At 31.4% G+C, this 72,089-nt stretch overlaps 3 protein-coding genes across 3 annotated transcripts; all 3 read right to left on the bottom strand.

Moving 5' to 3' along the window:
* Positions 1-8,613: 8,613 nt before the first annotated feature.
* On the bottom strand, positions 8,614-10,884 carry LOC124930447 (geraniol 8-hydroxylase-like). Its single transcript, XM_047470789.1, has 2 exons — positions 9,921-10,884; positions 8,614-9,234 (listed from the first exon to the last, which is right to left on the bottom strand). Exons 1-2 carry the CDS (start codon positions 10,797-10,799, stop codon positions 8,614-8,616), a joined length of 1,500 nt encoding a protein of 499 aa, XP_047326745.1. The 5' UTR covers positions 10,800-10,884.
* Positions 10,885-35,532: 24,648 nt separating this feature from the next.
* Positions 35,533-35,951, bottom strand: LOC124930446 (non-specific lipid transfer protein GPI-anchored 3-like). Its single transcript, XM_047470788.1, has 2 exons — positions 35,672-35,951; positions 35,533-35,570 (listed from the first exon to the last, which is right to left on the bottom strand). The coding sequence occupies exons 1-2, from the start codon at positions 35,949-35,951 to the stop codon at positions 35,533-35,535; spliced, it is 318 nt and encodes a 105-aa protein (XP_047326744.1).
* Positions 35,952-52,156: 16,205 nt separating this feature from the next.
* LOC124930445 (non-specific lipid transfer protein GPI-anchored 7-like) lies at positions 52,157-52,584 on the bottom strand. The gene has a single exon (XM_047470787.1). It carries the CDS (start codon positions 52,526-52,528, stop codon positions 52,157-52,159), a length of 372 nt encoding a protein of 123 aa, XP_047326743.1. The 5' UTR covers positions 52,529-52,584.
* Between the last annotated feature and the right edge of the window lie 19,505 nt (positions 52,585-72,089).

The following is a 72,089-nucleotide window of genomic DNA, read 5'->3' as shown; positions in this document are numbered from 1 at the left end:
TTGCATCAAAAGAGACTATGTAGTGGTAAAAATCAGAGATATCAAAGACGAGAATTGGGATTTACTCTCGAGAAGAGTTCCAGAAGGGCAAATGATACTAGATCACATAAGCAACATACAACTTCACGATAGACTCGACATTCATGAATGGAAAACCGAAGACAATGAGAAGTTGGTTTCAAAGAGAATATGGGAGGTAACACGGGAAAAAACATAGAAAGTAGAATGGACTCCTCTTGCATGGTCAACGAAGATTATACCTAGACACCAGTTCATCATATGGCTCGCATTCTAGGAAAGACTCAGCACTCGTTATCGTATCAGCAAGTATATGAGCATCCCGGACACGAATAGTCTTCTATGTAGAGGAAATAAAGAAATCATAGATCACCTATTCGGGAGTTTTTGTATTGCTTCAGAGCTTTGAGACAGATTCTATAAAAGCCTGGAGCTGATCATTTTCCCGAGCGAATGGAATGAAATCAAAGATGCAGCACTACTCAAAGCCAAGGGAAATAGATTTGCAACAAGCGTGTTTAAGTGCGGCTTTGGAGCATTGGTGTATAACATTTGGCAAGAACGGAATGCAAGGGTATATGGCAAAACCCACAGGAGCGTGGAAAAGTTATGAAAAGATATTGTATCGGATTGCAGCACCCTCGTGGGAACGTGGACAAGAATTCCAAGCACGGAACAGAACTGGAATATCTGTAGGAACTAGAATTTATTGTTTTTTAAACTCACTAGAATTGAAAACATTGTAATTAGATAATTCATTTACGTTTTTAGCTTTTAGCTTTTATTCAGAATGTTACGACTTCAAAATCATTCTAGGCTTGTCTAGAATGATCTCTTAAACTCGTGGTTTTTTTTCAATTTTAGGAATTTTAAATGAAATGACTTTAAGTCGTTTTTCCTTCAAATAAAACAAAGAATAATATATAATGGTTTGTGTGAGTTTAAATTTAAGGAAATAAGGAAGCGTAGTTCTAATTGAGAGAGAAACTATTAATAATGACATTCTTGAAGGAAATTTTGTGTATTTAGTAGGATAACAAACTTTTATAATTGCATTATTTTTAAAAATATATGTTTTATCTTTCATATCTAGAGTTAGATAGAGAATATATAAAGTTCTTAATCACCATGATTTTCCGTGAATTAAGTACATTTTTATCATATTTTAATATGTCATTTTAACCATATTTTACTATTAGTTTGACAAATGTGAAGTATAATTCGAAAATGTCAATTAGAATATTAAACAAGAAAAAGGTCAAGAACTCTTGTACTTACATTCATATTGAAATTTACGATAATCTTTTCTGTTTGGAGTTAGACAAAGAAAACATAAAGTTCTTCATTAGTATTATTTTTTTGAATTAAATACATTTCATTATCAACAAATGTGTAGAATAACTTGACCGTGATAGGTTGATCAGACAGGAAGTCTGTAACAACACTTCCTTTAATGAATTTTTGAACTGTGTATACAATATTGTATTTAGAGATCATCATCATCCATTTAGAGAGTCTAGGAAACAACATCGTTCGTTAAAATAGATAATTAATTGGATCCAATCTAGATACCAGCTTGATAGGGTGAACTTGCATATAGTGTCTTAGTCTTTTGGTGACCCATGCAAGTGCCCAACATACTTTCTCGGGTGTTGAATAGTTCAATTCTTACCCAATAATTCTTTTGATGAGGTAGTGGATAGTGATTTTGAGTTTATCCTCGTTTTCTTGAGCTAATAGGTTGCCCATAACCAAATTTGTTACTGTGAGATAGAGAATTAATGGGACACCGGGCTTTGGTGGCAAAAGGGCTATTGGTGACTTTAGATATTCTTTGATTTTGTCAAAAACTTGTTGACAAATTTTAACCAATTGGAATTTATTATCCTTTTTCTATATCTTAAAAAGAGGATCACAAGTGCGAGTCAGTTTGCTGATGAACCAACTTATGAACTGGATTTTGCCGAGGAAGTCTAGGACTTCTCTCTCATTTCGAGGGGTAGGAATAGTCGTAATTGCCTTAATTTTGGAGGGATCGACTTCTATTACACGTTGGGTAATGAGAAATCCTAGCATCTTACCGTAGGAGACTCCAAAAACACACTTCTTCGGGTTCAATCGAAGCCAATATTTTCGAATTCTTTGCAAGAATTTGTCTAAGTTGGGAATATATTCCTATCGATCCTTAGAATTCACGATCTTGTCGTATATGTAGACTTCCACCTCTTTGTGGATCATGTCGTGTAAGATCATCGTTACTGCTCGTTGATAGGTAGCCCCGACATTTTTGAGACCGAAGGGCATGACCCTGAAATAGAACGTGCCCACCTCTGTGATGAAGATAGTTTTCTCTCCTTATCTTCTTCATCGGTCAGGACTTGGTTGAATCATAAGAATCCATCCATGAAAGAAAATAGTTTATTGCTAGTTGCATGATAGACAAGAACATCGATATGAGGTAAAGGAAAGTTATCCTTATGACTGACTTTGTTTAGATCGCGGTAGTCTACACACACGCGCATCCTTCCGTCCTTCTTTAAGACGAGATCCACATTGGATATCCATATGGAATAGTCCACAGTTTTGAGGAATTATGCTTCCAATTGTTTTTGGACTTCATCCTTAACCGTGGTAATAACCTCAGTTTTGATCCATCTTAACTTTTGTTTGACGGGTTTGGCTTCTAGATAGAGGGGTATCTGTTGTCGAACGATGAAGGATTCACTCTGGGCATATCCTTGTAAGACCAAGAGAACACGTCTTTATTAGTCTTGAGAAACTCTACCATCTCATGAAGCTCGGTGTCATTCAGACTTTTTCCAATCAACACGATTTGAGGATCGTCCTGCGTATTGAGGTTTATTTCGATTATCGTTTCAGCTGCTGAAAGGATTTCATCCTCATGTTCCAAGAAGTTTTTCATTTCAAAATTAAATTCAGACTAAAATGAAACATCATCATCTGAAACATATTCAAAACTATACTCTGGAATTTTATTAGATTCTTAATTATAAAAAGCATATGACATCTCATCAGGATTGTCAATACAAATGTCTTTATTTATTACGACATTAGACACTTTCTTACAAGCTAGTATTTCACAGACTAGAAGGGGTAGTTGACGGAAGGTTTGCGGAATCGTTCTTATAAGAACTTTTATCATATGAGCCTTCTCTCGTCCCGTCACAGAGGGATTGTTCCTGACCAGCTTTTCTAAGGTTTCATGCCAATAAGTAGTCATTTTTCTAAGCATATTATAAAACTAATATTTTGTTATAATTTAGGTAACAGGCACAATCTTATTGATGGATCACTATAATTAAAATGGAAATCCTATGAAGTTCAATGAATTAATATTGAGTGAGTTATTTCTTGTTTTAACAAAACAATTTTGAGAAGTATGTGTCTTCATAGGAAAACCTAGATGTCGACACAAAGAAACAATGGAAACATAATTTCGGGGATGAGTCCTTGGTCAAATGGAGATATATTAGCAAAGATGGTGCATTTGAATGCATTCCTCCCAAATAAAAATAATTTGGATGGAGTTTCATAATTTTACAACAGCAGTAAAGTAACACTCTACCTCCATAAAGAGAATCATATAATAGTGTCCGAAATCAAAATGTTTATATTTGTCCATATAAGTAGCTGCTCAAACTAAGTGTATCACTCCAAATCTGGGTCGACATAAATTGTGAGAAAAATAGGCTATAAATACCCTAGGCAACAACTAGATTAGAAAAACTACACCCTAAAAATATCTATAAGCTATTAGTATTTCTCTTTTGGAAAAATCTGTTAGCTTTTCACTTCAAAAAAACTCAAACACATTTGAGAGGGCATGTCAAAGTAATAATATTTTGAATTATTAACTTGCTAAAACATCTCATCAATCATGGTCTTGTCTTCCAACCACTGATCAACCTTATCCTCTAATGTTTTTGAACATTATATGGAGAATTAGATAAATGCAAAATGGCATGGTCCCAAAATAATAAGGTCTATTATCAACCCCAAGATAACAAATTAATAATGAAATATAGTTAAGTTTGTTATAGAGACTTTATTAAATATCTACATTCTTTTCGTATTTTAATTAAATGACTATAAGTTGTTTCTCGAAAAAAAAAACATATACATTTATTTATATTAGGATGAGCCTAGGCATGATGAAGTCAAACCTATACTATGAGCCACTCATTCAATCTAACTATTCTTTTTAAGGAGATTAAAATCATGTTAACTTCAACTCTTCAACTTAAAATCTCTCAAAATAACTCTTGAATTTTAGGTTTTCTTTGGTGTTGAGAAAGGACTCTACATCCTTAGCTCTTGGAGATGGTTCTTCTGCAGTATATTACTTCACTATTCTCAACATTCAAGATGTAGATTCTTCAATTTGTACTTACATCTTTTTTTATGAGTAGAGTTTATTTACAGATAGAGCACTGCCTTGAAGATCTCAAATTGATGGATAAATTTAATATTATTCCTATATATATAAAATCAAGCTTTGAGACTTCACTCCGGTAGGCCAATACATATGATTGCGCATGGGATGACCAATTTAAAAAAAACAAAAATTCAGTTCTGCAATGTGGGTTATACTCTATTAAGAGTTTGCATCCAACCTTTTATCCCACAAATTGGATATACTAGATATTGAACTGGTTGATCATATTTTAGATATCAAATTCTTTAAATCCAATCATTTATATTTGATTTTTTTTTTAAAACGACTTAGCATTATTTCATTAAAAATTCCAAAAAATGGGAAAAAAATCCACGATTTTAAGAGATTATTCTAGACAGACCTAGAAGGATTTTGAAGTCGTAACATTCTGAATAAAATCTAAAAAGCTAAATGAATTATCTGATATAATGCTTTCAATTCTAGTGAGTTTAAAAAAAGGTAAATTCCAATTTCTATAGATATTTCAGTTCTACTCTGTGCTTGGAATTCTTCTCCACGTTTCCGCGAGGGCGCTGCAATCCGATACAATATCTTTCCAAAACTCTTCAACGCTCCCGCGGGTTCTACCATATACCATTGCATTCCGTTCTTGCCAAATGTTATACACCACTGCTCAAAGCCGCACTTGAACACGCTTGTTGCAAATCTATTTCCCTTGGCTTTGAGTATTGCTACATCTTTGATTTCATTCCATTCGCTCGGGAAACTGATCAGCTCCCAGCTTTTATAGAATCTGTCCCAAAGCTCTGAAGCAATACAGCAGCTCCCGAATAGGTGATCTATGGTTTCTTCATATTTTCTACATAGGAGACAGCTCGCGTCTGGGATGCTCATATACTTGTTGATACGATCACGAGTGTTGAGTCTTTCATAGAAAGGCGAGCCATAGGATGAATTGGTGTCTAGGGATAATCTTCGTTGACCATATAAGAGGAGTCCATTCTACTTTCTACGCTTTTTTCCGGGTTACCTCCCATATTTTCTTCGATACCAGCTTCACATTGTCCTCATCTTTCCATTCATGAATATCCGGTCTGTCGTGTAGTTGTATGTTACTTATATGATCAAGTATCCTCTGTCCTTCTGGATTTCTTCTGAGGAGTGAGTCTCAATTCCCTTCTTTAATGTCTCTGATTTTCGCTTCTGTTCAGTCCCTTCTGATGCGGGTATTTTGAAACTCCTCCTTATGGATGATAGGTTGGTTTTCAAATTAGGGGTCGTGTCAGAATAGAGTGTCTTTCCCGTTCCCTAGCCGGATGTCATAAAGATCTGCAATATTGCTTCTTAGTTTAAGAATCTTTTTCAGAGACCAGCTCATACCTTCATGAATTTTGCAGGTCCAGATGCTGGTTTCGTATTTCTTAAACCTTGTATGCACCCATTTGATCCATAGTGACTCCTGATTGTGCTCCAAAGCCCAAGTACCTTACGAGAAAATTTCCTTCATTGATACCCATGATGTTGAAGTTGTCCTGCTTTGTTTCGTCCTTCACGCCTCCATAAAATGCCACACTTTTGCTTTCATGAATAGTTAAACCTGTAACCTCAGAAAAGAACGTTAGTGCAGCCCTAATAGTTTTAATGGAATCAATGTCTGCATGCGCTAGAATGAATAAAACGTCAGCAAAGCATAAATGGGTTACCTTCTCTGCCTTACAGAATTGGTGAAAGATGTATGGACGATTCTTTCGGAACATCGCGAAGATGCTATCAAAGATCGCCAAGATAGCTACGAAAAGGTAAGAAAAGAGGGGGTCCCCTTGCCTTACCCCGTTTTCACCCTTGAAATAGCCTCTGTGGACTCTATTAACGCTAACAACAAAGCAGGATGATGAAACGCACTATATAATCCAATCAATAAAAATCATAGGAAAAGCATATACAACCAGAAAGTCTCGAATGGCTTCCCATCTAACAGAGTCGAAAACTTTCTTGATATCTATTTTGAAAGCACTCTCGGGGATATTTTCTTTTTCCCGTAGCCTTTTAAAAGGCTCTGCATGAGAAGAATATTACGAGAGATTGTCCTACCGGGAATGAATGCAGATTGGTTAAGATTTAAAATTTTCCTATGACATTTTTAAATCGATTAGAAATGATTTTTAAAATTATTTATAAATCACATTGCAGCAAGGAATTGGTCTAAAATCTTGTACTTTCTCGGGTACCGCAGTTTTGGGGATCAAGGTTAGGACCGTTGTATTCCATTGCTTTAACATCTTCCTGTTCTTGAAAAACTCCAGAACCCCATCAGTAACGTCTTTACCCACAACCGACCAATTGTCTTTGAAGAACTGTGCATTAAACCCATCAGGACCCGGGCTTTGAAGAACTGTGCATTAATATATTTGATATATTTATTTAAACTAGTTTTAATCAACTTTATTATTTTTTCATGATCACTTATTTAATTGGTGAAGAGAGTAAAGACAATAAGGGTGTGTTTGATAACCATGGAATTGTCATTGGAATTGGAATTGGAGGGTCCAATTTCAATTCTTATGTTTGTTAGAAACTTTAATATTAAGAATTGGAATTGGAATTGGAATTAGAATTCCAACGGAATTCAATATATTGTAATTTGATAGTTCTCAATTTTAATCTTTTTAAATCGAAATTGTAATTTTAAATTAACATGTTTTTCACGTTTTTGACATGTTTAACACGTTTTTCATACATTAAACACGTTTATTACGTTTATGTCACGTTTAACACGTTTCACATATTTTCATGTTGTTGGCACGTTTAACACGTTTTTGGCACGTTTAACAAGTTTTTGGCACGTTTAACATATGTTTGGTACGTTTAACACATTTTGACACATTTAACACGTTTTTCATGTCCTTGACACGTTTAACACGTTTTTGACATGTTTAACACGATTTTCATGTTTTTGACACGTTTAACACGTTTTTCACATTTTGGCACATTTTGCACGTTTTGACACGTTTAACAAGTTTTTCACATATTTGGCATGTTTAACACGTTTTTGACACGTTTAACACGTTTTCATATTTTTGACACGTTTAACACATTTTTAACACATTAAACACGTTTACCATGTTTTTGTACGTTTAACATGTTTTTGACAAGTTTAACACGTTTAACACATTTTTTTTTACGTTTTTGACACGTTTACCACATTTTTGTCACGTTTTCACGTTTTAGCACGTTTAACAAGTTTTTCACATATTTGGCACGTTTAACACGTTTTTGACATTTTTTCATGTTTTTAACACGTTGAAAACGTTTTTAGCACATTAAACACGTTTATCATGTTTTTGGCACGTTTAACACGTTTTTGACACGTTTCACATGTTTTTTTACGCTTTTGACATATTTGACATATTTTTAACATATTTAACACTTTTTGACACGTTTAACACACGTTTTGGCACGTTTAACACATTTTCACATTTTTGACATGTTTAACACGTTTTGAACACATTAAATATGTTTTTGGCATTTTAAACACGTTATTGATACATTTATCACGTTTTTCACGTTTTTGGCGTGTTTAACACGTTTTGGTATGCTTAACACATTTTTGACACGTTTAACACGTTTGATTAACTTTGGCACATTTACTGCAATTTGACATGTTTAATACGTTTTGGCCCGTTTAAAACACTTGTGACATGTTTAAAACGTGTTAAATATGCTTAAATTGTGTTAAACATGCCAAAAACGTGAAGAATAGAACTTATGGGGTGGGTATTATAAAAGGATTTTCAAAGATTACAAAACACTCCCCCAACATCTTTGACTGGGAAAAGAAAAGAAACAAACAAATGGTAAATTTATAGATGATTGTCAAATCCCAAAAAAATATTGTTCATGTGCATGAGTTTATTTTCCAAACTTATAATAACACAAAAGTAATAAAAATTTATTGGTTGCATAGTTGTCCAAATTACAAGAATTAACAGTAATATTGTATTACAAATACTCACCATGGCACATTACACAAACATACTAGTAACTTAAATGGAAGAAATAGAATAATAAAAACATAATTAGAAGTTGGAACCATTTACTCTTGATTTCATATTTAAATATTTTAATTTAATTATGAATAAAAATCCCTTTAACCCTCAATTCCAACTACAAATGCTCAATTACTTATATAAATTTGGATTAGAAAGCCTTGGTGTTGGTATTGCAACAAGAGATTTCTTATTCTTTAGAACAAACCCAAACTTTTCTTCCAAGTCTACTTTCTCGCCCTGAGACACTTTCCACTCAAAAGAGTGAATGAGCGAGGCCAACAAGAGCAAAAACATTATTTCTGCTAGTTGAATGGCCACGCAGATTCTTCTACCGGAACCAAATGGAAAGTAGTTAAAGTCATTTCCAGTATAGTCCCATTTTGAATTCATAAACCTTTCAGGATCAAACATAAGTGGGTCCTCCCAAATCGAAGGGTCTCGATGAATTGCCCAAACATTGATGAATACACAAGATCCCTTGGGAATTGTGTATCCACAAATAGTGGAAGACTCAGTAGGACATCGTGTACCAAGGAGAGGCACACCCGGGTGTAAGCGTAGGGTCTCTTTCATGATTGCGTACAAATAAGGTAATTTTCTAAGGTGTGATTCCTCAACCATATTGTTTGTTCCCACCACGACTTCTAATTCTGTTTGCGCTTTCTTCATCACATGGGGATTATTCATCATCTCAGCCATTGCAAATTCTACCATGTGCGATGTTGAATCCGTCCCTCCAATAATCATATCCTATCAGAGAATAAACAAGTATAAATGCTAACAGGAATGTATTAACCAAGTGTATCATGGTTCTTCATTACCATTTACCATCTTTTAATCATGATCTAGAAATATTTTTATTTATAATGCCATAATTAGATGCATACATAATGAAAAGGGTATTTATTATATTGATACAAGGGATACAACTCCTTATCTTGCCCAAGTTATTATAATATTACAAATGGGGTATATATATGTTGATCATGTTGCAATAAATTATGTATGTTTTTTTTTTAATTTCCATGATCTAGGTACTTAAATGTTCATCTATCTCTCTTTGTCTCAAATTCAAAAGATTGTCGAAATTATATTTCTCATTATTATCCTCATCTAGTCATCTATCATTATTTCCCAAAAAACATTAAACCACTTCAACTTATTACTATCTATAACATGCAAATAAAAATACCTAACACCACCACTTGACCATGCACAAATGAAACTTTTGTATATTTGGCTTCTCAGCACACTAAAATCTTCTCTATAACAAGCTCGAAAAGAAATAATGGTTTGAAATTCAATTTTTTTTCACCATAGTTTAAGTTGAATGTCCCTAGTCTCATAAAGAATAATGTTGGTGTATTACCAAATTGATTCCTTTCGGATTTGTTTGATAAATTTAATTTATTATGATAGAGCATATAGATTCATACCATTAATATTGCTTTAAGATGAGTCATGGTTAGAGGGGTTTTATCATTTCCTCCTCCTTTTCTCAAATTCAAAAGAACCTGAAGAAAATCTTTCTTCTCATTATTATCATCCTCTCTTGTCCGTTCATCTATCACCAATTCAAAAAAATTATCAAACCTTTTCATCAATCTCTTCATCTTTTTCTCAATACCTTGCAAGTCAAATATAGCTAGACTTGGGATGAAATCTGATATATTTGTTTTTCCCATCATCGTCGTCACATCTTTCACAAAGAGTCGGAACTCAGTCCGAAGACTCCTTTTCGTCATCTCATCTCCCCACAATATCGTGCTTATTGCATTCAGCACCGTCATGAATACCTCTTCCTCAACATCCACCGATAACATTCTCTGGACCCAAATGTTATTGACCATCTTTTGAATCTCCCTCTTTCGGATTTCGTAGACAAAATCCACCATGGGTCCATTGAGCAACTCTCGAGTGAAGACTTTCCTTAGCATCCGCCACTCAGGTCCACTAGGGCTCCACAAAATGTCAGAGCCACCGTAGAACCCTACTTTACCAACAATAGTGATGTCTCTGTTGGCAAAGATGATGTCTTTATCTTTGAGAACTTCTCGTGCCACAGAGGGAGTGGAGATGACAATGGCGATCTTTTTCCCAAGCCGGAGGGAGAAGATTGGGCCATAGGTCTTGGCCAAGTCAGTGAAGTAAGAGTGAAGCTCGGGATGTAGGAAAGGAAGGCTCCCAAAAAGGGGTAGCCCCATCGGTCCAGGAGGAAGCAACAACGCTTGTGCCTTTTTGGAGAACTTCTTAAGTAGAAGTGAAGTAAACCATATCAAAATCAGTATGGAGATCAAAGAGGTTAATAATGCCATTAAATGACAGAAGAAAATATATCATGCATGTCACTGAAATGTAGAGAAGATGAAGGCTATTTATAAACAAAATAAGCAACAACAAATTACTAATGTGAAGCTTATGGAGTCTTGTTTGGAATGAAGACAAAAGAACTGTCACGTGATTGCACGTCATGGGATATATTATTAAGCCAACATTTCCAAAGAAATAATCTTTTCTATTAAGATTTTTATCAAGCATATTTAACACCAATTGAACAACAACTAATGGAATCTAAAAGTAGTCTCTTGTTCCAACCAGGGATGGATCCAGCATTCAAAGTTGGGGTGGGCTTGAAAAATATTTGGGGTGAGCTTAAATTTTTTTTTAGATAAAATAAGTTTTTAATAATTAGATAAACAAACAGTGAATTATATTAAAAATCTTTAAAAAATTAGGAGGTAATATCATATTTTTACCATAAAAAAATAAAATAAAAATTCTTAATCTCGGCCTTTGGACAATTGATCAAATAATTATATAAGATATCTAGTTAGAACATTGGCAACCTTTAATAATGAACCATAAACTTCAAACATTCGGGAAATTGAATGGGATAATGTTTCGATTCACTTTGGAAAACATCTCATCAATCATATGGTAATATTGTTTGCTTTCTGAATGATGATGTGGAGGAGATTTGAACTTTGACCAGACTTAGAAGAATTATAGAAAGTAAAGAGTTTTTTTTTTTTTTTTTTGAGAAAATAGTATGAGCTTGTTTTCAAGTATCCTTTCTTGCCCATTAAAATTGATTGGTTAAGTAATAACTTGTAAAAAAGCACCATTACCTTCTAATTAACTATTACCAACTATTTGTCATCAATTTATTCATCGCCTAACATATTCCAATGCACCATAACTTTCATTAAGACTACAAGTCATTTTAATTTAACCAAAAATAAAATGAAGTAGATGAGCAAACCCTTTTCATTTTAAGCAAAATCAAAAGTTTTGAAAAGTTAGAAATAAAAGATTATTACATTTTAATCAGCATAGAAATTTCATAAAGGTATTATTCATACTATTGATAAGAGCAATTTATTTCATATTGGTGCATAAAAATGATACAACATACCTTATAAAGTTGTAAATTTCTCTTACAGAATGACCTATATTATAAAAAGTTGCTATTTATCTTTTACCAATTTTTTTTTTGAAAAACGACTTAACATCATTTCATTAAAAATTCCCAAAAATGGGAAAAAAAACCACGAGTTTAAGAGATCATTCTAGACAGGCCTAGAATGATTTTGAAGTCGTAATATTCTGAATAAAAGCTAAAACCTAAAAACGTAAATGAATTATCTGATTACAATGCTTTCAATTCTAGTGAGTTTAAAAAACGGTAAATTCCAATTCCTACAGATATTCCAGTTCTACTATGTGCTTGGAATTCTTCTCCACGTTCCTGCGAGGGCGCTGCAATCCCATACAATATCTTTCCATAACTCTTCAATGCTCCTACGGGTTCTGCCATATACCCTTGCATTCTGTTCTTGCCAAATGTTATATACCACTGCTCCAAAGCCGCACTTGAACACGCTTGTTGCAAATCTATTTCTATTGGCTTTTAGTAGTGTTGCATCTTTGATTTCATTCCATTCGCTCGGGAAACTGATCAGCTCCAGAATTTTATAGAATCTGTCCAAAAGCTCCTAAGAAATACAGCAGCTCTCGAATAGGTGATCTATGGTTTTTTCATTTCCTCTATATAGAAGACAGTTCGCGTCCGGGATGCTCATATACTTGCTGATACGATCACGAGTGTTGAGTCTTTCCCAGAATACGATTCATAAGATGAATTGGTGTCTAGGGATAATCTTCGTTGACCATACAAGAGAAGCCCAATCTACTTTCTGTACTTTTTCCCGGGTTACCTCCCATATTTTCTTTGATACCAGCTTCCCATTGTCCTCAGCTTTCCATTCATGAATATTCAGTCTGTCGTGTAGTTGTATGTTACTTATATGATCTCAGGAGTGAGTCCCAATTCTCATCTTTAATGTCTCTAATTTTCACTTCTACGTTGTTCCTTCTAATACGGGTATTTTGAAACTCCTCCTTGTGGATGATAGGCTGGTTTTCGAACCAGGGGTCGTGCTAGAATAGAGTGTCTTTCACATCCCCTAGCCGAATGTCATAAAGATCTGCAATATCTCTTCTTAGTTTAAAAATCTTTTTCAAAGACCAACCCATACCTTCATGAATTTTGTAGGTCCAGATGCTGGTTTCGTATTTCATAAATCTCGTATGCACCCATTTGATCCATAATGACTTTTGATTGCGCTCCAAAGCCCACAGATGTTTGAAATTGAGAGCCTTGTTCCACTCAATATAGTTCTTGAAGTCGATGCCTCCCTCGTCCTTCGGTTTGTAGAGAGAGGTCCATTTAACTTTATTTCCTCCTCTTCCGCTACTTTTCCAGATAAAGTTCTTCATCAGTGTGTCGAGCTCCTTCATTACCTTCTTCGAAATGACCATCTACTACACCCAGTAGCCAACTATGCCCATGACAACGGTTTTGATAAGTTAGATCCTCCCTAAATAAGAAAGTTTTTTCTCTGCCTAGCCAAATATCGCGTTTTTTACCTTTTCAATCAGCGGCTTGTAGTGTGAGATCTCGATCTGCTTCGCGGTTAACGGAATTCTTAAGTACCTTACGGGAAAACTATCTTCCTTGATGCCCATGATATTGAAGATGTTCTGCTTTGTTTCGTCTTTCATGCCTCCATAAAATGCTACACTTTTGCTTTCATTAATAGTTAAACTAGTAACCTAAGAAAAGAACGTTAGTACAGCCCTAATAGTTTTAATGGAATCAATGTCTACGTGCGCTAGAATGAACAAATCGTCAGTAGAGCATAAATGGGTTACCTCCTCTACCTTATAAAATGGGTGAAAGATTTATGGACGATTATCTCGGAACATCGTGAAGATTCTCTCAAAGATCACCATGATAGCTACGAAAAGGTAAGAAGAGAGGGGGTCCCCTTGCCTTTCCCCGTTTTCACCCTTGAAATAGCCTTTGTGGACTCCATTGACGCAAACAACAAAGCAGGATGATGAAACGCACTGCATAATCCAATCAATAAAATCATAGGAAAAGTAGAAATAACTAAAAAGTCCTGAATGATTTCCCATCTAACAGAGTCGTATGCTTTCTTGATATCTATTTTGAAAGTCACTCTCGGGGATATTTTCTTTTTCCAGTAGCCTTTTAATAGACTCTGCATGAGAAGAATATTATGAGAGAATGTCCTACCAGGATGAATGCAGATTGTTTAAGATTTATAATTTTTTCTATGACATTTTTAAATCGTTTAGAAATGATTTTTGAAATTATTTTATAAATCACATTGCAGTAAGAAATTTGTATGAAATCTTGTACTTTCTCGGGTACCGTAGTTTGGGATCAAAGTTAGGACCTCTGTATTCCATTATTTAACATCTTCATGTTCTTGAAAAACTCCAGAACCCCATCATTAACGTCTTTACCCACAACCGATCAATTGTCTTTGAAGAACTGTGCATTAAACCCATCTGGACCCGAGCTTTTATTCCCATCAATACTAAACAGAACTTCTTTCACCTTAACTCTTGTGACAACCCTTATTAACTTGCGACTATCTTCTGCAAAAAATTTCCTATCAATAATCTGATACAAGGTATTCAGGTGACTTTGATGTTGTTTTCTTGTACCCATAAGTTGCTTATAGAAATCGATAGCCAAATCTTGTATACCCTTTTGACCCTGAATATATTCACCATCATTATTCTTCAGCCTGTATACATTGTTTCTCATGTTTCTAGCCTTGCATTTTCTGTAGAAGAAAGCTATGTTTTTGTCACCCAACGAGAGCGAGCTCTGTCTTGATTTCTGTTTAATAAAATTCTCTTCAAACAGACTCAGCTTCCTGAAGTTTTCAAGTGTATCCCTTTATGTTTCATTGAGTTGTTCATCACTATCATCCCGTAATAATCTTTTTTGAACTTCTTCCAGTTCTTCTCTAACAGCCAGAATGCTATTGGAGATATTGCTAAACTTCTTCTTATCAAAGCTTTGTAGATGATTCTTCAAGAGCTTAAACTTCTCAGAAACCCTATACATGTTGGATCCCCTGATATCTGTAGACCATACGCTTTCGAGAATACCCTTGAATTTGTCGTTTTCCATCTAGAAAATGAAAATTTTAAAGGGTCTTTTGAACATTTCTTCTTTTTCCCAGAACAATTTAATCGTGTAGTGATCAGATATTCCCGGATTCAGAACGTGAAGTTGACTTCTCGGAAATTGGTTAATCTAGTTCTCATTTACCAGAAATCTGTCAATTCTACTTTTTCTAATTTTCTCAATCCCTCTCGTAGAAGACCAAATGAAGAAATTCCCAGAATTGGTAGGCTCGATACAACCCATATCTTTGATGCAGTCATTAAAGTCAATCATATCCAGAGTTATTTCAGATTCTAGGCTACGATCAGATTCGTTTCTAGTTACGTTGTAATCACCGAGGACAGCCCAAGATTTATCACTACCGATCTAGTTTCTAAGACAATTCCAAAGGAGTCTTCTGTCAGTGCTTAAGTTTCTAGCATAGACAATAGCAAGATTAAACACGATTCCTATGATTCTGTCTTTGACCTCCACCAGGATTGCTTGATCATTCAAAAAGAGAGCCCTGACCTTAGCAATTTTGTTATCCCAGATAATCCAGATTCTGCCTGTTTTGTCATTTGTGTTGTGAATAATTTCCCAGCTACTATCAATACACATCTTGCTAACCTTCTCAATATTTCGGCTTTTGACTTTTGTCTCAAGAATACCCATAATAGTGATCTTCTAGTTCTCAATGATCCTCCTAATTTCTTTGCATTTTAGAGGGTCATTGAGTCCCCTTATGTTCCATGTCACTATATTCATGAATGAATATAAATGTTGGGTTTCTGATTTTCCAAACTATCTTGGACCTCTTCATCAGAGAAATCATAAGCATCATTTGCCTCGCTATCCTCAATGGATACAACTTGATTACATGGAATACTATTCACATTGAGTGGGGGTTGCCACACATAGATCTCATCTTCTCCCGTTATAGAGTTGGTGGCTTCTGGATCCAGGATCTTTCTGCTTTGTTCTCAATTTTCATATTGTTCTTCTTTAGTAGGTCTTTTTTTACTTTTAACTTCTTCACTACTAGATTCATGTCTGTTATCGATTTTAATTCGCCCTACTTCAGAACTAAGGCTCACTGCCTTATTCAAGACCAAATTGTCTTCTTCTGCACTTGATCTTTTGATTTCACAAAACCCAAGATTTCCTAATTCATTCTCAAGAGCTTCCTTATTGCTTGTTAGTTTTTCAATGTTTTTTTGTCCAGGAATCTCCTGTTCATTATCTCGAAAGTTGGCTCTAAGTGCATGGATTGGGTCATTTCGAATTCTGATGACATTGCTTTTTTGGTTCCTTATTGCATTCCTAGAATTGTGAAGAGTGGACTCACGACCAATTGGAGTGCCATCAGACCCAATTTTTCTTGTTTCATATGGGCCAAGTATTCCCTGTCCCATAGATATTTGAATTCCAGAAACTTTAGAACCAGGACATGTAGTTGCATCAAGACCAGTTCTTTGATCAGTATTGGGACCAATGGAGTCAAGACCAGCAATAGTATCATCCACAATAATATGACGTGTGCTAGTATTAGGACCAATATGGTCGGGACTAGCAATGGTTTCACCTTTTTCATCATGACCGATAGTAGCAAGTCTGGTAGCTTGAGTAGTATCCGGATCAGCAAATCTAGGACCAGGCTTAACATGGTCAATATGGCTAGGTATGGTTGCATTATGAGAAGCTCTAGGACCGGTGTGGCTATGTCCAGCTTTATCAGGACCAATACCCTGACCAGGACTGACGTTTTGAACATGACATATTCTTGAGAAAACAGAATCCCTAGGACTGGTGCCTTGAACATGACCGATAGGATCAGCGTTCGTAGGGCCAACTTGTACCCTTACCCACTTCATTCTTTTTCCTATCTTCTTTCTTACCCTAATATGTTCTTACTTTTTTTTGCCCATCCTATCATTATCAGTGCGTTCATTGTTGTTAAGTTCAGACATGTTCACATTTCTCTCAAATTGAGCCTGGTAAGAGTCATTGATGTCACCTTCCTGAGCGTTGTTATTGGCCTTCGATTTTAGATTATTATTGATTGGACATTTATTTGTAGCATGTGTGAAAGTGCTACACCATATACATCGATTTGTTTCCATTCGTATTGTACTCTAATGTCAAATAAATTTCCCAGTTTATCTTTAAGTTCAAGCTTAATTGGAAGAGAGCTACTTGGATGGATTTTGACACTAACTTTGGCCACAAATGCACGCTCGTAGCCTTATTTGCCGGGTCAAACATAAGTGGTTTGCCTATAATTCTTGACATATAGGCTAGGCCCATTGGGTTGCACAGGTGTGGTGGAACATTCTTGAGATTCACCCATATTTGTTCAAATTCAGATGGTCTATGATTAGTATTAAGTTCCTCGCTCCACTTGTATAGATTGAATCTTTTTCCTCTGATGAAGGTATATTGGCTCTCTATGATCGACTTTATTTCGTTTCCATTCCTGAAGGATAGAAAGTATAATCCATGATAATTGATTGTGATCCTCTCCAGACCAGAGGATTCCCACTAACCCATTAGCGTTCTTTTAACCTCAGCAAATGGTGCCTTCAAGTTGCCCATAAAGTGACCAATTATGACAAACTCCCATGCCTTTACGGATTTTTCTTCAATTTCTGGTGGGAGCACAAACTGGTGCGGATGATCAAGTATAATTACCTTTGGGTATAAGATGTCTATCTGGAATTTTACCTTTTTTGATTGTTCATGGCATTTCTATTCCACACCTTTCCTTCTTGCTAGGTTTTGCTTGGGTTGCTCATGATTGTATACACCTTTCTTTTATTACATTTCAAAATTTCCTTCATGGCGTCAACCGTCCACTTGATCACTTGATCATATTGGTCTTTGTTGAAGAGATTCCAATTCTTTAGATAGTGACTGTTGAACTGAGCATTCAACTGATCATTTCTTTCCTGGGGCATCGAAATCTCTTGTTTATTAACTTGGAAAAATAGCTTCTTCATCTGGTTTCTCAGTCCTGCCAAATTTGTTATTTCGTTTATCCTCATTAACCACGTTGGAGCAACAGTAGGATCCTTGTTATCAGCCTGAGTATTTTTTTTGTCAGAAATTGCAGTAGTAGGAGGAGTTGAGGAGATGATTGTTTCAGGGTTTCTATCTTTCCTGACTTGTTTATTCTTTTCGGCCCATCTAACCCTTATATTTCCCACAAAACTGTTGTCTTCAATTGTTCCATTCTTCTTTAGAATATCCCCTTCAGTGCTCTTCTCTTGTGTGCCAGTTTTCCTCTTTTGAATGCTATCAATTGAAATTTCAGGATCCAAATTAACGAGTGGAGAAAACGCACCAATGTTCAATATCTTAGGGTTAGCCTCGGGTGTCACGATTTCCTTGGGATTTACTTCAACATTCTTCTTGGAACTTGAGTTATTTGCCTTCATGTTTTTCCTTTATTTGATTTTCGATCCATTATTACCCTTCTTAGCTGTTTTAGAATAATTCGATCTTGTTACTTGACCGATCCTTTCAATTTCAGCACTTGTTTTGGAAAAACTATGCCCCTTTACTTTTGGTTTAATCTTTGTTGCTGACATCTTCTTCATGGACTTATAATATTCAAGGTCACATATTATAGTCTCATCATAGTGAGTGCTATCGTCTGATTCCAAATCAACATTCATGCTTTGGTTCTTTTGATTTCAAAAGAAAATATATGCATTACTTATCACTTCTACATTATCACCTCATGATTATGTCTTTTCCACCCGTCTTATTTGCCTTAGATTTAATGTTTTTAACAATTTCCTTAATGTTACAATGTTTCATTACCTTTGCCAACCATTACAGATTGTACATATTGACATAAAAATAATTTGGAAGTATGTGAGCAATATTTAAATACATATATAACTAAGGATCTCGTAAGTGTACAACACCCATTTCCATTAACTTCTAGTTTAAGTGACTTAATAGAGATCGAACTTATATCTTCATTGACCTAGAAAAAAATATATGAATGTGGGTAAGAGATGGAGAATAATGATAGTGATTGAAATTAAGTTATAGACATGGTTAACAATTCCCTTGCTTTAATAATGGTAAGGCTTTTGGGACAATGTTTGATGTTGTGTTTTCTCATTTCCAATTCTCGCTCCAGGGGTGATTCGTAGAAATGTTTCTATCAAAGTCATATTCGAAGAGTTTCGCAAGTAGAATCAAATACAACATAAACTTAATGTTAGTAAGTTACATAAATAGTGATGTTTTTTTTTTGTAGGGAGCAAAATGTGATGATTCACTTTTCACGTGATATTTTACCATGTCTTATAAATTTTATATTATTTTGTACGTTAACTATCAAATTATAAACCTAAAAAATCTAAAAAATTATAGATGGATAATAAATCTAATTTAATTTACTAAACTTGAAATATAAAAAAAATTAACTATTCAATTATTTTATTTTTATAAAATTTAAATTTTAAATACAAAAAAAATATTATAATAATTTAATCAATTACAACTTACATAACTCATTTTTTCATTCAATAAGATTTTTTTTTATAAAAAAAACCAATAAAATCTCCAAATATTCCATTTAATCCAGCATCAACAAGCTCTAGTATGTGAGAAATCAATTATTTTTAATCATTTTTTTAAGAAAATCATCAGTTGTAATACCTCCCTAAGTAAAAAAAAAAAAAAAAAACTTGTAAATCACTGTTTTAAGACATGCTTGACAGAAAGAAAAGCATGGCAGAATAAATTGACTCTCCCTCTCAAATCTCAATCATTTATAATATAAGAAATTTAAATCATATGGACAATAATGAACCTTTAAATTGATATTTTATATTTTACATCAGAGTTCCGTTTGAAGAAATTGTTTTTTTTTTTTTTTGTTTTTTTCAGGTTTTTTTCTAAAAAAAACTTGTTTGATAAAAATTTTGAAAAAATAGATTGTTGGTATTAATATACCAAAACATCTTTATTTTCTCATCTACATTAGGTTATTAAAGGATAATTTTAGTATTTTAATAAAAAAAAATATGAGTAATTAGATGAATGAAGTAATGATAAATTTGAAGTAAAAATCTTTAATGAAAACCTTAAAACCCAAATATTAAACAAGCTCCAAATGAAAAATTGTATTTTTATTTTCTTTTAAAGGATAAAGGCTACAAAATAAAAAGTTTGTCTGGTCATAATTGTGCAACAATTTTCATCAAAAACAACAGTAATCATCAGCGGATAATTTTTCTTTTGTCAACCCATCTACAAGATTCTTGATTAAAGTTATTTGCTATAAATTGATCCATTAGTATAAAGTGAAAAATAAGAGAAGGAAAAAATATTTAAGGCCTGTTTGTTTCAACTTATAGTTTGAAAATAACATTTATTAGACAGATAACATATATATTGTGTATATTAATTAAGTCTGGATTACAACATTCAAATTAAATGATTGTAATTACTTGCAAAAAATAAAATAAAATCAGCTACTTACTTTATAAATTAGGATAGAATAATGAAGAATGAAAATATATTAAATTTATGGTTTGGGAGATGGTTTACATCAGCTCAAGCTTTAGAAAAATAAATCCAAATTTAATTAAATTTGCATGGAATACGGACGCATATATTATACGTCGGTATCATTTATATGTACATCATGAGTATCAGCATATTCTACTATAAGAAATAAGTCGTTAATTAATCAAATATGAACATATATACGGTAATTGTTCAGAAAAAAAAACATCATACAATCTTAATTTAACATGATTGAAGCTTAGGTATTTATTAAGAGCTTGTTTGATTTGGATTTTTATTTTATTTTATCTTGATTTTAGATAAAAAATTTGTTTGACTTAACTAATTTTTTAAAGTTTAATGATTACTCTTTTATTTAAATATGTATATAAGATAGAAAAATAAGAGCTAGAGATGTTAACATTTTGTTTTGTAGGTTTGTTTCTAAAAGTGTTTTTTTTTTAAATTAAAAAAGCAACATAACTCCCACATATATCCCTATTTCAATTTAAAATGTTATGAATAAAAATAAAATATATTGTTTTAATCTTGTAAGTCTCGTAAAGTAAAAATCTTAATTTAATATGATCAAGCTTAGTTTGGAACTAAGTTAAAAAAAATGAGTTTTATTAGACCATCTCCAACCGAAAAACTCATTTTCAAACTCATTTTGGTGTAAATGTCACATCAAACAGTAATTCTTCTCCAACCGAAAAACTCATTCTCAAACCCCAAAGAATATTCTTATAATATTATTTCTTACATCAACTTTTATAACTTTTTAATATGACCCATATATTTTACAAACTTATAAATTACACCACAATATTATAATATCATCCAAATATTTTAAACTTAAATATAAATTAATTATAAAAGTTTATTAAAAATATTATATATATATATATATATAATGTAATTTTATTTTATTTTTTAATATTATTATAATGTTTTAAAATATTATTATAAATTTATGTTATATAAATTTTTTTATATAAATTAATTAAATTAATAATTATATAAATAAATTTAATATAAAATATAGGATAAAAATAAAAATAAAAATAAATAAAACATATAAATAAATTAAAATATAAATAACTTATATAAATTAATTATATAAATAAGTTTAATATATAAAATTGATAAAATAAAAATTGAAGAGTTACTATATATATATATGTGTGTTTGTTACCGTAGCAACGCAAATATGGATGCTTTGGAGAGAGAATTTGGAATATCCCAAATTAGATTTGGATTTGACGTACAATTGGAGCTGCTAATCTCATTTTGGGTATCATTTTATTGCTTCAATGGAGTTGTTCTTACTCAAACCTCAATTATCAAATTTTTTTTACCATCAAATTATTAATAGTTTGTTTGATTTAGCTTATAACATTATAATAAATATATATTTTATGCTTAAAATGCAATTTTCTTCTTACATTTTTTCATAAAAAGTTAAACTTAGTTTGAAATGTTTTTTTTTTTAAATAAATTAAAAACCCATGTCAAAGGAGCTCTGGGGAGTGAAAAATCAATGATCTCTTTTTTTTTATTAAGAAAAGACCTTCTAAACAACTATTTTATGGCATGCGTCAAAAGAAGAAAAGTCTTGCATAATAAATTTTATTCTGTCAAAATGTCATCATTTATGATAAGATAAATTTAAAAATTGTCGACAATAATGAGCCTTTCAGTTTATATATATTTTTTATTTTAGTTCAAATCAAAGATTTGATTTTTTTTTTCTTTTAAAGGGTTAAACGACAATATATGTTTAGAAGAAATAAAGTAAGAAAAAGAATCTAAGGCATGCGTGTTTGAGCTTATTGGTCACTACTTATTCCTAGAGAATAAAATGAATGAAATGAGCAATATATATCTTAAATGTAGATCATTAATAATATGAGTTATTTTACATCAAACTTGTGTGGGACAATTAATACCCTTAAATTGATACTAAGATTGTTTGTTTGTTTTTGGAAAATTGCTTTATTTGCTTAATGGAACGAATTAATTGTTTAGTTTGTTAAAACGGAAATACTGGCGCACATATGCGCCGCCAACAATAATTGCGACATATAATTTACCGTCTAGATTTATTGTCGGTCTATACATTCCTACACATATACTTGCGACGATAAAAGTTAATATGCATCGGTAATATATTTTATCGACATTTACCTTGTGCTGCTTAAAAAAATTGTTATGTGCCGATAAAAAAATATTTCAAATTAATTTTTAATATTATTTTATATTTTATAAATATATAGAAAAAACCAAATGTTTACATTAAAAAAAATTTAGACACATAGCCAATATTATTTTCTTGTTCTACAAAGAGCAAGAAAATAATTATGGCTAAAGATTTTTGAAACTCTTTATTTTTTAATTCTTTTTAGTATATTTTTAATAATTTTTTTTATTTCAGTTTTTAGATTTAATAATAAATTAAAAACAATTATATAAATAAATTATTGTTATAATTTAAATAATAAATATTTATAAACAATTGCATGCTCGTCGGTATATGTAGTTTTAATGTTCTTAAGGATTAAGAGGTTCTACTAGGACCGAGAGATCCGATTGTGGTCTTCAGCTAGGACCGAGAGATCCGACCGAGGAACTTCAGCCATAACCGAGAGATCCGACCAAAATTTTCAATCGGAACTAAGAAGTTCGACCGAGAAATTTCAGCCAGGACTGAGAGGTCCGACCGAGGATCTTGACATCCGATAGAGAATTCTTGCACTCAACTAAGAATTTTAGCCAAGGACCGGGAGACCTTAACACTCCGACCGAGAATCCCAAGTCATTTGACCTAGAACCAAAAGTCTTCTACCCTAACCGATAAAAAAATTACATAGGACCGAGGACACCGGTCATACGGTCCGTTTGGTTGCAACTTTCATTTTTCAAAATTATTTTTGTAATTTTGGGATTATTATCTATTTTTTTAAAATCCCAAAAAAATAGAAAATTATTTCAAAATATTATTGGAATATTTTCCAAATAATTTTTTTTGTTAAGGGCTCTTTTGGAATTTATTTATAAACCCTAATTCTTTTTAAATATTGATGTTCTTCAAGTATATTCTTTCCTAGTCATCGCCATCAACAACATGCTCCAGAATTTAAATATTGTTGTTACAATTTAAATACATCAGACATGTGAATGTCTAGGACCGAAAGAATAATTAGTTAATTTAAAACGTTATACAACCAAATTTTGAAAATCAAGATTTTAAAATAGAGACCGTTTTAAAAATGGCTATTGAGGATGAAGCACAAAAGCCCTTTCTCGAGTGTCACCAAATTCGAACTAAATGAAATTCCGTTGAAAAATACGTTTGTACACGTTTACATTTTTATTGATTTTAAAAATCAATTAACAACTCTGTTTAAAATAAATAATTTTTAAATTTAATTATTTTTAATTAATTTAAAGACCAGTTTCTAAAATCAATTTTTTTGGAGGGGGGAAACGGTTAAAATCATTTCATTAAAATCCCAAAAGTGGGAGGGTCAGAAATCAAATTTAGACAAACTCTAGATATAATTAAGGATGACAATCAAAAGACCCTAAAAAACTGATTAGTAGCATTCATACATTCTAAAAAAATAGATATTACAAATAGAAAAGACTACGTTCAAACCTAATCATCCCAGCTTGGGATTTTCGCATGCCATCTATCTTCATTGAGAGACCTTATTCCCCTTCCTCTTCCTTTACCTCCTCCTCTTCCTCTAACGATAAAAGGAGATTGTATTGAAGAGGATGATGAATATTGTTGTTTCTCATTTTGAATTCTCTCTTTGTACGAGCCCATTCTGATTTGATAGAAAAAAATGATTCTGACAATTTCATGACTTTTACCTTTATTATCTTCAACTTGAATTTCTGTATTCTTGTCTTTCTTATCTTCAGCTTTAGCTTCAGACTTCACATCGGTTTTGGAATCTTATTTATCGGCTTTAGAATTCTCTGTTCCAGCTTTGAAATTATGTGTGTTTTCATCTTAAGTTTCCTCAACAACAACTTGAAGTTCATCTTCCATTTCAGGCCTAATCCTTTGCACTACAGAAATTTTTCTTTTCCTCTTCACCTTGATTCCCTTTATTCTCTTTCTTTCGTTGCTTTCCATTTTCTCAAATCCTTCTTTCTTTCTTCTACAAATGTTTGATCTTTGAGTTTAGCCTCCTTTATTTCTTTTTTTTCTGTTTCCTGGATTTTCTACTCTTCTTCTTTAACTTTATCACATTTATTGTGCATAAAAGTGTTACAGAAAGCACACCTTTTTGATTTCCATTCATAAGAGATCTTCATGACACTATGCTTTCTTTTTCTGTCAACAACTGCCATTTTTATTGGCAGGACACTCCTAGGATGTAATTCAATACTAATTCTAGCAAAGGACAAGTGCTCTCCTCCTTCAGTTATTGGGTCCATATATAATGGTTTTCCAATTGTACCTACAAAGTGACTAATCGCTTCAGCATTATACATGTAGGCTGGAATGTTCCAGAGCTTGAACTAAATTTAGGCAGTTTCCTTTGGTCTGCTCTGTAGATTCATCTCTTATGACCACTTTTCCAGTTTTATGCAATTTGATGTTATGTAAGTATGCCCATTCTCCAAGACTTCTTTCAGATTTGAGCCCTTTTTGAACTGTAGGAAGTAGAAGGTCATGTATGTTTGTAAATATTTTTCAAGCCCCTTTTCTCCCCACTGTTTAATTAGACCATCTTTGGTAGTTGGGAATGATACTCTATTTTTCCCAATGAAGTTTCCAACCACCACAAACTCCCAGTCTTCAATACATTTCTCATCTACTTTAGAAGGCACTTTGAATTCAAAAGGAGAGTTGAGTATCTCTACATTTGTTTGGATATCCTTTAAGTAAATTTTTCCTTTGTAGACATGATCTTCAAATTTCTTTTATGCTTTATTCTTCCATACCTCGTTGAATTTCTATGTTAAATTACTCCTGATAGTATAGGTCTTGGTTTTGGGAGTCTTCATCAACTCCTTCATTTCATCAACTAACTACTTAACTATTTCCTCATATTCTGTTTCTTTAGTAATAAATTTTAGTCCTAGAGATAATTAATATTGAGTTGAACTGTTATTTAATGAGATTTCTCTTTACTAATTGTGATTTCTTCCTTCTTCGCATGCATTAGAAGTTTGGTAATCTGGTTTTTAAGACTAAACAGGTTGGCTCTTGCATTATAACCAATCTTCCAAATTCCTTCTTTCTTCCCCTGTTTTCCTACAACATTTTCTTCGGAATTTTTAACAGGAATTAGTTCTTTACCTTTGCTACATTCCTATTTGTCTAGGATAATTTCTTCAGCAATCCTATTAATTTTTTTTCCAGCTACCTCCATTAAACCTTCCATCACAAATTCTTTGACTTCCTTATACTTATTGTTTTTCTTTCTTCCATTTCTAATGAAAAACAAAACAAAGCAAAAGCATCAAAGAAGAACAATTACATAATAGGGTACAACAAAAACCCTAGTTATACAAAACAGGGTAAACTAGAAACCCTAACCTTCCAACCAAGCTTGTAAATGAATGACCGACCTAGCAATTAGAGTCGATACTGTTTCTTTCGTGTCGATTGTGTCGATTGTGCTGAGTGTGCCTATTGTGCCGATCGTGCGCACGTTTGACAAGCGACATTGAACAACTAACATAGTGATCACAATAAGCGAACCGCGACCTTGATACTGTGAAAATCTTGTTGATTGTACCATTCGTGTCGATTGTGTCGATTGTGCCGATCGTGCCGATCGTATTATTCGTGATGAGAGAATTTGCTGCTGAAATTTTCACCGAAAACCTAAAATCTTCAAAGCTTTTTTCTCACTTCCTTGATTCATGACTTTTAATTCATAATTAATTTTAATTTGAACTCAAATTAATTATTTTCATAATTAATTTCAAACGTGTCAGGATTTGTTTAAAATTTTTTAAAATAATATTTTATTATAAAAAGATTTCTGACTCACAGACCGAAATTGAAATTTCTCAAACTTTGAACTTTTCCGGGACACGTGTTTTTTGGGGGTTACATTATGTATTTGTTTGATTAATAATAATTATTTTTAATTGGATTAATGTATTTGTATGATATAAATATTAATAAAAGGTATTCAGTGACAACAAATATTGAGAATTAAACGAGGATTAATACTTTTAATCAACAAATCCTATAAAGCTCGATAATTCAATTACAACAACACCTGAAATAATTCTCGAAAGTACAATAAATATTTCTAATTGTTAAAAAATAATATAAGAAGTGTTGTTTGGAATCATTTTGAGATCGTAGATATCAATGGAGCTAAAAATGTAAAATGAAAATATTGTTCTAAGTTATTTGGAAGTGAATCAAGAAATGGAACTCATCATTTAGATTACCACTTTAATTGTTGTCTACAAGGATCCAAACGTTTTGGTTTATGACAACACATTTTGACAAATATTTGTTGAGTTATGGAGCCTACACTTATAATAAACTCTACATTGTTAATTAGAGTTTATTGGGTTTTCTTTTTGGTTTTGGGCTTGGGCCTGACCAAAGTTATTTAGGTTTATTACCTGAATATTTACCCTATAAATATGTGATTATTAAGGGTTTACATGGGGTAGACTGAATTCTAGAGAGATAAAGTGAGAGACAAAAAACTTTGTATTCCTTATTCTTCTTCATAGTAAATCTGGTGGTGGCTAATATGGATGTAGCTCAATTTGAGTGAACCACTATAAATCTGTGTCTTCTTGTGTTCTTCTTTCTTGCATTTTTACAGATTGTTTCAAGTTGGTCAGATTTGGGAGATACAAATTCTAACAACTGGTATCGTAGCAGCTGGGCTAGATCTGAGCATTGGAAATAATGGCAAGTGAGAACAGTATATGACATGGGATTGGAAGATTTGATGGGACATATTATGCCTTCTGGAGAATACAGATTGAAGATTATCTCTATGGAAAGAAGCTTCATGTTCCTTTGAGTGAGAAACCAGAGAAGATGGATGAAGTTGAATGGAAACTCCTTAATATACAAGTTTTGGGAGTTGCCCGATTGACGCTAGCCAAGACGGTTGCTCACAATGTAGCAAAGGAGAAGACCACCATGGGTCTGATGAAAACTCTTTCTGATATGTATGAGAAACCATCTGTTAACAACAAAGTACACTTAATGAAAAAACTCTTTTATTTAAGAATGGTTGATGGTACTTCTGTCACTACTCATTTGAATGAATTCAATACAATTATGAATCAATTGCTATCTGTTGAGATTGATTTTGGGAATGAAGTTAGTGCCCTGATTTTGTTAGCATCTCAACCAAATAGTTGGGAACTTATGAGGGCATTAATTAGTAATTCAGTTGGAAATACTAAACTGAAATTTTTTGAAGTTAGAAATCGTATTCTTGTTGAAGAGGTTCGTAAAATTGATTCTGGTGAAACATTCAAATGTTCGGCTATGAATGTGGAAAACAGGGGTAGAGATAATGATAGAAATTTCAACCGAGGTAAGAGCAGATCTATGTCAAGGAGCAGGAGAAGTCAGTCCAAGTCTGGGAGGACATTTGAGTGCTGAAATTGTGGTAAACATGGTCATTTAAAGAGGAACTGCAAAGCACTGAAGAAAAACGGTGATAATAAAAATGATGCAGCCAACGTTGTTACAGAATCTGTCACTGATGCGTTACTTCTATCTGTTGATAGCCCGATAGATTCATGGATTTTGGACTCGGAAGCGTCTTTTCACACCACTACCCACAAAGAATTAATGGAGAATTATGTGACTGAAAACTGTGGGAAAGTTTATCTCGCAGATGGTGAGCCACTAGATATTATTGGCATGGGGGACATCAAATTGAAGATGGAAAATGGTTCTGTTTGGAAGATGAATAAGGTGAGAAACATTCTAGGTTTAATGCGTAATTTGATTTCTGTTACACAACTTGATGAAGAAGGTCACAATTTCAGATGTGGAAATGGTGCATGGAAGGTGACTAAAGGAGCAATAGTTGTTGCTCGAGGTCAAAAAACTAGAACGTTATAAACGACTTCAACTTACAGAGAAACAGTTGTTGTTGTAGTTGTAGTTGATGACTCGGAGAATAGTGAGCTGTGGCATTGCAGGTTGGCCCATATGAGCGAAAAAAGGATGAAAATTCTTTTGAAGAATGGACAGATTCCAGAATTGAAATAAGTTGAACATCAGTTATGTGAAAACTGCATTTTTGGAAAACAGAAACGGGTGAGTTTCTTAAAGATTGGGAATGAGCTCAAGAAAGAAAGGCTAGAGTTTGTACACACTGATGTGTGGGGACCTGCACCTGTTTCTTCTATTGTGGATCACAATACTACATGACATTTATATATGATTCAACAAGAAAGGTATGGGTATGTTTTATGAAGCACAAGTCTGAAGTATTTGTTATTTTCAAGAAATGGAAGGCTTTGATTGAAAATGAAACAAATCAGAAAGTTAAGTGCTTGAGATACGACAACGGAGGTGAATATATCAATTCAGATTTCAAAAAATATTGTGATGTGAATGGGATCAGTATGGTGAAGATTGTTCCCCGAACGCCTCAAGAAAATGAAGTAGCTGAACGAATGAATCGAACATTGAACGAGTGTGCTAGAAGCATGAGATTGCATGTAGGGCTGCATAAAACCTTCTGGGCAGAAGCTATTAATATTGCTGCCTATTTGATAAATATGGGACCCTCTGTTTCTCTTGAATTCAGAATTTCTGAAGAAGCTTTTAGCAATAAAAAGGTAAACCTTTCTTATTTGAAAGTGTTTGGTTGTTTATAATATGTTCATATTAATGAATGTGATAGGAGCAAGCTTGATCCAAAGTCTAATAAATATTTTTTTCATTGGTTATGGTGATATCGAGTTTGGTTATCGTTTCTGGGATAATCAAAATCAGAAGATCATTCGTAGCAGAAATGTTATCTTCAATGAACAGGTTCTCTACAAAGATTGTGTTGGGAAGACATCAGATGGTGATTCTAAGTTGGAAGAGACTCGTACAGTCGATTTGAGAGAATTTCCAGCTAAATATATACCGGTTGTCAAAGAAGAACAATGTGTTGTTGAAGATGAAATCGTTGAGAACGTGGTCCCAGAGATAAATCAGCAAACACCGGTTATATAATTGAGAAGATCATCAAGGAATCGAAAACCAGTTGAGAGGTGGTCTCCATCTCTGAACTATATGTTGTTGACAAATAGAGGTGAACCTAAATGTTATGAGGAAGCAAGACAATCTGATGAATCGATTAAGTAGAAGTCTGCTATGAAAGATGAGATGGACTCTTTGATGTTGAATCAGACTTGGGAGCTCACTAAGCTACCAAAGGGAAAGAAAGCACTTCACAACAAATGGATCTTCAGGATTAAATAAGAACATGATAAAACCATGAGGTACAAAACAAGATTTGTTGTGAAATGATTTCAACAGAAAGAAGGTATTGACTACAATGAGATCTTCACTCCATTAGTTAAACTGATGACAATCAGAACTATTTTGAGTTTGGTTGGGAAAGAAAACCTTCATCTTCAACAAATGGATGTCAAACTACTTTTCTTTATAGTGATTTAGATGAAGAGATTTATATGCGACAACCAGAAGGATTTGAAATCAAAGGAAAAGATGAGCTTGTGTGTAAGCTTCAGAAGAGTCTGTATAGTTTGAAACAGGCTCCAAGACAATGGTACAAGAAGTTCGATAGCTTCATGAAAAGTAACAATTTTCTAAGGTGTGAAGCTGATCATTGTTGCTATATTAAGAGGTTTGATAAATCGTACATTATTCTGCTCCTCTATGTTGATGACATGTTGATTGCTGGAGGAAGTTTGTATGAGATTAACAAGCTCAAGAAAGAGTTGTTTGAAAAGTTTGCAATAAAAGATTTGGGTGTTGCTAAACAAATCATTGGGATGAGAATTTTCAGGGATGAAGAAGTTCTCAAGCTTTCACAAGAAGAATATGTGAAGAAAGTTCTTAGCAGGTTCAACTTGTATAATGCAAAACCAGTTACTACCCCCTTAGAACGGGTCTCGCTTTGTTTTTTCGAAATTCTAATATGGGTTTGGAAGGATATGTTGATGCTGACAATGGTGGTGATGTTGATAGTAGGAAGAACACAACAGAGTATATTTATACTCTAGGAGGTACTGCAATTAGTTGGGTTTCAAAATTGTAGAAGATTATTGCTCTTTCTAGTTGTGAGGCAGAGTATGTTGCTGCGACAGAAGCTGTTAAGGAGATGATGTGGTTACAAACTTTTTTGCGAGAATTAGGTCAAGACTACGAGGGAAGTGTGTTGCGATGCGAAAGTCAGAGTGTTATTCATTTGGCAAAGAATCCTGTTTATCATGGCAAGACGAAGCATATACAGGTTCTTTATCATTTCATCCGGTTAGCTTTAGAAGATGTAATATTAGCTCCTAAAAAGATTCCCGAGAGTGAGAATTCAGCTGATATGTTGACGAAAGTTGTGACAAATGAGAAATTGAAGTTGTGTGCAACTTCAGTTGGTCTTCTTCGTTAAGACACCGAATGGAAAGCCACTACCGATCGAGAGATGATGAAGTTAGTCTCCAAGTGGGAGATTGTTGAGTTATGGAGCTTACACTTATAATAAACTCTACATTGTTAATTAGAGTTTATTGGGTTTTATTTTTGGTTTTGGGCTTGGGCCTAACCAAAGTTATTTAGGTTTATTACCTGAATGTTTACCCTATAAATATGTGATTATTAAGGGTTTACATGGGTAGACTGAATTCTAGAGAGATAAAGTGAGAGGCAAAAAACTCTGTATTCCTTATTCTTCTTCATAGTAAATCTGGTGGTGGCTGAAGTGGATGTAGCTCAATTTGAGTGAACCACTATAAATCTGTTTCTTCTTGTGTTCTTCTTTCTTGCATTTTTACAGATTGTTTCAAGTTGGTCAGATTTGGGAGATACAAATTCTAACAATATTTTGTCAAAAGATGGTAAACATTCTATTGAAAACTATATATTTTATCTAGATAGTGCTAGAAGAGAATTAACAAACATGATTATCATGCATGAATACTCTTTTTCCACGATAGATCATATTGGATTTAGAAAATTATTGCATCTTTTACTACCATTTTTTAAGGTTACATCGAGAAATACATTATGAAGTGACATATTAAAAATTTGTGAATACGAAAACAACAAAATAATGTTTATGATCGACAACAATACCAATATAGTTGTCATAACATCTGATATGTGGACAGGTAGAAACAAAAAAAAAATACATGTTTGTTACAACAAACTTTATTGACAATACTTGGACATTGGAAAATCGAATATAAAGGTAATGTTTCAATTTTTATTTATAATTATTTTTACTTTGGCGGTTATAATTCATTTCTCATTGAAGCCTACTTTATTTTATTTATATTGACACAAATTTATCTAGCTTGGATCATTGTTCAACAATGATGTTTTAATGAAAGACAGGATAGAAGAGCTGGAAAAAACAAGTTAATGTTATTAGGTATGCTCATTTATTTGAGTTGTTGTGCTCACATATTAAACTTAATTGTGAAAGATGGACTCGATATAATTAAAGATGAAATTGAAAGGTACATGATAGTGTATCTTATTGGACTGCAACTTCGAAAAGTGAGAAAATTGTTTAACAGTGTCGTATAGATTATGCTAAAATGTTGGTTCTTAATTGTCCTACTAGATGGAGTTCTACATTTTCAATGCTTGAGACAGCCTTAATGTACAAGGATGTATTTGTTAGAGCTGGGTAAAGAGAATTTCAATATAAAAGTGTATAACCATATCTAGGAAAGAATGAGAATGCGTCGATAAAATTTATAAAAATTTAAAATTATTTTATAATGTAACTCAATTATTTTTTCTCAGAAATATCTGACCTTTAACTTTTTTTTTCAAAAAATATGGGATATATATATAGAGGGAGAAATATATATATATATATATATATATCCTTATATATATATATATATATATATATATATATATATATATATATATATATATATATATATATATATATATATATATATATATATATATATATATATATATATCCTTATACATCACCTGCATACAAACTTAGGTAAGAAATAAAAAATATATCTTGAAACAAAATAATTGAGAGAAAAAAATATTTTTTCTTTCTTATCAAATCATGTGTTATGTAAAGGTATTGTATAAGGGTGATGTATATATCATTTTATATATATATATAGTTAACTACTTATTAATGTTATTTCATGTTACTTGTTATAATTGTTATTAGTTAAAATTGTTATTAGTTAATTTTTATGTGTAAAAAGAATTAAAATTGTAAAACTGTAGAGGTCTAAGATGATTATCATGATGTTAATAATTAAGAAAACATTTTTCTTATTATTTATTAACATATTTTTTTTTTTTTATGAATGTCTGGTATTTTAGGTTGACAATTAAAAATGGCAAATTGCTTTTTCCACCCTCTCTCATCTTCCCACTGCTTCACTTCTTAATTAACTCTAAAATTACTTATTTATCCTTATTATTTTTATATATTTACTTTTCTTATCTTATTTATTTTACTTATTTTATTTTATTTTATTATTAAGTTTTTATCATTAAATATAATTAATTAATTAATTTTTAATATTTTTTTATTTTATTTGTTTAATTAAAAATACAAAATATTAAAGTGTGTCTTGATTTAATAAAATATAAATATTTAATATTTTATTATATTAATTATATATATATATAATACTTATAAAAATAATAGTTGAATAATTCAATTTCTTTTATAAATAAAATTATCTATTAAATAATAATTAATAATATTATATATTAATAATTAGTGAAATTAAATATAATATTTTATTTAATAATATTATATATTAATAATTAGAAAACATAATCTTTTTAATAATAGGTTGCCTCACTTCCGATTGAATTAACAAAATCAAATCTAATAATCAAATATACTTTTAACATAATGAATAATCACAATTTTGATCCATTTTCAGATAGTTGGTGATTTGAGGATGATGTTCTTAGTGGGGAGAGCATCTCCAACAACCATAGCCATTATACATTGATTTTTATAAGTATTTTAAAATATATATATATATATATTTAATATAATAAAATATTAAATATTTATATTTTATTAAATTAGTACACATCTCAATATTTAATATATTCTAATTAATTATAATATATAAAAAATAATATTATGTATTTTTAATTAAATAAATAAAGTAAAAAATATTAAAAATTAATTAATTATATTTAATAAAAAAAAACTTAATAATTAAATAAAATTAAATAAGTAAATTAAATAAAATAAAAAAGGTAAATATATAAAAGTGATAGGAATAAATAAATAATTTTAGAGTTAATTAAGGAGTAACGGGCGGAGGTGGAAATATGGGAGGGGTGAGAAAAGCACCTCCCTTAAAAATGGTACTAGGTAATTTCTTTTTTAAGAGTAATGATATTTTATATGTGAGGTTGTTTTAAAATTTTGAGTTATCATATTTAATGTGAGAAATTGTTTTTGTTGAGTTATTTTTATTGGAAAATTAGTTAAAAAAAAGAAGATAAGAGATGAGAGAAAAAATATATTTATTAATAATAAGAGTGGATAAGTTAACTTATCTAATATCTAATCTTGATGAATATGAATAGTTAAATATTTATTTAATTAATTAATATTTATTAAGAAATATTATTCATTTTTATTGTTATTGCAGAATTAGATACTATCATTGAAGATGTATAACAGTATAAGTGATATATATATATATATATATTTAATAATGTGTTCACAACATCTAACAAGCCTTCGGGCTAGAGCAGCTCCCAGGGCAGCCCATTTAATAAAATATAAATTTATATATAGATAAATATATATGATATATAAATAAATTTATGATTTTTAAACATATAATATTCTAGCATAGTCGTTTCAAATACAAACTTAAATTTTTGTTTAATTTAAGAGTTCAAATCCCACGAAAAGCAATATTTTTTTTATCAATTTTTATTACTAAATCTAGGGGAAAAAATGAACTTTTTTTATCGGGGATAGGGCATTCCAAAACTCGGGGCCGACACTATATATATATATATATATATATATATATATATATATATATATATATATATATATATATATATATATATATATATATATATATATATATATATATATATATATATATATATATATATATATATATATATATTCAATCTGTTACATGTTTATTGATGATTCTTTAAAAATAAATAAAACATACATTGCATAACATGTATAACATGGTAGCGGATAGAAAATTGAAGAAAACAAACAACAATTGATGTTTTTTCGAATTCTGCAAAATCCCGTTAAATTGAAAGAGGGGAAAGAACATTAATGGAACATGAATGAGAAACAAAATAAGAGTATGGTGCATGTTGCAGTCCATGAAATTCCTCCAAGAGAGTGGCCATTCATTCTTGGTGTTGCTGCCCAAGGATTTTTTACATCATTTAGTAAACAAGAAAACCAAGTGAAAGTTAATATGTTAGTAAATCACCCTCACATTTAGAGAGGATCCAAAAATTAGAATAAATTTGAAAACATTTCGATGGATTCAAAGAAAATGAAGAAGAAATTGGTAATAAAACAAGTGGATTAATGTGGGTCTCTTACTCTTTTTATAAAAAAAAAAATATATATTAGATATGCAACTAGATTAAAAACATTTAAAAATTAGGGTTATGTTTTTAAAAAAAATATTTAATGACCTCAGCTCTAACATGAATCCAACACATATACGACTTGTTTTTGTTTTATTTAGGATACTAATCTCCTCAACTTAGATATAATTCATATATTTTTAATCTCAACTTAGATATTTGATTTTATTGTTATTTTTTAATGACATTATATGGTGAATTATTAGAAACATCATAAGGTTAATTATTTACCTGGTGGTGGCTGAGATGCTGAATCAGTAGCTGCATACAATGATCAAATTAGAGGACCAAAAGTTTAGTTGAAAAATAATAGATTAGATCTTTAAAAAAAAACAGAGCCAAATGATGAGAGATCTATATACCATTTGAGCAGGATCCACCAGTGATTTTGCAGCGGGCAGGAAGAGTAAGGGCTTCCGTCTCGTTAATATTGAGACTCGAGAATAAACTAGATGCATTGCAAAGACACGATAGGTTTTCTTTGAGCATTTCACAGCAAGACGTCGGCGGAGATGTATTGTTCATGAGGAAAGCGCGACAAGGTGCCAGGCTTTGTGCGCAAGACGGTATTGATTGCGCAATTGCAATCTTGATTGAAGAAGAAGAAGCCACTAGGAAAAACAGAATTATGATTGGAGACATTTTCATTCTCAATTAAACTTGGTTTTGTCTAGTTGATGTTGTTTATGTAGAGAGGATAGGATTGATGTCCTTTATATATGTAGAGTTTCTCCAACCATTATGGAAATGGTCAATGATGGAAACTCATTCACCATTCCCATCTTGTAATAAAAGTTATTATTGTTCAACATAAATTATGTGAATGTCAAAACACAATCAAACATATGTTGAAAAAGTCTTTTGAAATGATTTATAGTGAGCATTGGTTCAAATGGTTTATCAAATCGGTGAATTGACCATATGGATGCATGGTGTAAATTATATTTTATCGGTTTCTGGCAGGTAAGATACATGGTGTGGCGACAACTTGACCTCGAATTTTCCTAGGCTCCTCTCGACTCCCGCGTCTCCTTAAAGGTCTCTTAGGGACATATTGGAACATTATTTGGATGGTTTTCAAGAAACTGTTAAATTGACGAACGTGAGTTGCTTGATAGATTTCATGAGAGGCTGAATGAGATTAGTTTAAGAACCGACAAGGAAGACGAAATGGTATATAGCGTGAGACAATGCTAACTATGAGTTCTGGACAGACAATAAAAAACTCCCGATTAGTTTTTTTTAAGGAAATTTGACACTTCACCTCCTCGAAGAACTTAGAGATATTAATTTACTCAAAAAGAGTCCATTCATATGTGTTGGTGCATTGATTTTTTTTTTTTATTGAAAATATATTACATTGTTTTGTTTTTGTTGCTCAATGAATTTTTGAATGAAAATAGTTTTTTTCAAAAGGTGGTTGAAACGTCCAACAATTTAAATGATTAAAATAAAATCATAACATGATAGCCATCTTATAATTGAAAAGAAATATTAAAAAAAGAATAAAATCATAACATGAGAGCCACACCTTAATGGTTTAATTAATCATCTAATTAGTATTTAGAATCCAGTTGTAAGTGAAAACTTAGACATATATATATTAATTATTTGGAAAAACAAAATCTGACTTATTTGAAGAAAAAACTTGTATAGTTTTATAAAAACATAGTATTTGATTCATTTACAGTCTTATCCTTACTTTTATTGCAGAAACATTTTCATTTAAAACTTTAAATTTTATAAAAAAAAACAAACATAAATTGTGAAAAAAATAGTATGTTTTGTCATTTATTTTAGATTAATATATAATTGATTATCTAATAATCATATATATATATATTATTTAAAAGTTCATTCAATTTTTATAATATGATATAAATAATATTCGTTTAAGCCTAACAATAAAACATAATACAAAAATACGAGTATTCACATTGTCATCAAATACATAAAAAAAACTTAACGAGATTAATTATTTAAGAACAACAATAAAAACATAAATAAAAAATGTTCACCAACGAACAAACATAACATAAAATTTAGCGTTAACGAGCTCAAAGATTCTCGAAAACCAATGAATTCACCGACTACCTTCACCGATTTTCCAGTAGAGATCTTTGATATCGTCATAATAATAACATTGTAAAGTAAACACACCGTCGACCGTTATCACTGAAAATCTTACGATTTCTTTAGAATCGACTTTAGGATAAGGAAACATATGTAGTTACATATATAGGGCCCCATTTTTTCATTATATAATAGTATTATTAGTTATATATTATATTTTTATTTTTTTTCTTTTTTTTCTCTTTTCATATTAAATATATATTATACAATATATTTTTTTTATCTCTTTCCTTATTATAATATATTTACCATTTGTATATCATTTTATATTATATATTAATTAATTAATTATATTTTCCGCTCTTTTCGGATATATATTTTAGTTAATTATAAATTTTATAATTCTTAATTCTCAAATAAAATAAAACAAAATAAAAATTATTTACAATTTTGGGGGCACAAAATTTAAATTTGTGTTGGGCACTAGTAAAAAATGATTTTTAACGAGTGCATAACTTGGAGAAAGACAATCTACCATCTGTGTTTGTTTTCGTCGAGGGCGACAAATTCTCTTGGAAGATATCGGTGAAGGAAAAATATATATCACTGAGAGCAGTTGTAAGTTGTAGATCTCAGAGATAATTAAATTCTTTTACCAAGAGTAGATCTAATGCTCTCGGTGATAATCTAAGTCTTTCTAAAAAAAATCGAAATGCTAAAAGCTTCGATTTGGGCTGAAGCAAAAAGTTCCAATTCCAATTCAAGATAGATCTGAACTAGACTTGCAACCATTGCTATTATCAATTTCAATACAGTAGATATGAATAATATACATGATAGATCCAAATCAAGGATGTTAAAAGGATGATTGGAAGGAATGCGATGAGTCTGAGAATATCTTTAGGGATTAGTTTGGAGACGGCATAGAAATAAGAAAGAGATAGGAGTACGGTGCATGCTGGTAAGATAAATGGAGAATCTCTTTCCATCGATCGATAGCACCAGCCAAAAAGCAGCCACCAATAAAGTTCATTTGCCAAATTTCTGCTTCACTAATGGCCGACCCAGTCATCATTTCTTCTGGCCAAACATTGGAGCGTAACTGCGTTTTAACACCGGTTTCAATCCCCTCCTCTTAGACGACTCCATTCCAGATTTCTCCACCATCATATCAAACCTAGCCCTCAAATCCACCATTCTCAACTAGTGTCACGACTCTTACTTAGACCTCCCCAAACTTATCAGTCAAATCTTAACAGTTAAGAAAATCCAGTCCTCTCTCTTGTAGCCTCGCAAAACCATAATTTAATCGACCCACCTAAACAAGACGATATAAGAAATCTCATCGGGGTGAAATCAACTCACCGAGCATTCTAGTGATATTAATATTACTAAGAGAATTCTTTCTCTCTTGGAGACAATTTTCGGTAATTGTACATTTTTTATTAGTGGGGACCCCAATCCTTAGGACGGTTCTAGGTTTATTTTAATCACCACTCAATGTTAATCATATTCCGAAGTAGGCTCCAAAACACAGTCACTTCTTTTCAATGTAAATATAAGTGAGGTGTCGTCTACACCTTTTGCAACATATTATGCAGCGACTATCCATAATGCACAGTTTTTCATTCATCTATTATTCATTAAGATCCCTCAATGCATGAAACTTCATAAAAAAAATGAAAATGTTAAGAAAATTTAGAATTACACAACTTCTCTCCTAGGAAAACATATGGGGAAATCTCCACAAATAATATGTAATAATGACAAACCTTAAAAGAATCAATATCTTGCCAACATAATATATCACGTGAAGAAGGAGTCACCACCTAGCACCCTACAAAAATATCATATAAGGTTATTTCTATATTTAAGTCATCTCATTTATCTGTATAAATAATATTGGAACGTCGTCTATAAATCATCTAAGACAGTAGGAGTTGGGAAGTTCTCAAAAGAAGTCAATAAGTATCGACCAAAACATTCAATATAACGCGGCAGAAAACAGGGATTGTGAATGACAAGGAAAGATTTTTAACACTGCACTAAACATCGTCCTAGAAGTTAATCCATGAGTCTGTAATAAAGTCACAATCAGGACTTCGATGATCGAACCGTGAAGAAACTTATTAGAAAAGTTAATAAAGACTTTATAGAGAGAGAGACAAATTTGAATGAATTTTTTTCTATTGAACTTGTGAAATAAGGACACAATTACAACTTATATATAAATAAACAAAATTTAGACATTAAATAAAAGACTTGAAGAGTCTCATCTACTAGAGATAATTCCAAGAGACTTGAATAATCCAAGAGACTCTTGAATAATAAAAAGACACATTTATTATTATTATTATCACTTTAGTTCCTAACACTCCCCTTTAAAGTGATGTCTGATGAGCTAGTCTCAACTTTGATCTCGTAGATCTTTGAAAGGACCTTTAGGAAGTGATTTTGTGAAGATATCAGTAATATTTTCTTCACTCCTTACAACAACTATCTCAATCATTTCCTCTAATACTTTTTCACGAATAATATGATGCTCCAACTCAATGTGTTTTGTCCTTGAATGAAACACAAGATTTAAATTCAATTTAATAGAACTCAAATTATCTCCCTAGATAGAACTGGTTGATCAAACTTGACATGAAGATCCTTCAAGAGTCTACGAAGTCATATGCACTCTTATGCTACGTGAACTGATGCTTTGTATTATGCTTTTATCGTAGACAAGAATACTGATATTTTGCTTCCTGTTACTCCAAGATATGCTAGTGTTTCTAAAAAGTAAAACAACCCTAGATGCGGACCTTCGATCGTCTCGATCTCCAACAAAGTCAGCATCCACAAATCTTTGCAAGACAAATTTTGCATCTTTCTCATTATAGTAGACATATATCAAGTGAGGTGTTAATATATTTTAGAATTTTCTTCTCTTTCTCGAGGTGTGATCTCCTTGGCTCTTGCATGTATCGACTCACCACTCCAACTACATAAGCAATGACAGACCTTGTTATAGTCACATAAATCAGACTTCCCACAAGAGTACGATACAAACGAGGATCTGTTAGATATGTTTCTTATCCTCGACTGAGTCTAGGATTTACTTCGAGAGGAGTATAACTCTTTTTTCCATATATCATACCAAATTTATCTACCAATTTCTTTTCGTAGTTGATCTGCGATACAAACAAACTTTTGTCGAAATTTTTGATTTGTAGACCAATGAAAGTTCTAAGTTCACCAAGCTTCTTCATCTCAAAGAGAAGAGAGAGCTCATCTTGTAGCCAAAAAACCTCATCATAATTAATGCACGTTAAGATTATGTCATCCACATATAGAAACACCACCACAATCTGTCCTTGATGATTCTTTAAAAATAAACTTGAGTTGGATTTTAAAGTTTTATATCCACATAACTGAAGATATTCTGCAATCTTTCCATAACAAGCACGCGGGGTTTGCTTTAATCCATATAATGGCTTATTAAGTCTACAAACGACATTCTGTTTTGGGGTCTTTAGACAAGAAAGTTCTCTTTTTATGTCACTTTTCCTATAAAACAATTCTAACTATTTTGAGCAAAATTTTCAACCATTGTCTATCCTATGTACTTGAATTTTCCTATCTTATTCTCCTTTTACCGTCTCCTTGAACTCGAGAAATTTAGAGAATAGTTTGAGTTGGTCCCATCAAGTCACTATGAACTCGATCCAAAGGACCCTTGTTGCTCGATACAGAGTTGTCCAATGGAAATTGATGAGTCTTCCCATATTGACATCTTCATACACACTGCCCTCCTCGATCCTCAGATCTTCAGGTAGACCTTCTACAAGTTTTTTTTTAGACATAACACTAATCTTAGTCATATTGAGATGCACAATCCTTGCATGCCATATAAAAGAGGTGCTTTTGTCATTCACCTTTTCGATGTACGAATTTGATGTTGAAAGGATAAAGAGATCATTTACTTGAGTTCCATTGTGAACCACATCCGCCTAAATTTCTTTCACGTTCCTTAAAAACTTCACATCATGTGGACCGAACAACATAAGATTTACAGCATCTACAACCTTTGCAACCGAGAAAAGGTTCTTTCGAATTCCCGAAACGTGGTAGAAATTCTTTAGAGTAATAGGTTCTTCCTTGTCGTTATTAATGACAATCGATCCTTCCTTTTTAACTTCATGAACCAAGTTATCTGTCGTGACAATGTCACCTCCCCCATTATAAATTCGACTTGATGAGAACACAGAATCATCTATAGTAACGTGATGTCCGCACCCTAAATCAACGATCCACCTTTGATCAATCTCATGTTTACCATGAGACGCCTATGTTTGATTTTCCTTCGAAATCATCACATCAAAATGAAAATCCTTGTCTTAGTCCTCCTCAACACGTTGGTCAGACTTTTCTCTGAGATTTGAACTAGCGAAATTTCCATCCAAATTTATTCGAAAATTTTTCTTCAAGTGTCTAGTCTTGCTGCACCTGAAATACTTAAGGGGATTCTTAGGAATATTTAAAGAATCCTGACATGCTTCTTCCTTCTTTGACTTTCCCTTTTTCCAGCTTGATTTCTTCATGAACAACGCATTGTTCGACTCCTCGTTTATACTCGTTCTATCCATTTGTGTGACCAACGACTCTTGAGATGACAAGAGATTTCGAACTCTTCGAGCGAAGGCTATTGTGCCCATCCTTGAATCGAGGTGATAAATGGCATAAACTCGGGTCGAAGTCCTCGAAAAATATACCTCTTTGTTCGAGCCTCTGGAATTATTTGGGTTTAGTAAAGAAATTTATAAGCATATGTTATTTACCTTAAGAAATAACTTCAAGATAGTTCTGATTTTCTTTGCACCTTCCAACTCATTTTCAAGCATCCGGAGATGAGCATCGTTCTTTTTTTTAAAAGACAATCAAGCATTTCCCAGATCTCACGTGCAGATCCATAACCGATGATGTGCTCGAACAGATTGTGGGAGATTAACCTCTTCAACACAAATTTTTTCTTCGCATTGAGAGTTTCTTCCACTTCTTCGATGCTTCTGCATTTTCAGCGACATCCTTAGCAGCTACATCATCGTTGTCTACGACGATGTCCCACAAGTCTTCCCCGAACAGGTACGAATCCGTACAAGTCTTCTATATCTGGTAATTTGACTGGTTAAACAAATCCAAACCGAGTCAACTACATGACCGCCTTTTTCCATATCGAATAACAACGCTACATTCTTCACAAATGTAACCAAGGCTCTGATACCATGTAACGAAGTCACAATCAGGACTTTGATGATCGAACCGAGAAGAAAACTTATTAGAAAAGTGAATAAAAACTTTAGAAAGAGAAACAAACTTAAATAAAATTATTTCTATTAAACTTGTGAAACAAAGACATAATTACAATTTATATATAGTTAAACAAAAACTTAGACAATGAGAGACTTGAGGAATCTCATTACTAGAGATAATTCCAAGATATTTAGATAATTTAAGAGACACTTGAATAATGAAAAGACACATTTATTATTATTATCACTTTAATTTCTAATAAAGTCACTGGTAAAAAAATGGTCAAAACCGAGAGTTAAAACTCTCGGTTTTGAGCCCATAACTTTCGGTATAGACCAAAAACCGAGAGTTAAGGTTACTGTCGCCATCCCTCGGTATTGACTCCGTCGTTAAAAATAATTGTGTATTTACCGAAAGATGTCCTCTAGTTCTCGGGTTTTCTTCAATGAGAAAAACCGAGAGTTATTAGCTTAACCTTCGGTTTATCCCTCGAAAGAAAAACCGAGAGTTATTGAATGAACCTTCGGTTTTTCCTTTGAAGGAAAACCGAGAGTTATTAGCATAACCTTCGGTTTTTCCTTTGAAGAGAAAACCGAGAGTTATTAGCATATCCTTCGGTTTTTCCTTTGAAGGAAAACCGAGAGATATTAGCATAACCTTCGGTTTTTCCTTTGAAGAAAAACCGAGAGTTATTAGCTTAACCTTCGGTTTTTCCTTTGAAGAAAAACCGATAGTTATTAACATAACCTTCGGTTTTTCCCTTTAAAGAAAAACCGAGAGTTATTAGCATAACCTTCGGTTTTTCCCTTTAAAGAAAAACCGAGAGTTATTAGCTTAACCTTCGGTTTTTCCCTTTAAAGAAAAACCGAGAGTTATTAGCTTAACCTTCGATTTTTCCCTGTAAAGAAAAACCGAAAGCTTCCATTTAACTTTCGGGGTTTCTCTTAAAAATTTAAAAAATAGCCGTACTGATTTGTGCTCAACCGAAACCGCATACCGAAACCTAAACCTGTTCAGCCAGCCAAACCAATCAATTCATAAAACAAAATCATCATTCCAAAATTCTCCAATCAATCATCCCAACAACAAGTTTTACATTAAACCATTAAACATATTCAATCAATTCATATAGTCGGAACGTCTTAGAACTAGCTGGAGGGGGGAGGGGTGGTTGATATTGCCGCATAAACATTTCACAACTCTCTAATCTTGCATTCAATTCTAACCTTTCCTTCTCCTGTTTTGCACTTTCCCTATCCATTCTTGAAATCAATTCTACCTTTTCCGCTTGGATTTGATTAATCTTTTGTGTGTTTTCTTCAATTCCTCAAACTCGAGGAATTTGTCAACACCTTCCTCGTAATCTGGATGATCTCGACGTAAGGTCATCCAGCTTTTATCGGGTACTTCCATCTTTCTAATAAAATGGAAAACAACCCACATTATTATTTACTTAACTTTGTCTAAATTAATTAGGATTACATATTTTTAACATAATTTCTAACTAATCTATCATTATCCAACCAAAATTCAATTTAATCTAATATTATAACCAAAATTCCACATAAACAAACAATAATTATAAAACCTAACATAAATCTAACTTAAATCTAACATTATTTCATTCATACACATTTCAAAACCTATTTCAATTATATTTCAACATTATTACATTCATACACATTTCAAACCTAATCTAACATAATCTAACATAAATCAAACATAATACCTAATCTAACATACTTCAAATCTAACATAAATCTAACATGAAACTAACCTAACCATATAATAAACCAACAAGAACTAACCTTGCACAAACAGAGCGACGAAGAAGAGCAGCGGATGTATATCGACGGGCGGACAGCGGGCGGCTGAAATTCCTAATCCAAACCTAATAACAATAAATGACACCCAAATCACAATCAACCCTATACCCTAAACCAAAACCTAAATGAAACAACCTATAACACAAATCAAACCAATCACAATCAAAACAAAATCAAACCAAAACCTAAATGAAACAACATATAACACAAATCAAACCAATCACAATCAAAACAAAATCAAACTAAAACCTAAATGAAACAACATCTAACACAAATCAAACCAATCACAACCTAAATCAAAATCAAACCCAAATCATACCAACCACAATCAAACCTAAATCAAAATTAAACCCAAATCATTCCAACCACAATCAAACCTAAATCAAAATTAAACCCAAATCATACCAACCACAATCAAACCTAAATCAAAATTAAACCCAAATCATACCAACCACAATCAAACCTAAATCAAAATTAAACCCAAATCATACTAACAATAACCTAATCTTAAACTTATAACCTAATTTAACAATAATATATACATAATCTAACAATAATCTAACCTAATTGCAAAAATCTAACAATAATCTAACCTAATTTCAAAAATCTAACAATAATCTAACCTAATCCGAAAAATCTAACAAAAATCTAAAATTAATCTAACATAATTGCAACAATCTAACAATAATCTAACCTAATTGCAAAATAAATAATAAACTAACCTTGCAGGGCGGCGGCGGCGGCGGCAGAGATTCTTCACGTTTCGGCGGCGGCGGCAGAGATTCTTCAAAAGAATCGGTGGTCTTCGGCAGCGCGGCGGCGCAAGGTCTTCGGCAGGGCGGCGGCGCAAGGTCTTCTCTGTTGAGTACGCTCAGCGGCTTGTTCGTCGGGGAGAGAGTTGAGTGCGGCGGAGATGAGAGGAGAAGAGAGAAATGAAATCGGGAGAAAGAAGAGAAAGAGGCGCCCGTTTTTAATTTTATGATGTAATTTCCGAGAGTTGTATATAAAACTCTCGGTTTTACCCTTATTAAAACCCGAGAGTTGTATATACAACTCTCGGTTTTGACCCTTATTAAAACCCGAGAGTTTTATATACAACTCTCGGTTTTGACTTAAAACCCGAGAGTTGTATATACAACTCTCGGTTTTCACCCTTATTAAAAACCAAGAGATTTATATACAACTCTCGGTTTAGAGGGGTATTTCCGAAGGTTAAATATATAACTTTCGGGATTATCACTTCCAAATTTGTTAAATTCTTTTGTTTCTCACCTACTAATGACCTTTAACAACATTGATTAAACACATTTGTTAACCTTACAATATTGCACAATCCATATGATCAAACATTACACATATTCTTTACATAATCATACATAAACATTCAAATACACTTCTCTATAATAATAAAACACAATCATAAACATTTCAACATAAAACACAATATAAATTTTTAAAATATAACTCACACTTGATTATATTAGTTAGGAGTCTATATTGGAAAGAAAAAATACTCTAATTTAAAAAATTGAAAATGTAAAAACCGAAAGTTATATAATTAACCTTCGCAAATACACATAAAAAACGAAAGTTGTATATATAACTTTCGGTCTTGAGAAGTATAAAACCCGAAAGTTTTATATAGAACTTTCGGTTTAGATGGATATTTCCGAAGGTTAAATATTTAACTTTCGGTTTTATCACTTCCAAATTTGTTAAATTCTTTTGTTTCTCACCTTCTAATGACCTTAAACAACATCGATTTAACACATTTGTTATCCTTGCAATATTGCACAATCCATATGATCAAACATTAAACACATTCTTAACATAATCAAACATAAACATTCAAACATAAATACACTTCTCTATAATAATCAAACACAATCATAAACATTTCAACATAAAACACAATATTCATTTTTAAAATATAACTCACACTTGATTATATTAGTTAGGAGTTAAGATTAGTGGCTTAAAAACAAAATAATTTAACAAATTAGGAATTGTCAAAACCGAAAGTTATAACATTAACTTTCGTTTTTTATGTGTATTTGCGAAGGATTTACATATAACTCTCGGTCCTGACCATAAACAGAATGTTTTTGGGAAGGGTTAAAACCGAAGGTTTATTTGAAAACCTTCGGTTTTTACCCTTCCCCATACTTAGAAAAAAATCTAATTTTTTTAATGAGGGGTCAAAACCGAAGGTTTATTTGAAAACCTTCGGTTTTTACCCTTCCCCATACTTAGAAAAAAATCTGATTTTTTTAATGCTAGGTCAAAACCGAAGGTTTATTTGAAAACCTTCGGTTTTTACCCTTCCCCATACTTAGAAAAAAATCTGATTTTTTTAATGCTAGGTCTAAACCGAAGGTTTATTTGAAAACCTTCGGTTTTTACCCTTCCCCATACTTAGAAAAAAATCTGATTTTTTTAATGCTAGGTCTAAACCGAAGGTTTATTTGAAAACCTTCGGTTTTTACCCTTCCCCATACTTAGAAAAAAATCTAATTTTTTTAATGAGGGGTCAAAACCGAAGGTTTATTTGAAAACCTTCGGTTTTTACCCTTCCCCATACTTAGAAAAAAAATCTGATTTTTTAATGAGGGGTCAAAACCGAAGGTTTATTTGAAAACCTTCGGTTTTTACCCTTCCCCATACTTAGAAAAAAATCTGATTTTTTTAATGCTAGGTCAAAACCGAAGGTTTATTTGAAAACCTTCGATTTTTACCTCAAGATTTTAAAAAAAATGCGTCAAAACCGAAGGTTTTCAAATAAACCTTCGGTTTTGGCGATGCGGTTTTTTTTTTAAAAAGGTGAAAAGTCATCAAAAACATAATTATTTCGAACATATTAAACCAAACAAACATAATAACAATAATTCATAAAAATTAAAACATAACTGTCATAATCCCATAATAAATCCATAAAAAATCTAAAAATTAATTATTAGATGGGGTGGAAGGAGGGGGTGGTTGATTCAGTCGACTCCTCAACAAGACAAGTTCCTGTTCGAGATTCTCTAATCTCTGAGACATTTCGGCCCGGTCCGCTTTGATTTCACTTAGCAAACGACCTCTTTCGGCATCCCTTAATCGGATTTGTTCCATTTCCAGCGTCATCTTTCTCACATCTTCCTCACGTGCCGCAATTTCTGATTGTGTTATCAGATTCTGGTAACACGGATGCAGTTTCTCCGGTATACGCCGGAGTCTCTTCCATGTCGAATCATCCATATCCTAAATGCATTTCAGATATATGTATATATATATTAATCAAACAAAATAACGTAAACTAACATAAATCTAGATCTATAATATATATATATATAAACTTATTAAGATATCTAAATCTTACCATAAACAAAACAAAAAAAACCAAATCAAACAAATTACCTGAAGAGAGGAGAAGAACCCGCGGCTTGGAGGAGGCAGGCGGCGGCGGCGGAAGAGAGAGAGAAAGGAGAGATGAGCGGAATGAAAAAGAGAAGGGTTAGGGTTTGTATTTATAGAGGTTGATGCCGAAGGTTTTCATAAAACTTTCGGTTTTGATATTAGTCAAAACCGAGGGTTTATTGAAGACCCTTCGGAAATAACCATAACCAAATTTAGAATTTTTTTTTTAATGAGCAAACCCGAAGGTTCTTTGTAAAACTTTCGGAAATGAAATTTTCAAAAAAGGCAAAACCGAAGGTTCTTTGAATAACCTTCGCAATTAAAAAACCAGGGATTTCAAAACCGAAGGTTTTTATAAAAACCTTCGCAATTAACCCGCATCCAACACTTAGAATTTTTTTGGGTTTTTTGGGAAGGTAAAAACCGAAAGTTCTTTGTAGAACTTTCGGTAATAATTAATAAACCCGAAGGTTTTACACCCCTTTCGGAATCTATTTTTAATCCCGAAGGATTTGTTCCTCTCGGGAGTATTTAGGAGAGGTTTACAAAACCTTCGGGAAAAACCGTCGGTAAAGGTCCTTTTTTTACCAGTGAGTGTAGCCTACTAAGAATTTGCATTGCCCATGAAAAAACTTTCACATAATAGAGATGTCTCTCTCCAAACATTATAACCAGCTAGTCGGGACTAACTTTGGTGAACCATTCAATCAAACTTTTCTATACATGCATATAATTATATCATATATATATATAAATATATATATATATATATAAATATAAATATATATATATATATATATATATATATAAATATATATATATATACTCATTTAAGTGTTTTTATTTTAAGAGAACTAGTAATTTTAGTCTATTAAACTCAACTCCTACCACTTAAATACCACAGGTAACCAAGGTTTTGAAAACCGTTCCGATTATCGACCCGGTTTTTTGAGCGAACTTCGGTTCAACCGGTCCAACCGGTTAAACCACTGGTTCAACCAGATTTTAATTATTTTTAAAAAATAAATAAATTTAGATATATTAGTATATAAATGATATATATATAATCAATTAGACATATATAAATTAATTAAATAAATATTAATTAAATTAAATATATTATTGATTAAATTAATATGATATTAAATATTTATAATTCAAATATTAAAAATTAAAACTATATATTATTATATTAATGATATATGCCGTAAGGGTGGGACCATGAGAAAGAAATGATAGCCATTGACAATCTAAAAGTAAAAACTTCATTTCATTTGCTTTCATCTTTTTCCGCTTTATTTCTCTATCCTCCCAGATCTATTTCATTTGCTTTCATCTTTCTCCACTTTATTTCTCTATCCTCCCAGATCTGATCTGGTTTTAGATAAAAACAATTCGTTTTCAGTTTAAGGTATGCCAAAACCTTTGCTCGCAGTCCAGACGAAGGAGCAGATCCAAAATAATCAGAAGAAAGAAAAGATTATAAGAATACTGTATAATCTCTCCTTTCGAACCGGAAATTTCCAGTTCCGTTTTCCGGAAAAACCGTCCGGTCAGATCGGATTGTGACCGGTTCGTAAGGTTAACGTATTGGAGTTAAAAATCGGACCGTTCTCTAAACCGTTTCACGGTCGGACCGGTTGAACCGCCGGTCAGACCGCGTATTTTAAAACATTGCAGGTAACTCGTTACGCTTTTAAAATATCAATAAATTAAATACAATTCTGCATAAATAAAGATGTTAATAAAGGTGAGCAATTAAGGTTATGCTATTGATGAAAATGGTGAGAAAAATATCCCGTACTGTCTATTATCGAAAAGGGTGTCAGGTCAGGTTATATCTAGTAAATTGATCTGGACTCTTCCGAATTTTGAGTGTTTCTATGAATTTGTGGTATGTTTTCCAATTTAAGTTATAATTTGAGTTCATAACTTACAACTAATAACTATTATCACATGTATTCATCAAATTAAAGCATTAAATGTTCCTAAGGCCCACGCCACCTATTTTCATATATAGTCTTGAATGATACCATGGATTGGAGTTGTAAGTTGGTTGATAACCTAATAAATACATGGTAATGTTTATTTTAGCATTATGTTTTTTGTTTTAAGGTAGAAAATAACATAATCTTGACATTTTAATTAGGATTATAATTTTAATCTTTGATTTTTTAAATATTTTTATCAGTTAAATTATTTTAATGTGATATTTTATTTTAGTATTAGTAAAACATGGTCTTTATAGTTTTAAAAATTAAGTTTTAATATATTTATTTTCAAATTTTAGTTTAAAATAATTTTTACAAACTCATGAATGTTTTTAAATGTAAATCGAACTCAAAATGCTTCTTTGATGTTCCAATACATAACCTAACCTAACAAACATTATTATATAAAAAAAGTAACTTAAAAAAATTACAAACATTATATAAATTATACTTTTAGATCTTGTTTTATATGAGTTTTATTTAAAAGAATGTTGTTTGATGAAAAAAGAAATATTTAAATATTCACAATCTAATTAAATATCATTTTAACTCTTATTTATCACACATTACATAATCTATTAATTAAAATACTAAAGTATTATTTATTTAATAATATATATATATTAATATTATTTAAGTCTTTTATGTTTAAGATGAATTCTTAAAATATTTTTATATTAAAACTTTTAATTTAATTAAAATAAAATAAATAATATTTAATATTTAATTAATAATTTAATAATTAATATAATCATATTTTTTTTAAATCTCAAAAAAGACAAATTTTGAAAATACCAAAACAATTGAGGTTAGACATTACACACAAGCTGGGCATTCAAATTGGATGCCAAGTTACAATTAAATATTAGCTAGTTCTCTCAATCATGCATCACAGTTCATGAACCATAACAGAGTCATTCATATCTTCATATCCTTTAACCTTTCAAAACCCTAACTTCATTCATATTCCCAAGTTCATGACTTCTAAATTTAAGAGAATAATATTTTATATATCATTCACAAGAAATTCTGACCCAACGTATTTATTGACAATACTGTGAGAATAAATACAAGTGCAAAAAATGTTGAGGCATACAATAAATTGTTAATATAGCAAGGAAATCAACTCTACTCAATAATCAATGCACTCAAATTTCAACCAATTTCAAATAACACAAGTTAATACAATGAAGTGGTAAGAACCGAAGAAGACAAACAACGATTAATGTTCAAAAAGCTGCCTCAGATTAACTAAGTGAAATCCCATAAGATTTATTTGATCCAAAGTTGTAGAGAATTAACATTTCTAGGAGAGACTAAAAGAACCCTAATCATGGAACATTAAAGACACCCAAAATAATAGAATAGTGCATATTGATGTCCATGAAACTGCTCCAATAGAGTGGCCATTGTTTCCTGGTGTTACTGCCCAAGCAATATTTTTTACATCACTTAGTAAATAAGAGATTGATTAACATTATTTAGTAAACAATTTTTCATCATTTATGCAGAGAAAATTGATATACACATCAAGAAAATGCAAACCATACTTAAGATCCGACCCTCGTGACCCTTTGTTCCATCATTACAATTTGTTAGGTATTGGATATCCCACTTAAGAAAATCGTGTTTTAATTTTTTATATTTTCTATTTGGGAATACAATAATCTCCCTAACTTAGAAACGTGATACATTACAAATCTTAACTTCACTGTTAAGGTAGCTCAAATGTCAAGAATTATGCCTAATAAAATAAAAGTTAAGAGTTCAATTCCCTAATAATGCTTTAAGTTTAAGTGGTGACATCGTGTTATAACTAAAAATGTAATTATTACCTAATAATTTGAGAATAATTATGAGTTTTTCTTATTTCTTAGATGATAGATAGCATGCATGAGATCCAAGCAATCAAATATCATATTATTAAAAATATCATAGATTATTTACCTTGTGTTGGCTGAGAACTTGGAGCAGTATCTGCAAAATACAATCAAATTAGAGGACCAAAAAAATTAGTTCAAAGATGCTAGAATGGATCAACTAGATTCTAAACTTCTTATTTGAAAACATTTTTTTGGAACTAGAGTTGGTTTTGAACTTGAAAAAATAGACAAGTTTAATTAGACATAACATCTTTTTTTGTCAAATATATATTCTGAATCTTAAGAGATATATTCATAAATTTGTTCATATTTTCTTGTTCAAACTTAAATTCAGCTTCAAAAAGTGTTTTTAAATGAACTTGATATCTTCTAAAAGATTAGAAGTTAATGTGATATCTAAGATGAGTAAAAACAATGAATAAACAATCTTCGCGAATTTTTGTACCATTCAAGCATGATCCACCGGAGATATTGCAGCGGGTGGGAAGAGTAAGGGCCTGAGTCTTGTTGATGTTGAGACTCGAGAAGAAATTAGGTGCAGTGTAGAGTTTGCATAGACAAGCGAATTCTTTCTCGATGGTTTCTTTGAGCACATCGCAGCAAGACGGTGGCGGAGATGTAACATTCATGTAAGCACCACAAGGCACAAGGCTCTGTGCACATGATGGAAATGCTTGCGCCACTGCAATCTTGACTGAATAAGAAGAAACCCCAAGGAAAACCAGCATCATCAACGGTGCCATTGCCATTCTTTATCAAGATTTGTTTTGTTTGTTTGGTGTTCTTTATGTAGAGAGTAAATGATAGGTGTCCTTTATGTAGATGAGTTTTTCCCAACCATATTGGAAATGGTCAATGAAAGACAATTAAGCACCATTCCCATTTTGCAATGATAATTTTTTTTATTAACAAAAATCACAATCTTATAATAATAGATCAATAAATGGATCATTTTGAAATTTATTGTAGGTATAGAAACTTGTCCCACAACCAAAAATAATTATTTCTAGTGCACTTGATTTGAAAGAAAGAAGAGTTTTGAAAACAAGGTATACTCATTAGACATATTTAGAGTTTTCTTATCATTAATTAATTTGGTGGAAATATTGAGTTCATTGTCTTTTTTAAGAACTTTTATGTTAATTAATCTCTTAGAACTATTTTCATTTTTCATTTTCTATGATGTCAAACTTAGTTTCGAATTTTATTTTTCATAATGAACATTAAATAAAATAATAAAAAGATAAAAGCTTGATTAATGTTTTTGACTTTTTTAAGTATAAATTTGAATTCGTTCATTTGAACTTCATTTGTAAATTTGTGTAGTTACATGTCCTTGTCATAATAAATTTTAGCATTAAAAAGCCATCCTCAATATGACTTGTTTGTTATACTCCTTCTAACAGGTTGGAAAATCACGGTTAGCCTTTAAGAAAATCTGAAAATATCTTCTCAACTAATATTATTATTAAGCCATACATGGGAAAATGACTATTTTTCATATTATTTTAGATATGTTTAACCAATTCATATCAATTTCTGTGTATTATAATTGATTTTTGAACAAAAGTTTAGCACACCAATTTATAATAACATATATACCATTTAATATTAGTGATTTTTCAATAAGGTTAAAATAAAAAATTTATTTAAAATCGTTAGAAAGAACTTATATTTTAAAATAATATTAGTTATATATTATTATTATTTAATTATTATATAATTAAGTATTTAAAACAAAAACATATATAAAATAAATTAAAAAAATATTAATAAGTGATGACACTTGAAAAAAGAGTTATATTTACAATATTAATTATATTAACTCATTTATATGAATAAATAAATATTATAAATATAAATTCATTTATATTCGCGTAAAATCATATAAAATCATAATATCGAAATTATTTATAAACTCATAAAACCGTAAAATTTTATTATCACAAAATTAAAATATTAAGAGTTTCACTAATTTAAGAGTTTACTTAAATCAAGTTCACAAACCCGTATAATTTAAGGTTAACTTGAGATTTTAAAAACATTTATCTAATGTGGTATGTTCTTTTTAAGTGTTCTTTTTGTTTTTGGTATCGCTCAACATGTGAAGTCATGGTCCCGAGGAGGTCAAGCGAGAAACATGCTAAGAAAACACATAAACTTAGGTTGAAGAACTCTTAATTATAACTTTTTTAACGATATATTACAAAATTTATAGTAAAAATTGAAGGAGCATTTGGAGTGTTAAGGTCTAGTTTTTAAGATATTTTTGTTGATAAAAAATTGACGGAATAAAAGAAGATATAAACAAAAAAAATATACTAACAGAATTTGATAACGGAGTTTAGCCAAAATATTGCATACGTATCCAAACACTAAGCTATCAATTAATAAGGAAAAAGATATACAAGTAGTGGGTGCAATAAACCAAAGTGGGAAGAGTTTATTTTATAGACTAAGAAACTTCCCCCACTCCCATCATCTTTCGATGTGGGATTTTATTCTAATTGTGAAGATAATTTTTTTTATATACTAAGAAATTTTTTCACTCCCATCATCTTCCGATTAGGGATTCTAATTGTGCCAAAAACAACAAATCTCCACATTGGCACAATATCAATACAAATCTTCATTATTAAAAAATAGTTTTTAAGTATTTCCAATTGGCGCTCTTCAGTACCAACTCAAACGCGGAAGATGTTTACCAAATTTAAACAATGCTTAGATTTGGTTATTCCACGTCTTTTATCTCAAACTTTGTATTCAATTGAGCCTTCAATTTGTCAATTTCATATTGACTCTTTAATTCTATCAACATATCATCAACGTACAAGAGTAGATGGATATAAGACATATCTTACACTGTGCGCAAATACATACATGAATTGAATCTTCTTCTTGTGTACTTGTTTTCCATCATAAACTTGTTAAGTCGTTTGTACCATTATCTCGACGATTGCTTCAACCCGTACAATGATTTGTTCAACTTGCAAATCCAATTTTTTTTATCAACAACATTGAATCCATCTAGTTGATAAATATAGATTTCCTCGTTCAAATGATCGTGTATGACTACGGTTTTTACATTTAGTTGAGCTAGCTCCAAATTCATCTACGCTACCAAGGTCAACAAAATTCTAATGGAAGAGTGTTTAACAAGAGGAAAAAGTACATCATTATAATCAATTCCTTCATTCTGAGCGTAGTCTTTAACTACAGATTTTGTCTTGTAGCATATATAAATTTTTTCGGGAAATCATTTTTTCTTAGCAAAGATCCATTTACAACTAATAACCTTCTTCCCTTTTGATAGATGTGTCAACTTGCATGTCTCATTTTTCTGAAGATATTGCATCTCATCTTCCATAACACTTTTTTTTCCATTTTTAGTACTTCGACTGACATCAGAAAAAGTGGATGAAACATCATCTACGACTAGAAATGCATAGGCCACCATGTCAACAAATCGACCTGGTTTTGAATAACTCGTCTTGGTCTATTCACAGCAATTGATTCACGTTGTTGTGAAGGTTCTTGGGTTAGAACCTCTTCCTCATTTGACTCTTTGTTTGTCGTTAGAGAGTCACTTATAGTTGGACTTATCTTTATCTACTCAAACTCCACATGTTACGGAGTACAATCAATCTTGTCTAGTGTTACCTTATTCAATATTGAATAATCGTCAAAAGTAACATCTCTACTAATAATGGTTTTCTTTGCATCCAAATACTAGAGACAATATCCTTTAACTCTAGTAATAAATCCCATAAAAAGAGTTTTTTTTCCTTATGGATCTAACTTTGATTCAACTACATGATAATATGTCGTATAACCAAAAATATGCAAAGAATCATAATCAGTTACAGTTTCTAGAGCATACCTCTAATGGAGTCTTGCAATCAAGTACAGATGATGGTAGACGATTTACCAAATGTTGAGCGTATGACACAATTTCTGCCCAAAATTTTCTGTCTAACCTAGCATTAGATAACATACAACGAACTTTCTCCACTAATGTTCTGTTCATACGTTCTAATACTCCATTCTACTGTGGATTTTTCTGACTACGAAGTGTCGAACTATGCCACACTCTTGGCATAACTTTTAGAATGAATAATTCTTGTATTCTCCATCATTATCAGTCTAGAGAATTTTGATCTTTCTTCATGTCCCGTCTTCAACTTTCTTTATTTGTTCATACGTTCTAATACTCCATTCTACTGTGGTTTTTTCTGACTACGAAGTGTCGAACTATGCCACACTCTTGGCATAACTTTTAGAATTGATAATTCTTGTATTCTCCATCGTTATCAGTTTGGAGAATTTTGATCTTTCTTCATGTCCCGTCTTCAACTTGAGTTTTCCATTTAAGAAAAATCTCAAACACTTCACCTTTATTCTTCATAGTAAACACCCATACTCTTCCGAATAAATCATCAACAAAAGTAGCAAAATAATGTTTACCTCCAAGAGATGGAGTCTTGGCAGGTCCTTAGACATCTAAGTGCACATAGTCCAAAACAACTTTGGTGTTAAGAAGAGCAGTGCCAAATTTTACTCTCTTTTGTTTTCCTAAAACACAATGTTCACAAAAATTTGACTTACAAACTTTTTTACCTTTTAGCAATCCTTGCTTGACAAGAGTTTGCATAGATTTCTCACAAGCATGTTCTAATCGCATATGCCATAGCTTTGTTGTCTCTAATTCTTTACTGCTCCCAGAAGTTTATACAACTAATATCCCATTAACTATACTACTTTGATAGTAATACATATTATTACTTTTCTAATGGCGTTCAACATCACTAGCGCTCCAGGGATTACCTTAAGAATTCCATTTTCAATTTTCATATGTAGTCCTTTTGACTCTAGGGCCCCCAAAGAAATGAGATTCTTTTTCAATATTCGGTATGTACCGAAAATCTCTGTTAATTCTGGTGGATCCATCATTATTTCTTAGCTTGATTGAACCTATCACTTTTATTTTACATGTATTAGCATCTCCCATATAAATAACTCCACCGTCTAGTTCTTTAAAGTCAAAGAACCATTCTCGAACTGGTGTCATATGATAAGTGCAGGCTGAGTTCAATATCCACGCGTTAGGATGTGATGTTGTGTGTGACATCGTCAAAGAAAAATTCTAAATATGCATCATTTCTATTATCTACAACATTTGCATCTTCAGAATCTTTCTCTTTCTTCTTCAACTTTGGACAGTTAATCTTTTAATATCCTTTATCACGAAAGAAAGCACATTCATCTTTGACAACTCTTCTTTTGGATCTTCCTCCTCCTTTTGATTTGTTTTGCTGACGGCCCTTGACCACCAATGCTTAATCTGTTGTAGTTATTTTGTTTTTTCTTTTGTCTTACTTTCTCAATTCGTGACTATATAAAATAGAACTTACAGCATCAAAATATATATTTCCCTTACCAAAGTAACGTTGTTTCTAAATGTTCATATTCATCAGGAAGAGATGATAACAACATCAATGTCAAAACTTGATCTTCAAATTTTATATCAAGATTTAATAGATCTACTACTAATTATTAAACTTGGTGATATGTTCATTCATGGTAGTACTTGATTGGTAATCAAAGCGGAACAACCGTTTCTTCATAAGGAGCTTATTTTGACCACTATTTTTCATAATTTTGTCTTCCAATGTTTTCCATAGTTTATGTGCAGAAGTTTCGTTTTTCACTGCATACTTCTACTCTCTAGACAAGCACGATTGAATTCTTTTGCATGTCAATCGATTCATGATACTCCATTCTTTTTCTTATATACCATATTGCTTTCCGACCTCAATAGCAATATCTAGACCCTGCTGAAAAAAGACAATCTAGAACCTCACCTTGTCACAGGCCGAAATGCCCAGTTCCATCGAATATTTCTACCGCAAACTTTAAATTCGACATCGAGGTCCTCGTCCAGCATGACGAAGGAGTTGATGCCCCTTTTGAAGACTCAGTTGCCATGCCAAGGACGAACCTTCGGTTCTGATACCACTTATTGGAAAAAAACTGACACTAACAAAATTTGATAACGGAGTTCGGCCAAAATGTTGTCTACGTCTCCGAGTACTAAGGCTATCAATTAATAAGGAAGAAGAGATATAAGTATTGGATGCAATAAACCAAATGGGAAGAGTTTCTTTTATAGACTAAGAAATTTTCCCACTCTCATCATTTTCCGATGTGGAATTCTATTATAATTGTGAAGAGAGTTTCTTGTATATACTAAGAACTCCTTTCAATCTCATCAGCTTTCTATGTGTGATTCTAATTGTGACAAAAACAATAATTTTTTCATAGAAAAGTTAAAATCAATATATTAAAGTTATTATAAAAATTTGTATGTATTTATTTTTTAATATTAATTGTGTAAGGTGAGGGGCTACAGGTCACAAATTAATATACAAACTTGTGTTAGTACTAGAGGTTGGCTAGCTCTTTATGAGCAACATTAACTATTTAAGAGGCCATGTATGATATTTATTTATTTAAAAAATAACTATTTATAGAATTTAACCTTTTGGATTTTGTTTAAAATAAGTTGTTTCTCCTTTTAAAGTAAAAAAATGTTGAAAATGGAAAATGTTAGTTTTCTATTTATTTATATAAGGCAGTACAAATTAAAACATGATTTATTTACTATATTATCTATAAATGGTAATTGCTTTTATATGTTTACCTAATTTATCTCTAATAGTTGTGTTTCCTTTAGGGTTGTTGTTTGATGATTAAATAATTGCATCAATAAGATTTTCTCATTGGATCACAAGAATTGAAGTTATTGTGAATAAAATGAATTGGTGAATTTCTTAGTAAGAATAAGTAATTTTTTTAATGTGAAGTTATAAAAGCTCTCCTTTCACCTTTATGTGTGATTTTGTACCCCTTTCTCACGATAATTTTATTTTTTTTCTTAATAAGTCGAATCATATGAATCATAAATAATGTTAACTATTAATCGTTTTTTATCAAACATGTGAGTGTTTATACCATTTATGTCCTGAAATGTTAAAAACGAATTATTCTGATGTAATCTTTGTGTGTATAATTTTTTTTCCTTTTTTTATTTTTAGTGTATATATATTTTATGCGAAACGATCAAATTTATGGATCTCTAAATCGAGACATTAGTCTCTCTTATTAAAAAAAAATTATTTATCAATTTTCTATTAAACTACGGCCATATGAAAATGATAAGTACACGCAAGTTCATTAATCAAGAGGATTATATGTTCTAATAAAATCATTGTTGATCCAAGGCCTCTTATGCTAAAATCATCTTTTAAAATATTATAATTGACATCAATATAAAAAGTTAGTATTTTTCTTATAATTTATTTTCTTTAGTATTTTTCTTGGCACTAGTTATCTCAGAATTCTTATTTACCTTTTTCATTGTGAATACAAACTAGTTTGTGTTATTTAATATATTTAATAATATCCCACTTTGAGTGAAGTAATATTTTTTATAAATTAATTAAACTATATTATACAAATTAGTTTAAATTAAATATATCAAAATAAAATAAAATGAAATCAAGTGAAACATGAAAAAAACGACTAATAAAAACTAAACTAATTGGGGGGACAAGATTGGAAAAAATGAAAGTTTCATAGTGACACAACAATGAGAACAAAGTGACAAGTCCAAAATGAATTATGAGATAGGCATCAAGATAATCTCAATTAGTGTTTTACTTGTTTTGATGTCTTGGCTCTAATTCAAAATCTGGTTTCGGTTGTTTAATATTATGTTATATGCACGGAATTCAGGAATTCGAGTTTCGTGGGATTAAAACAAATTGGTGTGAGGTTTAAAAAGATAATAGAAAAATTTTGAATAAAACGCAGGGGCGAAGCCAGGATTTGAAACCTACCCGGGCTAATTTTTTATTAAAAAAATCTATCCGGGCTAGTTTTATAGTTTGCTGTCACCAATGCCTTTTAGCGACGAAAAATAACCTTTTAGCGACGGTAATTTACCGTCGTTATTGATAAAATACATAAGGCTCCCCGGACTACAGTCCGGGCCAGCTTGCACTTGGCTCCGCCCCTGATAAAACGAGTGAATAAAAATAAATTTTACCCTATTTATTATGAATGTAAAAGTTATATCAAAACTTTAATCATAAAAAATATAAAAAATTCCGAACCCATACACAGACTCTACATGAAATGATCTTAAGTCCATAATCTTATAGGTACTTAGAATATTTATAATTAGTTTCAACTTGATCTCCTAAGAGATTATTTCAAATTACAGTTAAACGACTTATGTAAATATATATCCTATTTAGAAGAAATTAAAAATTTTAAATATTGACAACTAAAGAAAATTAAAGTGTCTAGAAACAAAGTCCAATGAAAAAATTATATTAATTATAACAGTAATAAAAACACATTAAGTAGTATATATTTTCACATATAATTAAGTTATTAGAAGTTTTCTTTTTGGTCTGCATTATTAGAAGTTAGTATAATAAAATAAATATAAAAATATTAGATGAAGTTTAACCAGCTGTTACTAAAATATATATCAAAATATTAGATGAAGTTTAACCAGCTGGCTAGACGTCCTATCTCAATTATATATATTATTTTGTTTTTGTAATTAGAAATTTAAAATATACAAGCTGTTCCAGCTGTATTAATAATGTTATGTTTATAAGAACCAAAACTTCTACAATGTTCTAGCTACCAAGACAAAATATAATTATGTAAGATCAATTAATTATTCTTTATTAATGTTGACTTTAAATTTTTAGACATCATTAACGTAAGTAATCTATATATATCTATAATAATGCTTAAATTTATAGGGTTCGAATTGCCGGTCGAGACACGTGGTTAATTTAAATATTTATGTGAGACAAAATAAATACTTGAGTCGGACTTTTATCATAAATCCGACTGTAAGTTAATGGGTATATTTTTATATATAATAATAATAATAATACTTAAACTTAAAATGTTCAGATTGTCGGGTCGAGGCACGTGGTTAATTTAGATACTTATGTGAGACAAAATGAATACTTGGGTCGTACTTTTATCATAAACTTGATTTTGGGGACGAAGTTAATGCCCTGATTTTGTTAGCATCTCTACCAAATAGATGGAAACCTATGAGGGCAGCAATTAGTAATTCACCAGTTAGAAATGCTAAACTAAAATTTGTTGAAGTTAGAGATCATATTTTTGCTGAAGAGGTTCGTAAAATTGATTTTGGTGAAACGTTCAAAGGTTTTACTCTAAATGTGGAAAACATGGCATAAATAATGATAGAAATTTCAACCGAGGTAAGAGCAGATCTATGTCGAGGAGCAAGAGCATGAGGAGTCAGTCCAAGTCTGGGCAGACATTTGAGTGCTATAATTATGGTAAACATGATCATTTGAAGAGGAACTGCAAAGCACCGAAGAGAAATGATGATGATAAAAATGATGCAGTCAACGTTGTTACAAAAACTTTCACTGATGTGTTACTTCTGTCTGTTGATAGCCTGATAGATTCATGGATTTTGGACTCGGGAGCGTCTTTCCACACCACTGCCGACAAAGAATTAATGGAGAATTATGTGGCTGGAAACTGTGGGAATATTTATCTTGTAGATGGTGAGCCTCTGAATATTATAGGCATGGGGGACATCAAATTGAAGATGGAAAATGGTTCTATTTGGAAGATTAATAAGGTGAAACACATTTCAGGTTTAATGCGCAATTTGATTTTTGTTACAGAACTTGATGAAGAAGGTCACAATTTCAGTTGTGGAAATAGTGCGTGGAAAGTGACTAAAAGAGCAATATTTTTTGCTCGAGGTCACAAAACTAGATCGTTATACACGACTTCAACTTGCAAAGAAACAGTTGTTGTTGTAATTGATGACTCGAAGAACAATGAGTTGTTGCATTGTAGGTTGGGTCATATGAGCGAAAAATGGATGGAAATTCTTTTGAAGAATGAACAGATTCCAGAACCGAAGTCTGTTGAACATCAGTTATGTGAAAAATGTATTCTTGGATAACAGAAACGAATGAGTTTCTTAAAGATTAGGAAGAAGCTGAAGAATGAAAGGTTAGATTTAGTACACACTAATGTGTGGGGACCTGCACTTGTTTCTTCTATTAGTGGATCACACTATTACGTCACTTTTACTCAAGAAAAGTATGGGTTTACTTTATGAAGCACAAGTCTGAAATATTTGTTATTTTTAAGAAGTGGAAGGCTTTGGTTGAAAATTAAATAAATTAGAAGGTTAAGTGCTTGAGATCTGATAATGGAGGCGAGTATATCAGTTCAGATTTCAGAGAATATTGTGATGTAAATGGAATCGGTATGGTGAAGATTGTTCTTCGAACGCCTTAAGAGAATGAAGTAGCTGAACGGATGAATCGAACATTGAAAGAACGTGCTATGAGCATGAGATTACATGCAGGACTTCCTAAAACCTTCAAGGAAGAAGCTATCAATATTGCTACATATTTGATAAGTGGGAGACCCTCTATTCCTCTTGAATTCATAATTCTTAAAAAAGTATGGAGCAATAAAAAGATAAACTTTTTTTATTTTAAAGTGTTTGGTTGTTTATTATATGTTCATATTAATGAATGTAATATGAACAAGCTTGATCCAAAGTCTAATAAATTTATTTTCATTGGTTATGGTGATATCGAGTTTGGTTATCGTTTCTAGGATAATCAAAATTGGAAGATCATTCGTAAAATAAATGTTATCTTTAATGAACAGGTTCTCTACAAAGATTGTGTTGGAAGACATCATATGGTGATTCCAAGTTATAAGAGACTGGTACAACTAATTTGAGAGAATTTTTAGCTGAATATAATGACTATCAAAGAAGACCAGTGTGTTGTTGAAGATAAAATCGTTGAGAACGTGGCCCGGAGGCAAATCAACAAACACTAGTTATATAGTTGAGAAGATCGTCAAGGAATTAAAAACCAGTCGAGAGGTGGTCTCCATCTTTGAACTATAATTTTTGACAGATAAAGGTGAACCTGAATTCTATGAGGAAGCAATATAATCTGATGAATCGGCTAAGTGGGAGTCTGCGATGAAAGATGAGATGGACTCTTTGACGTTGAATCAGACTTGGGAGCTCTAAGTTACCAAAGGGAAAGAAAGCACTTCATAACAAATAAATATTCAGGATTAAAGAAGAACATGATAAAATCATGAGGTACAAGGCAAGATTGGTTGTGAAATGATTTCAATAGAAAGAAGGTATTGACTACAATGAGATCTTCTCTTCAATAGTTAAATTAATTACAATTAGAAATATTTTGAATTTGGTTGTGAAAAAAGACCTCATCTTAATCAAATGGATGTCAAAACTGATTTTCTTCATGGTGATTTAGATGAAGAGATTTAAATGCGACAACTAGGCGGATTTGAAATCAAATGAAAAGATGAGCTTGTGTATAAGCTTTAGAAGAGTCTGTATGTTTTGAAATATACTCCAAGGTAATGGTACAAGAAGTTCGATAGCTTCATTAAAGTAACAATTTTCTAAGATGTGAAGCTGGTCATTACTATTATATCAAGAGGTTTGATAAATCGTACATTATTCTGCTCCTCTACGTTGATGACATGTTAATTGCTGGAGCAAGATTTTATGAGACTAACAAGCTCAAGAAAAAGTTGTCTGAAAAGTGTGCATGAAGGATTTGCGTGTTTCAAAACATATCCTTGGGATGAGAATTTTCATGGATGGAGAAGTTCTCAAGCTTTCATAAGAAGAATATGTGAAGAAAGTTCTTAGCATGTTCAACTTGTATGATGCAAAACCAGTTACTACCTTCTTAGCTAGTCACTTCAGACTATCTAAAGATGAGTCGCCTTCAACAGAAAATGAGAAAATTTACATGACAATTGTTTTATATGTCTCTGCCATTGGTTGTATTATGTATTCGATAGTTTATACAAGACCAGACATAACAAATGTAGTGAGAGTTGTTAGCAGATTCAAGAGCAGCCAATGTACACAATATTGAAAAGTAGTAAAGTAAATACTACGATACTTAAGAGGAAGTACGGGTCTCGTTTTGTGTTTTCGGAAGTCTAATATGGGTTTGGAAGGATATGTTGATGCTGACAATGATGGTGATTTTGATAGTAAGAAGAGCACAATTGGGTACATTTATACCATTAGAGGTACTGCAATTAGTTGAGTTTCATAATTGCAGAAGATTGTTGCTATTTCTAGTTGTGAAGCAGAGTATGTTTATGTGACAGAGGTTGCTAAGGAGATGATGTAATTATAACCTTTTTTGCGAGAATCGGGTCAAGACTACGAGGGAAGTGTGTTGCGATGCGATAGTTAGAGTTCCATTTATTTGGCAAAGAATCCATTTTATCATGGAAGGACAAAGAATATACATGTTCGTTATCATTTCATTCAGTCAATTTTAGAAGATGGAGTATTGGCTCTTGAAAAAAAAATTCGAGAGTGAGAATCTAGTTGATATGCTAACGAAAGTGGTGACAAATGAGAAACTGAAGTTGTGTGTAACTTCATTTGGTCTTCTTCATTAAGACATCGGATGGAAAGTCGTTATCGATCGAGAGATGATGAAGTTAGTCTCTAAGTGGGAGATTGTTGAGTTTTGGAACCTACAATTATAATAAACTCTACAATTGTTAATTAGAGTTTATTGGGTTTGTATTTTGTTTTGGTCTTGGGTCTGATTAAGAGTTATTTAAGTTTTATTAGATGAATGTTTACCCTATAAATATGTGATTATTAAGGGTTTACATAAACGAGACAGAATTCTAGAAAGATAAAGTGTGAGGCAAAAACTCTGCATTACTTCTTCTTCATAGTAAAATCTGATGGCGGGTGAAGTGAACGTAGCTCAATATGAGTGAACCACTATAAATTTGTGTCTTCTTGTGTTCTTCTTTTCTTGCGTTTTTATAAATCGTTTTAAGTAGATCATATTTGAGTATCCAAATCCTAAAAGTGATTAGGGTGTGGATAAATGTGGAATGAAATGGTTAGTTAGCCAAAATGAGGATAACAAAGTCAGGTTGTTATTATAAAATACGTGAGAATATTAGTCACGAGATAAGAGGTCAGCTGAGGATTGATGAAAGTGAGAGTAAAAAAGATTGGTAATGTTGAAGATGGTTGATTTGTCAAAAGTAAAAGTGTAATGTACAGTTGATATGTCAATTATTTGGGTGGATAAATTTAGATTGAGATGGATGATTAGCTAAATTGAGGATAAAGAAGGTCGAGTTGTATATTTTAAAATATGTTAGGAGATGGATTGTTTGACAAAGTGAAAGTAAGGTCTCAACATGAGAGGTTGATTGTGAATTGGTGGATAAATGTGGAAAGAGATGGTTAATTAGTCAAAGTGAAAGTAAGGTAACTAGATGAGAGGTCGATTTGGGTGGATAAATGTGGAATGAAATGTATGGTTAGCCGAAGTGAGGATAAGAATGTCGGTTTGTATATTATAAAATATGTGAGAAGATGGGTTGTTTGATGAAGTAAAAGTAAGGTCTTTGAGATATGAGAGGTCGATTGTGATTGGTGGATAAATGTGGAATGAGATTATTTTTTATTAGTCAAAGTGAAAGAAAGGTAAAAATATGAGAGGTCAATTGAGAAAGAAATTGATATTGGTGGTTAAAATATGCGAGAAAATTAGTTGTTTGACCGAATTGAAAATTAAGGTCACGAGATGTAAAGTCCGATTTGAATTGGTAAATAAATGTGGAATGAGATGGTTGGTCATTCGAAGTGTTTTAAGGTCATGGGATGAGATATCGATTGAGCATTGATGGCTAAAGTGAGGGTAACAAAAAGACTAATAATATTTGAGATTTTTTATTTGACCAAAGTGAAAGTGTAAAGTCACGAGATGAGAGGTCCATTAGGAAAGAATATGTGATGAGATATATGTGATAAGATAAATTATTTTACCGAAGTGAATAAAATATAGAATGAGAGTGTTTTATTTTTTATTCTAATATATTATTCGTTATTTATTAAAAAAATTAAACATTAAATAAATATTTTAAAATTATAATATTTTTTTATTAAATTTATTTTGTTTATAGTTTTATTTATCTGTGTATCGATAGATTAATGATATATATTTGAGCAAGTAAAAAAAAGTGTTTTCTTTCATATTGTTAATTAAGAATTTTGTCTTTTATTTTTAAAAATATTTATTATATTTTAAGGGTGTTATAAACTCAAACCAGATCTTTTGCTACCGAATTGTCTATTTCCATGTTCCGGACCAATCAAAATGCAACTTCACTATTTTATTATTAAATTAAGCAGTGGGTTGAAAGAAGAGAGATATCCGAAACCTGGATTTATTTTCAGGTTTATGAGAAGCGTAAAGGAGTGAAGCTTCTGTTAAGTAAAAATAAGTAATTAATTATTAGCATTAATTAACTATTAAATAAGAATTTAACTAAGTTAATTTTGTGTTGATTAAAGAAAACCGGAAGGAAAACTGATCGGTATTTCCTTAAGTCGACTAAGTTTTAATGCTTCAGCATTTAAGAAGATCAATTACTTTAAGAATGAGTATTTTAGATACCGGTTTATGAAGAAACGAAATCGGTATTTTAGATATCGATTTTATGAAGGAGCATAATTAGTATTTTAGATATCGGTTTATGAAGAAACGGAATCGTTGTTTTAGATATCAATTTTATGAAGAAATAGAATCGGTATTTTAGATATCGGTTTTATGAAGAAGTGGAATCGGTATTTTAGATATCGTTTTATGAAGAAGCGGGATCGGTATTTTAGATATCAGTTTTATGAAGAAGCGGGATCGGCTTTCAGATATATCGGTTTTATGCAGAATCGCGTAGTCGGTATTCTTGCATATCGGTTTTCTGATAAGCGTAAACGGTAGTTTACAAAATCGGTTTCTACCAAAGCGTAACCGGTAGTTTACAAAATCGGTTTCTACCAAAGCGCAGCCGGTAGTTTACGATGTCGGTTTTTCTAAGACGCGTAGCCGGTATTTTTGCATATCAGTTTTCTAAATCGGTTCTCCGTAGAAACGCGTCCGGTATTATTCTTACTATCTCTCAAATACAAACACATTTCCGGTAGCTGCAGATATCAGCTTTATGCTACATCAGTATTTTATTTCCACTTTAGTGCAAGTCTGAGGAAGACTTCTTGGTAGCAGTTGTCTGCCAACACAATCCAGACCGTCAAAAGAACCAAAAAACAAATTATTCATATTGCACGTTCCTAGGAAATCATAATCCAATTAATGTCTTCTTGGCTTATTATGATTAAAGTACAGACAAGATCAAAGGATATCCCATCCAATGTACTAAGCTGAACCTCAACCAATCAAGATCAAGAAAGATGTACTATGAAAAAAAAAATATTCGTTGAAGAAGCAAATTATGTCCATTGATATTTTCCTATTTGAGAGAACAAAAGGACAATGGGCAGAGCACGAGTTCTTGATCAATCCTTTTCCCAACCTCAAGAAATCATAACCGATCAACTCTCTCAAGCTCTAAAAGTTTCATAAGTCTTCAAGTATGTTAGAGTCTCAAAAACTGTATTACAATACTACATATTCTGTGTGAGTTTGTTATCATTGTAAGTTGACAGAATCCGTTTCTGTTCAACAAAGAGTGTGTGCTAAAAGTTCGAAAGCAAATAGTAACTAAGTCCTGGCCGTTCGACTGACTTCTATACAAGTGTTGTATTTAATCAAATCTTCTAGTAGATATCAATCTCAACGTTTGAGAAGAAGGGGTGACGTACGAGTTTTACTCCGAACATCCATAAACCTTGTAATATGTCATTTCTTCATCTTACCTTCTAAACTATTTAGTTGTTGCTTCAAGTTGAAACAAACACTTCCGCACTTGAACTCGGATCAAGAGTTTGTGACAACTTGTGAAGAATAGAAATCATTAATCAACCTCTAACAGGGTTATTATCAACCGAAGAGTGTGTAAGCGTTCAACAATAGTCGGACCCTAGTCCCTATTGGCGATCTCGATCCTAATAGCTTCATTCGCTTCACTCTGTTTTACATTAGCAGACTGAGAAACATAATTCTATTTTACATGGGTTATACAATGTAAAACTGAATGAAGTTTAGCTATAAAACTAAATAAAGCTTGCTTCATTTGACTATTTAAATAAAATATATTAATTATTTTACCGTCTATATAATTATATATTATATATATATAACAATATATTTATAAATTTATTTGTAATATATTTAACTTAGTATGAATTATTTTATCATTTATATATTTATATATTAAATATATATATATATATATATAACAACATATTCAAAAATTTCGGTGTAAGATATTTAAACAAATTTGTAAAACAAAATATTTTAAAATTTATTTGTAAGATATTTAAATAAATTTATTTAATATTTTATATAATTATATATTAAATATATATATATAAAACAACATATTCCAAAATTTCTGTAAGATATTTAAATGAATTGGTTATTCAAAATATTTTAAAATTTATTTGTAAAATATTTAAATAAACTTATTTTAATTATTTTATATAATTATATATTAAATATATACAAACGTTCATGTAAAACAATAACACATTTATGTAAAAACATTTATACGTTTATGTGAAAGCATTTATGCCTTCATGTATGCCCTGCAAGAGAATAAAAAAAGATGAAATAAGTGTTAACTAGCGAGACTTGTTTCACTAGGTATTTATAACACTCAAAGGAGTGAAACAAGTGTTATCTGATGAGGTTTGCTTCACTAGGTATTTACAACGCTCAAAAGAGTGAAACAAACGCTATCGGATGATGTTTGCTTCACTAGGTATTTACAACGCTCAAACGGGTGAAACAAACGCTACCTGATGTGGCTTGTTTCACTAAGTATTTACAGCGCTGATGGAAGTGAAGCAAACACTACGTAATGAAGAAAACTTCACTAGGTATTTACATTAATCAATCATTCATTTGTGTTTGCTTCACTTTTATTTATATTGTTATTAAAAGTGAAGCTAGGTTCACTGAAATAATAATTTAAATAAATAGATTTTTTTTGTTGCACTCTCACTATTTACTTTCTCTCTCATCGATTTTTCAAACCCTAGCAAGAATCTTCTAAGCTACAATCTTCTTGCAAAAATGGCATTTGATGGGGGTGACGTCCAAGGTTCTTTGTGGTCTTTGGGATGATGCTAATGCAACATTGAATTTCTTGAAGTGTGTAGCGATTTGTTGTTATACATCTGCAATTTCTCTGTTAAAAACCGTTCATTGAGTTTCTTTACCTCAACTTAGATTTCACACTTCCCTGGAATTACTTCCCATTATTTGGGAATAATTTATCTTGGTATCCCAAGATGAGTCAATAACGATGGTTGATATTGTTGTCGTAATTGTTAACGATTGTTTGAATTGAAATTTTCAAGATTAAATTATACACTTCTGAATATTATGAAAAGATAGGTATGAAATTCAAAATTTTCATTTAATACTTCAATCAAAAAAAGAAGAAAACAATCGTGTATTTATTGAAGAGAAAAAGATAATGAGGAGACACAAGTAAAAAATAAACTTAAATTCATACCTTTTATCATTTAATCAAATATATACTTGTTGAGAAGAAAATATTCATTGACTACAAATTTGAGCTTAGCACAATTTATATATACTTACATAAAGCACACTCGCGATTCTTTCTATTCAACTTAAGAGATATTAGAATGCAATAGTGAATTAGATAAGATGGCTTGCTGATTAGTATATTTATAACCCATGCACACAAAGGCTATAGAATTATGATTTTCATTTAAGTCTAGTATGTGAAAGTTATATTTTACCATGGTGAAAGAAGAAAATGATTAACATGTATTAATTAGTACTGAACGTCACGATACTATCTCATTTTGATCGTGATTGGACACGACATGAACACAAGTTAGTACAACATGACACAGTCACGAGTTAGCAATCATGACATGATTAGGAGTCGACACGATACAAACATGGACACAATACGAATATATGTACGATACGAGCACGAATCTCCGCACGACACAAGCACAACTAGTCACATAACTTATGTCTAAAGTACGACATGACATGGCTCAACATCCATTCATTTTATACCCATTTTCATATTTTCTTTCTCACAATACCCATCTTTATATTACCATTCTCAAACTAACCATGTTCTTATTAAATTAATAAATTATTTAATTTTATAAATATAAAATACATCAATTTTAATATTATTTTAAAGCGTTTCTTTTCTATATAAAAAATAACCATATATTTGGTTTCCATGAAACACACAAACATTGGTTTTAATTGTGTTGTGTCGTGTCAAAACTCATTTTTATACGTGTCGTGTCGTATCATGTCTTGATCCATTTAAAATATCATATCTCACACGGGTCCATTCGAGTCGTTTTAACTCGTGTCCACAATGTTATTCATGTCGTGTTAACTAATGCTCAAATTTATGTGTCGTGTTGTGCCGACTAGAGTTGAACATCGTATCGGCCCAATTGTGTCATGTCGGGTTGAGAACTCGTTTTCATGCGTGTTATTTCGTGCATTGACCCACTCAAAATATTATGGCCCACATATTCATTTGTGTCGTGTTAATTCGTATACACGGGTTTAGTAGTATTAGCTTGTGATTAAATTTATTTTTCTGGTTGTGTCCACTATTTATACCTACATTGTAATGACCCTCTACGGTCGTCTTAAGTAGGTTTTGATCAAATTTTGTGGTCGGCTGCAGTTCTATTGGTGCAGCTTAATATTATAAATTTAAACTAATATTAAATAGATACAATTTTATAGTTTATAAAAAATACCAAAATTTGAATCCCATTATTCGTAAGAATAAAAAATTTATAAAATTTATGAGAAAAAATGATTATACATGGAGACACTCACTCAATATAGTAGTAATTAGTCGACGAGTATAAAATGTCCAAAATGAAGATAAAAAATCATTAATAAAAGTTAATTAATAGTAGATGGGTGTGACAAGAGATGATAAATTTATATATTTTGTAATATTATTAAAAATAAAGTATGATGTTTAATATTTTAAGACGAAAAAACATTTTTTTTTATTTTAATATTAAAATTAATTGTATAATTATTTAAAGAATTTGATAATGTACATGTCGATTAGTTACACCTTAAGAGTTATTCGTGCAAATCAGTATTTTATCGCGCCAATAATTGTTTAATTTATTGTAGTTACACTTCAATTTTAAATTTATTCTATATTAATAAAATTTAAATTATTATTTGTTATTATTTGTGTGGATATTATTTCATAATTATCCATTAGTAATTATCTATTTCCCTAAAAATAAAACATGTATGTGTATATAGGGAGTTGACAATAGGCGGGGTGGACTTACCATCTCCCCCAATAATATTATGGTGATTTATTTTTACTATTGTTTTGGTTCTCTTTTGGTTTATGAGAATTTCTACATACCATCATTTATACTAGTTAAAAATATTAAAAATCTTTTTTTGATTAAGTTATATTATATATATATATATATATATATATTTAATATATTATTATAAAAGTAAACCTAACATTCTTATAAAATGTGAAAAATGAATAAATATATGATAATATTATATATTTTTTGTATTTTTTATTGTTGGATCAGAGTTGGAAAACACGCAAATTGCGTTTAATCTTGATCAATTCTACCAGTCAAATTGGACAAAATTCACCTCAAAAATTAGAAAATTTAAATCACAAATCACGAATTCAATTAGTTGAGGAATTGTAGTTAGTTATTATGATATGTTTGTTAAATATTGGTATTGTACTATAATTTAGGAATTGGAAATTGAGTTGTTTTGGGAATAATTTTATTTATTTATTTTAAGATTGTAAATGATTTTGTTCTATTGTGAATAGATGACAAAAGTGTAAAATAAAAAAGTGTAATAAGAGGGGATATTAATTACCCAAAATTTTTGGGTTCGAATTCGTCCAGCAGTGACAAATTATGTGTCTACTTAAATGGTTAAATGTTTACGGGCTAAAATAACAATTATGTAATATATAATTAATATATTTTTTTTATAAACAATAAATATTTAAATAAATATATCAAAAATGTTTAATCGTTATACGTGAAAATATAGAATACCCTACTTAATAGACAAACACCAAACTACAAATCTTACTTGACAATAGCTACAATTTTTTGGGCCAAAAAAAATTAATTTGAATTGTGCTCCGAAATCTAGTCCGGCCCTAATA

Source organism: Impatiens glandulifera, chromosome 3, assembly GCF_907164915.1.
Source record: "Impatiens glandulifera chromosome 3, dImpGla2.1, whole genome shotgun sequence".
NCBI classification, from domain to species: domain Eukaryota; kingdom Viridiplantae; phylum Streptophyta; class Magnoliopsida; order Ericales; family Balsaminaceae; genus Impatiens; species Impatiens glandulifera.
This window is presented reverse-complemented; position numbering and strand designations above follow the sequence as displayed.

Bases quoted from the DNA above. Each gene is read 5' to 3' on its own strand.
- LOC124930447 (XM_047470789.1), bottom strand. From the start codon at position 10,799: ATGGCATTATTAACCTCTTTGATCTCCATACTGATTTTGATATGGTTT. The intron at 9,235-9,920 runs GTATGAATCTAT...ATTCTCTGATAG, and splicing joins ATCTTAAAGCAATATTAATG to GATATGATTATTGGAGGGAC.
- LOC124930446 (XM_047470788.1), bottom strand. From the start codon at position 35,951: ATGTCTCCAATCATAATTCTGTTTTTCCTAGTGGCTTCTTCTTCTTCA. The intron at 35,571-35,671 runs GTATATAGATCT...CATTGTATGCAG, and splicing joins TGGTGGATCCTGCTCAAATG to CTACTGATTCAGCATCTCAG.
- LOC124930445 (XM_047470787.1), bottom strand. From the start codon at position 52,528: ATGGCAATGGCACCGTTGATGATGCTGGTTTTCCTTGGGGTTTCTTCT.